Below are 72,089 nucleotides of genomic sequence, written 5' to 3' on the forward strand. Positions count from 1 at the left end.
AGAATCAATGATCCATTCCGAAAAATAACCCATTAAAAGTTAAAATTAATTCTTGCAATATTTACATAATTTATTTTTTTAGGACATAATTAAACCTGAACACAAATTTTGGGTATAATATTAAAATCAAATGCATTTAAGTGAGATCTAATTAAAAATGAATACATTTAAATGAAAATAATCTGATCTATTAATATAATTAACTGCAGGATAATATTGAATCATTTTTATAAATGTTAAAAAAATAAATAAAACGATTTAAATGTTAGAAACATAAATAAAACTTACTTCAAATATTATGGACAAAAATAATATTTTATTCTGTAAAATTTTTAAGAAGATAAAGTAAGATTTTAATTATTATTTAAAAAATAGAGCAAATTGGGAATTTGGGCAAGGGAAGAGAAAGGCAGAACAAAAGAAGTGAAAAAAAACCCCAACTAGTTGTGTTTGCCAGCATCAGCTGCAAGGAAGGAGCTGCAACAAGCTCGCACCCACACGACTCAATACAAGACAACACAAGACAAGTTTACAGACTTACAGTACCAATCGCACAGAAGCAACAAGAAACAGTTTAGAATGGGAAGGCAAAAAGGTGAAGCCGCAAGAACCAAGGCACGCCCTTCTAGCAGCAGGTTCAGTCTCCTTCTCTCTCTCTCTCTCTCTCTCTCTCTCTCTCTCTCTCTCAACACCAGTAATCAATTTATTTATTTCTTTTTTATTATTTTTATCTTTCTTGCAGTCTCGCCGCCTCGCTCTTGACGTCGACTTCTTCTTCCTCCGCCGCAGCCGCAGCCGCCGTCGGATTCGGTGGTTATGTCGGCAGTTCACGCCTTGATCCTTCTCCTTCTACCGACGACTCTCTCCCATTTCCCGTATGTCCCTACGGATTCTTTCTCTCTCTTTATTTAGCATTCTAGATTCTTAACTGTACGAGCTGAGTTTGAATTAACCATGATTGTTTTGTGTATATCAAATAAGCATATTGCTATTGTGATTAATGTTAGTAGCTTTAATCTCAGTTATTAATCAATGATCAGGCTCCTCTGAAGTGTGTACTTTAAAGAGTAAAGTGTAATATTTGAACTGTCGATTTAAAAAATTTAATGGCACAGAATACATGATTGGTTGTGCATGATCTTATGTCTAATTATATCTCGAAAATTCAATTTTTTCATCAATGGTTTTAGTTTTCCCATCAATGGTTTAAATGTCACCCTTTACCTTCTACACTTTAGAGGATCCAAGTTTCTTGGTTGGGTCATGACCATTCTCTTAATGAAATAACGTTGTCATTAATGCTTTATACCTTTCTTTAATATCTAAATTGTTTTTGTCTTGATATGCAGGATGTAGATAGCGAAATCGCGGTGCACTTGAAGAGGCTAGGCAGGAAGGATCCCACTACTAAGGTAATTTTTGGATCAACTTGGGGTACTATTTGATGACAATGTCATGTGAACTAGTTATGATATTCTTTGTGCATCTTTTGGTGCACCTTGTCCTGTTCCTCTTTGAGCTTGCAACTTTCCAGCTTTATGAATTAGCCAATCATAGATGATAAAAAATAAAGCATGCTTAAAGGTAATGGAACTGTATAGATTTTGATGTTTGCTCCCTTTAAAGATGATGGTGCCACTGCCACTTGTGTCTATTACTATTTTGCTATCTGTTGTTGAGATGCTTCTAATTTGGCTTAATGATTTATTCAGTGTCTCCAGTGATCATTGTGGTTGGTCTGGTCATGAATCTATTCTTATGTTATATGGTACCAGTATCTCATTGATTTTGCTGTTTTTGCCCTTTATCTGTCCCCCTTTTTTATTTTTATTCTTTATTTGCAGCTTAAGGCGTTGGGAGCTTTATCTGTGCTGCTTCAACAAAAATCTGCAAAGGACGTTCTTCTAATTGTTCCCCAATGGGTATGCAATTTTAATATGATGATAATTCATTTGTGCCATCAAATGGCTTTATGACCTTATTAAAAATTATAAATGTGCTCATCTCATGTGTCAAAGACACTTATTTTGATATCATGCTATGTAAATTGCTCTTATGTAGGCATTTGAATATAAAAAGCTATTGATGGACTACAATAGGGAGGTTCGGCGGGCCACTCATGATACAATGACCACTCTTGTTGTCTCTATTGGGTTAGAACTTTTTCCAGGCACATCTTGCTTTTTCTACTGTATAACTTTATGCTATCTGAATGCATGCAAGTTTAAAAAGTATATTGGTATTTTTTACCCTTCTTAAGTAATATTAATGTAAGTTATTTTCACACTTCATTGCTGGATGTTAGTAGGTGTGATACTCACTGAACTTCTAGTTTTAATTCTGCCATTTGAATGCTTTCATCAATAGCTTCTGAGAAGCCAAACATCTATGTAGTCTACCAACATCTACAAAAGCTTTTCTGACTAGGTGGGAGCTTTTAGTAACCAGATATCCTTTTATTTAGGTGTACCTAGCATCTAAATTTTATTTGAATGAATTTTATTGTTAGTTATTTATTTGTGTTATTTGTCCATTAATACATCTGAATATGCTGGAGTGGATATCTTTTCTTTAGGTGTACCCAACAACTAAATTTTTTTTGAATGAATTTTATTGTTAGTTATTTATTTATATTATTTGTCCATCAATACCTGATCCTTATCTGAATATGCTGGAGTGGACATCATTCACAGAGATTTTATATTTGACTTCTCACCCCTTTCTCAGGAGAGATTTGGCTCCACATCTGAAGACTTTGATGGGACCATGGTGGTTTGCGCAATTTGATCCAGCCTATGAAGTTTCTCAGGCAGCAAAAAGGTCTTTGCAGGTTTGCTACATTGGTTTTTATCTAACTACTGTTTGTTTTAAATGATCCCATTTCATTGTTGGAAGTAGAAAAGATTAGCTATATTTTTTATGAATCTGTTGCTTGTTTCATTCATGCATGTGCTTTCAACTTCGTTCTGTGGGTAACACAAATGATCTGTCGAATATTTACTTGAGTATTATGTGTAGAAGGATTAATGGCTAGCTATTGCTCAGAACTTCTAGTGTTCACTTTAATTTTTATATTACAGTTTTTGTGGAATTGAGGAGGGAGCCACAAGGAGAATCTTCTTCTATGATTAGTGATTTTACATTAGAAAAGACTCAACTCCTTTTGATTTTCCAGTTGATTGATATATTCATTAAATCCTAGATTGTAGTTCTTGTTTTGGTTGAAATATAAAATCTTTTATTTGTTTATTTTTCCCCTCCACTGCTCTCAGATGAAGTTCTATGATGGAGGAAAGGTTTTCTGGATAGTATTGTCACCGTCATATACTGAATACTCTAACCTGTAAAGTTGCACTTAACTTTGTAAAGTCCTCATATATATGTAAAAGATATTTATGAACTATGGTTTGGTGTTCAAAATGATTTGCAATGATCCTCAATTATGTTTTGTGATATATGTGGTTGATTCTTTGTTTAATTTTGGCAGGCAGCCTTCCCCGCACACGAAAAAAGACTTGATGCTTTGATTTTATGCACAACAGAGATATTCATGTATTTAGAAGAAAACCTAAAACTCACACCACAAAATTTATCTGACAAGGCTGTAGCTTCGGATGAGCTGGAAGAGATTTACCAGCAGGTGTATAGCAAAAATCACCTTTCTATATATAAAACATTTTAAGTTGAACTTTCAGTTTTATTGGTTAACACTGCTTCATCTTTTTTATTGACTAGGATAGATAGTATCCTGAGTTGTAAATTGTAAGGATGCAAGTCCCCTTTTTGGCATAGCAGGTTCTAGATAAGTGTTTTCTTGGGTATGTTTTTGAAAAAAATTTAAAATAACAGTGGACACCTTCACTTCAGGCTTGTTTTCTATTTTGCTTCCATGGTATGGTTGGATATACAATTAGAATCTGTTTATATGCAGAGACCTATTTTGGTGTTTTTGAGATTATCTTGTGTTCAAATTAGTCAGATTATCCAGAAGCCATAGAAATCATCACGGAGAGAGGATTTACCTGGAACCAGGAAGAAATAAACAGACTTTTGATTTCATTGAACATCCAAAGTACAATGCATCTCTGTTTTGTCAATCCAGTCATAAATTGTAAAAGCCATATTTATTCTATATCTTTGCCTGTTTAGTAACACCCTTAATCTTATGCAAAATCCTTAAAAGGCACTGATAAATAGATAAGAGGAGTATTTCACTTATTATGCATCAATATATTCTGGGTCTGTTAATATTCGTCCAAAGTAATGAATGGTTGAGGATATAAGTACATCCTGATGCGTCTAGAAGTTTTATCCTCTCGGAGTGATTTATTATTTTTTTTAAACTAGACCCATGTTGATGAATCACAAGAACTGAGTATATGTGCCTGTAGCCCCAACTAAATTGTACCTGATTTGAGTGGCACATACTTATTGTTTTCTTTTCATCCCCTTTTCTGCACCATTCTTACTATTATTACTGTTATCTCACCTGTTTTCTTTTACTTTGCAGTTTGGATATTCAGTATTTTCAGTATTTTACATATTTGAATTTTCTTTGTTAGACCATTAATTTTTATTTCCTGAGGCTTCTCCATTTTGGTTTTACAGGTGATATCATCAACATTGCTAGCATTGGCCACACTTCTTGATGTTCTAATTTGCCAGCAAGAACGACCTGGCTTTGAGAACGTAACTGCTGAACCTAAACATGCTGCAAAAGCCAGGGTGACTGCTGTTTCTTTTGCTGAAAAGCTATTAATGGATCATAAAAATTTTCTAGACTTCCTGAAGTCACAAAGACCTGCTATCCGATCAGCTACTTATAACTTGTTGAAGAGCTTAATAAAAAATATACCACAGGTGATTAATGATGGAAATATAAAAACTCTTGCCACTGCAATTCTTGGTGCTTTCAATGAGAAGGAGACAACTTGTCATCGCTCGATGTGGGATGTAATATTACTTTTCTCTAGAGGATTCCCTGATGGTTGGACCTCCATGAATGTTCAGAAAGGCATACTGAATCCATTTTGGAATTTCCTTAGAAATGGGTGCTTTGGTTCCCAGCAGATTTCATATCCAGCTTTGGTTTTATTCTTGGATAGTGTGCCTCCTAAGTCTATAGAAGGGGATAAATTTTTTCCCGAGTTTTTCAAGAACTTGTGGATAGGAAAGAGAACTTCTCTATCTACAGATAGAACAGCATTTTTCCAGGCTTTCAAAGAATGTTTTCTTTGGTCACTGAAAAATGCGTCAAGGTACAAATTATCCCATTCATTGTGGCCATCTGCATTTAGAAGATATATTCATTTTTGTGCCTGTCCCTGGCCCTCACTTTAACAAAAAAAAAGGAATATTGATGCAATAATTTCTTTCTGTAACCCAACTCTCTTCTGTTTGTATCAGATTTAATGATGGAGTGGACTCAATCAGGAATTTCCAAGTCACTCTTGTTGATAAAGTCCTAGTAAAGCATTTATGGCAGGATTTCCTTACAGCTGGAAACATGGAAGCTTATGACATAATCAATTCAGGAAAAGCTGCAGATTCATCTGAGGAAACTCTTAACAAGAAGACAGTGCTGAATACGAAGGATCCAATGCCCTATTTGCAAGAGTTGGGAAAAAGCCTTATTGAAATCCTTTCAGGAATTTATGTGTTAGATAGGAATTTTATGACTGTTTTTGTTTTGGAACTTGAAAAGAATTACATGGGCATTCTTCAGCAAGCAAGTAATGTGGAGCTCATTGAACGGATCATCTTGTTCATGTCATTGCTGGAGCAACATGCAGTGGTTAAAGGTGCAAGTTGGCCGTTGGTCTATATTGTTGGACCATTGTTGGCAAAGTCTTTCTCGATTATTAGATCATCCGTAAGTTGATATTAGTAACTTGTGGCACTTTATGTGGTCTTCTCTTACTTTTTTAAATTCATTTATATATGTTTGCTAGTGAAAACTAAAATATACGTTGAAGTTATTCTCTATTTTTTGTTTTAAAATCCTCCTCCTCCTCCTCTCTCTCACTAAAACAATATTGCCATTGTTGTTGACCCATTAAAAATAGGGGTTAAAAAGTTGCATAGGATTTTGGAATTGTTAAGTTATTAGATTTCTATGGGATCACTTGATGAAGAAAAAATGTTTTCTCCCAATACTCCTGAACTCACTTTGCTTTAATATATCAGGATACTCCATGTACTGTGGGACTTCTATCTGTTCCTGTCTCCATATTTGGACCACAAAAGATAGTCCAAGAAGTTTTTATTCAAAACAGAGGGTACTGTTCTAGTCAGCTTTCAAATGATGAATTGGAAGCTGAGGATTTTATGCAAATCTTCAAGAGTATTTTTGTTCCTTGGTGTCTACAGGAAAATAAAACCTCTACCAAAGCCAGACTGGATTTGTTGTTGGCACTACTAGATGATGAATATTTTTCTGAACAATGGTCTTTCATTATCGACTATGTTGTTAACCGAAGTTCTCCTGGATGCCAACCTGGGGTGGTGGATGCCACCCATGCTGCAATGTTGGCTATGCTCCTTGAAAAAGCAAGGAATGAGATTATGAATAGGAAAAAGAGAGATTATTCAGGTCATAAAAAGGGCACTCATGCTGAAGATTGGCATCATGAACACTTGGAATCATTTGCTATTTCTATTTGCCGTTCTTTGCCTCCTTTTAGTGCTTCTCATGTGCAATTTATGTGGTAAGTCAGTTATTTAATCTGAAGCATGTTGTCGTAATATACATTATAAGTTTACTTGTTAAATAAGACGAAATGATCCAATAATGTGACTATTACGTTATAAGTATTTTCCATTTATAAATTAAGATAGTATTATGGGTTGAAGTGGTTCAACCTTGTGTGTTTTTATCGTTTTTAGGGGATGAGGAATAAGGGGAAGTGACAAATTGAACTGGTGGAGTCTTTTGTTTTCTTGCCTCTTGAGTGGATAAAGGATTTTGTGGTGATGACATGGCAGCTTATATTTTTCATCTTCCATGCATTGTTGATTTTACAAAATGCATGCGAAGTCTATATTTATTGTGCTCTTATTGTATTTCAAACGCCTGTAAAAGAGAAATATAAGATTGATAATATCGTTGACTCTTTGATCGCATATCTTTTGCAGCTCTCTTATTGGTGGTTCGACAGAAGGAAATTCTACAGCTTTTCTGTCGAGAAGTTCATTGATTCTCATCTACAAGGACATCCTCCGGAAATTAATAAGTTTTATTCAGGTTTCACCTTTTCTTTGGGTACAGAATACAGCTTCTGTGTTAAGCGATGATGCAAAGTTATGTGTGGAAGATGATAGTTCTCTCAACATTGTTGAGATTGCTAAGTTTGCTCTCGAGATACTTGATGGTAGTTTCTTTTGCCTAAAGACACTTGATGGGGAAAGTGGACTTGTATCAGGAATTCTGTCTGCAATCTTTGTCATTGAGTGGGAGTCTAATTTAATTAAAGCTCTTGATGATTCGCTTGATGACAAATCAATGATTAAAACGAAAGCCAGGTTGTCATTTGGTGAATTTGTGTGCGCTTTCCGCAATAAGTTAAATGTTCAATTTATGAAAAGCCTTTGCTTAGATAGCCGCAAGAGGTTGTTGAATATCTTAATTCAATCAGTAAGGTCTGCAGTGTTTGTTGAAGACGAACTAATAAATGAGAGAATCATATCATTGTGCTTTACCTGGGTGCTTCAAATTCTTGAGTACGTCTGTTTGAATGAAGATGAGGAACAAACTCTGCTACATCTGCTGCTTAGCAAGGGTGAAATGTGGCCTGTGTTTGTGGTTCCAAGTTTCAGCTTGACAAAGGTATTGGAATATTTGATTAATGGTACTCTCTATTATGTCAGTGTTATCTTTTTTTATTTTTTATTTTTTAGATGTGTACTGTTTTAGATGGTGAACCTTGACCACATGCTTCTGTTACTTTGTTTATCTCCATTTCTGGGGTATAAGATTGCATTAATCTACCATCCTTAAGAAACCTCATGTGCTGGGCCACCCATTCATATTTACTTGTTTGCATTATAGAATGAATTGTATGTGTTACTGGTTTATTTTTCTGGACATATTGGTGGTGCAATGCATTGTAAGTCACATTTGGTTGGACATAGGCTTCACCATGGAGACAACCCATGATATTTATTAATTCATGTCGAATGTTTTTCAGTGCTTTTCATCTGTTAATTGGCAAATTTTATATGTAAGTGCTCAAATAATTATTAATTCCTTGTACCAAAAGGTGCTGCATGCATTGATGAATTTAACTGTGTATAGGGAACTATGTGGTTTGAACATATAGTAAAAGTTAAGCCCAATATACAATGAAAATTTGACCACCAATTATACCAAATGCAGGCTTCAGGACATCAGAAGTTTGTAGCATTAATTGACAAGTTAATCACGACGATTGGGATTGATAAGTTTATCCTGGGATATTCAATGCACAAGCAATCTACACTTGAAGTAAGTCAAGAGGGTGCCTCTCCTGCTTGTCTAGCTGCTGAAATACTATGTACATGGAGATGGCCAGGGAACAGTGCTGTGTCTTCTTTCTTACCTTCACTTGCTGCATATGCCAAAAGAACTATTTCTCCCCAGGCAAGCCTGTTAGATGAAACATTGAGTATCTTGCTTGATGGCGCTCTTGTTTATGGATGCAATGATACAAAGAGTTATGTTACTATGTGGCCAGTACCAGTTGATGAAGTGGAAGGCATTCAAGCACCATTCTTAAGAGCTCTTGTTGCCTTTCTGTCTACTTTGTTCAAAGAGAAGATATGGGGGGCAGAGAAGGCATTGAGTCTACTTGAGCTCCTTGTAAATAAGCTTTTCATTGGTGAAGCTGTTAATACAAATTGTCTTAACATTCTTCCTTTGCTTATAAGTATACTTCTAGAACCATTGTACAATGATATGGAGCCTGGCAGAGATGCTCAACCTTGTTCTTCAGAAGAAAATTTTGTCCAAAATACTATGATAGACTGGCTGGAGAGGACTCTAAGGCTCCCACCTTTGGTCACGTGGAAAACAGGACAAGGTGAATTCCTTTTCCTTCCAATCTATAAACACACGTTAGTTCAAATCTCTCTAAAGAGACTTTATATTTGGCAGGACAGGGTTAAACAAAAGTTACACATTTGTTTTGTGCATAAATGCATCTATGGGCTTGTGCAATTTTTAATTGCTCCGAATAATTTTTATCCCGAATGAGAAAACTTAGTACCAGAATTAAATACATGTTTCTGATGAAAATGTTCATGACTCCTGCAGATATGGAAAATTGGCTTCAGTTGGTTATAGCATGTTACCCATTCAGTGCAATAGGTGGTCCTCAAGCGATAAAGCCAGCAAGAAGTGTCAGTGCTGATGAGAGGAAACTTTTGTATGAATTATTCCAGAAGCAAAGGAATGTTGCTGGTGAATCTGCATTTGTCAACCAGCTTCCAGTGGTCCAGATGCTGCTATCAGAACTAATGGTTGTTTCAGTAGGCTATTGCTTGAATGAATTTAGTGATGAAGATTGGGACTTCCTGTTTTCTAACCTAAGGTCTTGGATTCAATCAACAGTTGTTAAGATGGAGGATGTAGCTGAAAATGTAAATGGTCTTGTTGACAGTTCATCGGATAATTTAGATCTGATGTATAAGAAAATTGAGGAAACAGTTTTGATTTCAGATCCATTTCCTATAAAGATTTGTGAAAATGCTCTGTTGTCATTTTCACTTCTCCTTAAGCAGTGTAAACTTCAACAAGCTGAAGAAGGAGATAATTTGAATACAATGAAATCAGAAAAATTGGAATCTGTTAAAGATCGAATTTTAGAGGGTATCCTTCGCCTATTATTTTGTACTGGCATTTCTGAGGCTATTGTAAATGCATGTTTCAAAGAAGCTGCATCAGTTATTGCATCATCACGTGTTGAATACACCTACTTCTGGGAATTGGTAGCTTCTTGTGTTATTAACTCCTCATCACAAGCTAGGGATAGAGCTGTGAAATCAGTGGAATTTTGGGGATTAAGTGAAGGTCCCATTAGCTCGTTGTATGCTATACTTTTCACTTCGAAGCCAATTCCTTTATTGCAGTTTGCTGCATATTTTGTTCTTTCAAATGAGCCCGTTATAAGCATGGCTGTCGTCGAAGATAATGTTAGTAACTCAGATATGTACGCGGGTAGTGACCAGGAATTAACCATAGAAGAAAAGGTCCATTTGAAACAGGAAATATCTTCCATGGTTGAAAAGGCACCTTTTGAGGTTCTTGAAATGGACTTACTTGCACAACAACGAGTAAGGACACTTAGCTTCATATGTGAAGCATTTCTTTTTAATGTCTATTTATAGGTTTTCTTGGGTTTTCCATTTCATCTCTGATATTCATTCTATCCAACAAAATCTGCAGGTAAACCTCTTCCTTGCTTGGTCAATGTTGATATCACATCTATGTTCATTGCCTTCATCATCATCTTTGAGGGAGAGACTGATCCAGTACATACAAGACTCTGCTACTTCAGTTATCTTAGATTGTCTTTTTCAGCATATTCCTCTAGATATTTCCATGATTCAGAGTTTGAAAAAGAAAGATGCAGAGCTTTCTGGTGGTTTATCAGAAGCTGCAAGTGCTGCCACCCGTGCCATAACAACTGGTTCGTTGTTTACTTCTGTGGAATCTCTCTGGCCTGTTGAATTGGTGAAAATTTCATCTCTTGCTGGTGCAATGTATGGCTTGATGCTTCGTGTTCTTCCTGCATATGTACGTGGTTGGTTCAGTGATTTGCGTGATCGTAACACTTCAGCTGCTATTGAATCCTTTACGAGGACTTGCTGTAGCCCTCCTCTCATTGCAAATGAATTGTCATTGGTATGCTTTAGTTTCTTCTCCACAAAAAGTAGTCTGCTGTGTGATGATTTTATTTTATTTTGATGATAGAAAAGCTTTTAGTGTTAACTAAGTGTAGAAACTCCTTTTCCCTGTGTCACATGATATAATCAACACGTTTGTTATAAGAAATAAATGATAGGAAAGTAATACATTAGTGGAATGATGTAGTAGTGCTATAGTCAGATCACTAATGTCATATAGTCATATCCAAGTTACAAGATATGTTTTGCACGCACTATGAAGGAGCTTACTTGGGTAGATCTAAACTTCTGATTGGATATATTTTAGGGTACAATTGGGAATCTGATTTTGTGCTTTGAACATTTATACTTATTTGGTTAAGCATGCAATTAGTTTATAAATAATCTGAGTTCTGATATATACATGTTATCTTAAATACAGATTAAGAGGGAAAACTATTCTGATGAGAATTTCTCAGTTAGTGTAAGCAAAGCAGCAAATGAGGTGGTTGCTACTTACACAAAGGATGAAACGGGAATGGATTTAGTCATTCGCCTGCCAGCATCTTATCCGCTAAGGCCTGTAGACGTTGATTGTACAAGGAGCCTAGGGATAAGTGAGACCAAGCAAAGGAAATGGTTGATGTCAATGATGCTATTTGTTCGTAATCAGGTAATTTGTTATGGACTGTGGTTAAGTTTTACATCATGTCTTTGCCTTCTGTTTATGTTGCTCTATTCTGAAAAATGCCTAGAATTACCAATTGAATTGTAGTGTCAAAACCTCAAATATTTTGCAATTTTATGTAGTTCACAGGTAATTCATATATTTTTGTTGGCTACATTTTACTAGTTGTTGCTGAACTTTATACACCTTACATTGTGATATATGGTGGAAACTGAAATCAATGTATTAGTACTTATCAGAGCATATTTGCACCAAAGCTGACAATTCCTTTTTCTGTTCCTGTAGAATGGAGCTTTAGCAGAAGCTATAGGAATTTGGAAGCGCAATTTTGATAAAGAATTTGAAGGTGTTGAGGAGTGCCCAATCTGTTACAGTGTCATCCACACTACCAACCACAGCCTTCCTCGCCTTGCTTGCAAGACGTGCAAACACAAATTTCATTCTGCTTGTCTTTATAAATGGTTTTCAACTTCTCACAAATCGTCTTGCCCATTGTGTCAGTCTCCCTTCTGAGTTTACTACTACTGCAGTGATGAATATCGCCGATTTTGCATGCTGCATATATGGTCAGAATGTGTAGATGCCACAGAATCATCCCTTATGTGTGAACATCCGAATTATGGCTGCGCCTTGCATATGGAAACTAGTTCGCAAAGCTTATAATTTTATGAATCCAACTCCTTTCCATTAAGCTTTTCTTCAAGCAGTGTGTTGAACTCGGTGAGCCGAGGAGGAAGCTTGTCTGTGATTTTTCAGCGACAACTAACAGGGATGACATCTCTACTACTAAGGCTAGAGAAAGATATCATTCTCCCCTCTGACTTATCAGATACCATCTTTTCAAATTTCTTGTCTTGATTAGTTTTTCGCCACCACAGTAATAATAGTTTTGTTGTGTGTTGGTTATGTCTAGAATAGGGTCGGTTCCAAAACAGTGGAGGTTCTACAGAGTACAGACAATAACATTTTTGTAATCTAGAGAATTAACATGTGATCAAAGATTTGTTTGAACAAGAACAGTTGTATATGTACATATTATTCAGTTATCTATATTCACCAATGAGCCATGGGAACTTTTTTAAGTACAAAAACTCGACCGATATAGCCTGTTATCCAATATGCATTTGCCTGTATCAGTCTTTATATTGGTCATTGACTTGTAATTTACAACCATTTGGTATTTTCAATGATTGCAAAGATTGGAAGTTCAAATATAGTGTCAATTTTACTATATGGCTATCAAGTGAAAATAAATGGAAGCAAAACGATGGAGAATATTTTAGCTTAATAAATCATTAGTTGACATAAGATTAGTTAATTTGGTTGAACATTTTACACTGCTAGAAATGTTAATCACTTAATCTCTATAAATATTCACAATATCTGTATTCATCTCCTCACCCATAAACTATCAATTCTCTAACGTCTGCCAGCTTATAATACTATATTTAAGATATGGAATCCTACCGAATTCCGGTAAAAATTGGCATATACAAACAAAATTAGATCCATACAATATGATTGACATATGACGTGTAAGACTCAAGACCAGAATTCCTAGCGTTGTAGAGGTCATTCCGTCTGGTATTTAACCTATTCTTGCTGATATTTATGATTTATATTCATAACATCGATATAAGTAAACTCATGCATATAATTTGCCACTTTTAATCATTGGCATTGCCCAATATAAATGGCTTTAAATATAACTATTATTTAGGTTAGATGAAAAAATTGAAGAATATAACATGACAAACTTTGCCAATAATAGATGATATAATGTGCGCCATGACTTCTTAATCCAATCTGAATCACTCTCCTTTAAAGTGCTCTAAAGTGGGAAAGTTAGTAAGATAAAAAATTAAAAGTTTAGTCACTCTTGAATTAAGATAATAGAATCCATGGTGTAAATTACAAAATTAACAATAATTAAACGGATACTTTCTTACTGTACTAATGTTGTCATTTTAAAAAATCTTTTTCCCTCTAATCCATTCATGTACATTACAGTGTCCTTCACCTCATAGAAATATTGATTGCTCTTGTTCATGCACTTTTCTCGAAGAAAGATTGGAGTTAATTTAGTCAAATTTTAGTTTTATCAATCACTTTTAATACAAAAAATAAAAAATATACATGTATACATAAAGCTAGTACTATAATTATTTTTCTAAAAAGGAAAATATACATAAGAAATATACAACAATGCCAAAGATTATTTAACGTTTTAATATATCTATATATCCATTAAGGTTGTTCAAATGATCATCTCAGCTCCACCACAATATATATAAAACACCCCATTATTTTCTTTCATTCCCGTATCTCTCAAAAGACACATTGCTCTTGTGGTTTGGGAAAGCATTAGCAAGAAAGTTTAATAACACATTTAGCAGTTGGGATTCAAAAGCTGAAGAGAAACTGATTAACATGGTGGTGCCTGAAATAATAGAGGAAAAAGAGCGCAACAAGAGAATCATCAGAGACTTATACAAAGCCATAATCTCCAAAGACGCGGACAAATTGCATCTCCTTCTTGCCCCAAACTTAGAATGGTGGTTCCATGGCCCACAACGTCATCGCCACCATTTGATTCCGTTGCTAACATGCACTTCTTCTTCAGCATCATCATCAAACCCTTTTGTTCCTCATCTCATAGAAGAGTTTGGATTGGTGATTATCGCTGAAGGGTACGATAAGGTGAACAACGTGTGGTGGGTGCATGCATGGACTATTACCGTTGACGGGGTCATTACTCAGATCAGAGAGTATCTCAACACTTCGGTGATTGTCACTAAGCTTAGGAAGCATTTGGATGCTGATGATGATGATGCTTGTTACTCTTCCATGGGTCATTGCGTTTGGAAGAGCAAGCTCGTTGATGACTCTGTGCCTGGAATTATTCTTGCAATATAGCGGTAACTCACTAACTCCGCTAGGGGTTGCAGCAGCAACCCTATCTATGGTTGCCCAACCGGTACGGTTGAGGATATATATATATATAACCAAAAACCTTTTAATTACTAAATCAAGAACTTTCAGTCAAAAGTTTAACATTTTTTTTATAAAAACTAAATCTATTTATTAGAGATATGTAAATACTAAATTACAATTTCAAGATTTTATTAGATTATTGAATATTGTATTATTTTATAATTCGCGGATTAAGTGCGGGTAGAGTTAGGGTTGACATGTTATAAATTCACAGGTAAGGTAAGGTTGAGTTTTAGCGAAAAATCAATCTACGAGTAAGAATAGAATTATGTCTAAACCCTATCCTACCCTACCAATTGTCATCTCCAAATTCCATAATATTTGTATTTATTATTGTTGTGATTTCATTCAATAATTGAGTTTCATGTTTTTATTTATAGGTGTTCAAATTAAATCATTCATTCAATTCGATTCAATTCAAATCGAAAACGGACTAAAACTTGCACTAATTTAAATTTGATTAGAGTATGAATTGAATCTGATTGAATTTTAAATCTACTTTTCAAAATCAATCCAATCCCATTCAAATCCTACAATGTGATATAATATTATTTTTTATTATTATATTTAAAATTTTAACTATAATATATTCATTGTTATATTTTTTATCTTATTCATGTATTATTATTATTTAGTTAATATTTTATGAATTTAAAAAGGAATTTATTTTTTTATTTTAACTAATTTATAATTTTATTTCTATTCATGTTATTATTAGTTTTTTAATATACTATATATTGAGACTTCTTATATCATTGTTAGTTATTTAAAATTTAATATTAAGACTTGTTATGTATATTCATTTTTTTTAATTTACAGAATTGCCAATCCAATCCAATTCAAACCGCTTAAAATTGGATTGGATTGTTTAGAGAAAATTATCCAATCTAAATCGCACCGTAAATAAAATTAGTATTTGAATCAGATGAATTTTTTATACATTTAAAAATAGCTATTTTTAACTGTCTTTTTTACCTAAATAAAATGACAATTTATGCCTTTAAAATGACGATTTTTAAATGTTATTTTTATCTAATTATAATGATAGTTTTTTTTATATATTTTAAAGTCATTTAGACCATATTAAAATAATTATTTTTTATTTGAAGTGCCATGTTTTGAAATTCAAAACTTTAAAATTTCGTAATAATAAAAAATATCATAAACCACACATCATAACATTTTTAATTCATTCATAATCATCGAAAATCAAAAGTCATAACTAGTAAACAAAGCATTAAAGATATCATGATTTTTCAGTTATACATATATAAATATATGGTCCTTAATACATAATATTTCATCATGCGAGATTACAGTTTCTTGTTGCTTGCTCCAAAAGACCTACTTCTTAACTCTTTTGACGATGGAATCTCACTCTCTTGATCTAATTCTTACAACTAGGGGTGGCAAACGGGCCAAAACCCATCAGATCGGCCTGTGTAGCCCGCCAAAAAAGGCGGGTTGGACTAGAACTTTGAAACTGCGAAACTTAAAAAGCCTGCCTAATCCACACCACCTAATTCGTGGGTTTTGGCGGGCTTCGGTGGGGGTGGAATGGAGCGGCTTCCCCAGCAAGCTAGGCATTTTTTTTATCAAGACCATTTGTTTACAAATTTCTATAATATTATTGATCTACAAGAGGATGAAAATGATAATTGAAGATGTTTTAAGTTATATTTTCGATTAGGAAAAGTATGAGGAGCCAATATTCTTATTGTACAATGTATACAATGGGAGTTTAATTGAAATTAAAATTAAATTATGGGTAACTAATTAATTGTTTCATATTTAAAATTTAAACAAAATTAGGATTCTCCTCACTGACCTCAACACAGACGGCAGCCCTAATTCTAATTTCCTCTCATCGCCGTTCTTCTTCTTCTTTCCTTTCAGCACCGGCATCCCTTCTTCCTCCCTCATGCTGCCATCATCCACCGCACCAAGTTCCCCTCGCGTCGCCCTCCTCAATCGCGCCCCAGCGGGCGCGTCCTTCCTCATGTCTCCCTCCACCAAGATACAGCGACCCCGACTATCGTTAGCACGGCCGTTGAAGCTCGCCACCGTTTTCTGCCCAACGGCCTCCCCCTGCGCACCACTAGGCTTGTTGCAATTCTGCTCTCCGCGACTGACGCCCACCAACACAATAATCTCCTATCTACAGTGCTGTTTCAATTTGTATGTTTATAGTGTCATTGATTTTCCAGATTTGAATAAAATTTTGTTGGATATTTTGTGGGTTTTTTTTATCATTATTCTGATTAGTCATGGGAACTCAAGGACCAACTGATCACAACTCTCTTACTAATGGCTCTGTAAGTCTCTGTATCTATCTATCTCTTTGTATATTATTTTTATCATTATTGTATTTGCAACAAATAAGTTCTTGTTTCTGCCTAAACATAAATATGAATTTGACCATGAATAGAGAACAAAATTATTACTATTTAAACCGTTAAAATAAATCCTTTATTCGCCATATTTTTTCCTCAATTTTGTTGTGAAGGATAGCTTAGCTCTTTAGCGTGTTTCATTGTTTTCTCAGACACCCAAAAAAAATTTTTCCTGCATTTTGCTAATGTACACAAAAAATTAAACATATTGTGATATTGATATGGGAAACAATCCCCTTCAACTCTGTTGTTGAGTCTTACAAGCTTTTTCTTGCAATAAAAAGTTGATGTTTTCTGCTGTTTTTTTTTTAGATGTGAATAGCTCTCTGTTGGTGATTCAAACTTGGGAGTGTGCTTATCTTGCATATGTTTTTTCTGCTTTGTAGTTTTGCAGCTTTGTTACAATCAGTTGATAGGAAGCATACCTACACAGCTTGGTGATTTGAAAAAGCTTAGTGTTCTTGCTTTGCAATCGAACGAGTTAACGGGTGCAATCCCTGCTAGTCTTGGTGATTTGGGAATGTTGATGAGACTAGATTTGAGCTCTAATCAGCTATTTGGTTCCATTCCCTCTAGACTAGCTGATGTTACTTCACTGCAAGTTCTGGATGTTCACAACAATACGCTCTCTGGGAATGTACCTCCTGGTAACAATGATTTGCTGATGGTTATCTTAATTTGTTGGTGATGTTATTTTCCTTGTTAAATTGTTTTTATTTATCTCTAAAGTATGCTTATTTTCTTTCTTTACTTTAATGAAGCTCTTAAGAGACTAGAATATGGATTTGTGTATGAATCAAATGCGGGGTTATGTGGAGTTGGGTTTTTCATCCTTGAGAGCTTGCAATGATTCGGATCATGTCAACCCCAATAGACATGAACCCTATGGGGCAGGAGTTAATGGTCTATCTAGAGATATTCTAGAAACTGCAAATGTAAAGTTGCCTTGCAATAGAACTCGGTGCCAAAGTACATCAAAATTCAAGCACACATCTGTTACGGTTGGCATAGTTCTAGAGAGAATAGTATTTTGTATATATCCATTTTCTGTTTTTGTTTCTATGGCTTGGAGTTCCAATGGTTCTTTTTCATTAAGAAAAGCATAGATATATGTTCTAGAATTTAATTTTGATGCACTCTCAGTGTAAAGTTGTTTTAATATAGATTGGATGTTCATTTTACTAGGTAGGTCGATAGTTATTTTCATTCTAATTTGGATGTTTATTTGATTTGGATTGAATTTAATATAATTTTGCCTAATTAGAAGAATTTGTTAAAAAAAATATTGTGAACATGGTGTCTATTATAAATTAAAATTTTACTAACACGGTTAATCCTGTTTAAGTTAGTCATTTTCTTGGTGGTTTATATTGCTGATATTTATGTCGTAGTACCATACGTCACTTAATTCCTTTGGTTGGTTTTTTGTTTGTGTTCGATTGCAGGTCGTGGACGTGACGGACGTGACTGAGCTATAAACTGATAAGACAAAACTTAGTCATATTGTAGAATTGGATTTAGTGTACCATTCACTGAGTTCAAGTATGCTTGGAGTTGTTGCAGTTAGATATAAGTGATTAAGTTATAACAGGGTTATGTGACATTTAGATTTGTAAAACAAATACTAGATTGTATTTTTCTTTAGCCATTTAAACTAAGTCGGATGTTCATTTTACTATAATCGCAGATGGTTCTTTCCATTCTAAAGTAGATGGTTATTTTCGGTATATTATTTGTCCTTTACTTGATTTCGTGCATTTTGTTTGCACATGCCCTGCAAGTTTTTTTATTATGTGGGTTGAATTAGATTTAGTTTATTTTGATTGAATTCAAGCTGGATTTTAGTTATGCCATTTAAACATGATGCACGAGTGATATTTTTGGTCGATTGTTTTGTTGTTTCTTATCAATTAATGCGGATGTTTATTTTACTGTGTATGTGAATTGTTCCTTTCATTTTAGAGTGGATGTTTATTTTGAGTATACCATTTGTCCTTTACTTAATTTTCTGATTTTTGCATCCGAATTCTCCGCGTGTTTCTTTTGTTTTATGGTTTGGGAATTACAGATTAAAATATGATTCTTCTAAACATTGATATTAACTTTAAAACAAATAAAGTCTTAATTTGAAATTAAAAGAAATTTTTTTATTACATAACATTTACACGAGATATATAATTTATAGTTTAGAGAAATACTAGAAAGCCAACAGTTAGTCATCAATATTTAAAAGTGTGTTAACATAAGAAGAATCTTCAAGAAATGCTGCAACATGATGACAGTATTAAGCTCTTCAAGGCTAACTTAAGGAAGTTTGTCAGAAGCTCTCTACTTGTAATCTTTCTCCAACATTTTTGGATGCCAGATATTGTACCTATGATCCTTCTTACTCTTCCTTGCTCTTCAATTTTGTAACCCGTACAATAGTCGATGTGCACTGAAAAACAGGAACACAGCTCAATTTTTACGCATGCATATCAATTACTAGTGTGTAACAAGAATTCATCAACTCCAAGCTTTAGAAGATAATCAACAATCTATGGAAAAAATCTTAACTTAAAAAAAGCATAACTAAGTGATTAATTAAATAATTACTTTCACTATAACCAATAAAAAAAGCATAACTAAGTGAAACTCAATTTCAACACAAAATAAAATGAACATATGTATACATAGTAAAATGAACATTCACTTTAGTTGATAATAAACATCTAACAAATTAACCAAACTTTCATCCGTGCACCATGTTTAAATAGCCTAACTCAAACCCAACTTCAATTCAAGAAAACATAAAACTAAGTCTAATCCAATTTTTCTCCATTACTCTAAAACTATTTAACAAAAGAAACTAATGGAGCATGTACATGCAAAATTCAACAAATCAAGCAAAAGATCAATATTATAAATAAAATAAACATCGACTTTTCAAATAAACGAACCATCTACATACATAGTAAAATGAACATCCACTTTAGTTGATAATAAACATCTAATAAATTAAGAACTTTTATTCAATTATTACATTCTTGATTAAAATCCATATATAAGAGGTCAGAACCTGCTTCAACCAATGTCAAGCAGACTAGAACCCTATCTTATTCCTTGAATTAGCAATTTATTCAGGTTAGTTGTACTGTTTCGAAGGAACTGTGGCTTAGCTGGATCACAAAAAACTGAATTTCAACCATTGCAATTCAACATGAATCCAGTGTGAACATCTTCACATACAGTACCATACAAGAATCCAATATGCAATAAGGAATAAGCACACTAATAGGCACTGTGTTAATGGAAAAAAAAACATAGATATTCTTAATCTTTATTACCTCTTGACCCCATTTAGTGTTAGTTTCATAGTTACATGAAGCCAAAAAGTAGAGTCTCTTCATCAGGTATAGCTTTCCCGCCATTCACCAAATCAAGAGTGAAATTATGTTGTTTTAAGGATTTGATTAACTTGTTGGATGTAACACCCTCACTATCAGAAGTCACGCTTCCGGCTGCGCTACTCTGATAGCAAGAAGTATTACGACTACTTTACATACTAAATATTAAAATAGAAGCCTGTGACTCGACACTGTATTGCTGATTTCTTTAAAAACTGGAAGTAAATACCTTATCTTAAAAAAAACAAGCAGACATAGATTCATATACAAGACTTCTTACATAATATCTTATAATTCAATATATATATATATATATATATATATATATATATATATATATATATATATATATAACATACAACTCCTATCCCTCTTACAAAATTGTAATAACAAAGGCGAGGGAAGAAAATAATCTAATTAATACAATAACATATAAACCAAACGTAGTATAACTCTTCTTAATGCTTCTTCATCCGGTTCCTGAAAAGGTAAAACTGTAGGGGGGTGAGAACCTAACCACACGGTCTCACCACAAAGTTTCAAAGTTGTCATAAGAAGATATTTTATAAGAAAACTGTTTTCAAGCTCAGTGATTACCTTTGCCTTATGAATCTTTTAAAAAACCAATAGGTAATCGTTCAAAACCTTTTCAAAAAAACAATGTTTATTTTTTTAGAAATCCGAAACTTTTCCTTTCTTATAAGAAAATCTCAATCAGAAACCAACCACGCAATCAAACAACATAATCATTAATTTAGCACCAAAATTCATTCTCAAATGTAGCACGCCAGGACAAACACAGGCAAGACAGACAAGGAAAACACAAGTAGGTAGCAGTTACAGCAAATAGTTCAAGTAGCAGTTAAGAACAGTTTAGCAATTAGGCAAACCAAAACAAGTTCAAACCCAAGCAAAGCATACAAATGCATATGATGCATGCCTGTCCTATGGCTGATGAGGCTCATCTGTCGGTTATCCAGCCGACCCGACAAGTCTGAATTGTCCTTAGACTGTCCCCCGACGTGCATCCCCAAGAGTCTATGCATAGCTTTTTCTCAAATAATCAATATTGCTCAATGGGGGTAACATTCCCGGGAATTTATATAGTGCCCGGTCACACTTACGTCGTAGGGTCAACAGAATATCGAGTTTTCAACCTGGTACACGTGGTGGCAAGCCACGGCACTTAATCCAGGGAACCTCGTATCTCAGATATTTCAAATTCATAAGCCATATAAATAATTCATTCATCATTCATCAATATCTAAGCCATTCTCAATATCATCATCATTCGTCAATCCATATCCCATTTCCAAATTCATTCAAAAATCATATTTCAAATCAATCATCATCATCCTTCTTTCCGTTTCGTTCACTAACAATTCTCAATCCAAAACATAACTTTTTCTTTGATAAATGAAATAATCTTAAATCATATGATGTTTAAAATTAAACCTTTTAAAATAACTACTTCAAATGAAACTTCTAATTTTATAAAATTTCGGCAGCATCTCCTCTAAAATTCGGATTTTGCCACCCTTTTCGGGTCCCATCCAAACATTTCTCAAACCTTTCCAAAACCTCAATCATTTTCCAAGATTCAGCTAGTTCCAATATCAAATTATTTTCAAGCGAATCAGTGCCCATAATAAATCTCTTTTTAAAATCAAACCAGCTCAAATACTAAATCATTTATAAAGTCATTTATAAAGTCACTAACTCAAAATTAAACCATTTCCAAAGCCAATTCCTTTACATCATCAAAAATAGCTTCAAAACCAAGAAAAACCATTTTTCATAATAATCAGCTAAATAACCTTTTAAACTAACTTCTTTTCAGCAATTACAAGCTACTCAAGCAATCAAGCAATCAAGCATTCAGTCCAGCAAACAACCACATTTAGAAGACAATTATAATCACAGGCATATGTTCTCTCACATTAATATCTATTTATCACAACTCTGTAATATAAATTAGATATTAAGAAAAACCCCTACCTCAGTTTACGACTTAGCTACACGATAAACTCAGTTTTTCTCTCGGCCCACAACGCGGCAGTCTCATCCTCAGCTCTAAACCACTTTTGCGGCAACCACAGCTACTCTAATCGTAATAAGAAATAACCGAAACTCAATCAAATAGCAAATAATATCGCAAAACCTCAGCCACATATAACAGAACAGCAATTAAAAGAGTTTCAGAGCAAGAGCGACTTACTGTACCGACAAGAAACTAAGTACAGCACAGCCGCAGCTCCAGCAGTTAACTCCGGCAAGCTCCAACAGCGGCGGCTTCAACCAGCAGCGGAAAAACTCACTGCGACACCATCATCAATCAATACGACTTAAGTGACTACTCTTACGGTAATAAGGATTTCAACGGATAAGGAAAGAAATCTGAAACAAGGCTAAAACTTACCAAGAAAATGGCGGCTCCGGCACTCGGGAGAACAAAATCCAGCATAAACGAACCAGAGCCGGAACCCAAACTAGAGTGCGATGGGGTTTGGCAGCTGCAGGGGCATCCTCTAGCGGCGAGGAGCTCGGTAATGGTCTCCGACAGTCTGAACGATGGCAGCGACGGCATGGCGGTTCGGCGCTGATGGAAGCTCAACGGTGACACAGCAGAGGCTCCCTCCTCCACTGGCTCTCGCGCGGTTCACAGCGGCGATTCACAGCCCCAGCAACGGTGACTATGACGCGACGAGCAACTTCTTCCCCGCGGTGTCTGGCTCCCTTCGTGCTTGACGGCGTTCGATGGCAACGAAGGCATGGCGGCGACGCTGTGCAGTGGCGGCGCGTCGGCGGGATGAACGTGGTTAGGTGTGGTCTTCTTCCTCCTCTTCTCGCGGATCTCTCTTTCTGTTGCAGTTCCCTCATCCCCGGCACCCTCTTCCTCTCAGATCTCCTTTTCCCTTACCAATAGCGGCGGCGGCGGTGGCGGTGACACCCACCGCACCGCCTTCCTTTCCTTCCCCCTTCTCCCTCTCCTGCGTCTCCCTTCCCCTCTCTTCCCTTTCTTTTCTTTCTTTAGTTTTTTTTTCTGAAGCTGATAGTAATTGGTTTTTGGGAAAAAAAGGGTTAGTGGCGGCAGGTACAATAAGCAAGGAAAAGAAAGAAAATTAATGATGAGGTCAAAGAAGAGAATTGACATTCAAAAGAAGCATGGTTTAATAGTTTATTAATCTTTATTTTCTCTTTAACAGTTTAAAGGTTAGTAGTCTTTTTGTTTAATACAAATAGCATATAGTATTTATATTAAATATTTATTTAGTTAAAATTTATATAAATATATAGAAGAAAACAATTTTGTATCCGTTATCTTATTAAGGTAGAAAAATTAGGATTTTGTTTAGTTAGGGTTTGATTTGAGAATTTGGGATTAAATTGGAATTTGATAATAATTTTAATAAAATTAGAGTATATCATATTAATTTGAAATCCAATTTAATCCCTTAAAATTACTTAGAAATATATTTAACTATCAATTTGCTAAACTTTATTATTTAAATATAAAAAATAATTCGATAATTATAAAATTAGATAAAACTTTAAATTACTTTAAACTCAATCCATCAAAATTTGTTTTAATTATCTTTAATAAAATAATTTCTGAGGTTAAGGCATGTAATGAATAAATAAATCAAAATTAGTTCTTAATAAGATTTTTTTGAAATTTCTGGATCTTACATCCTACCCACCTTATAAAAAATTTTCGTCCTCGAAAATTGATGTAAAATAAAAGAGATTCTTATATTACTTCACTCTTGAACTTATTTAAAGAAATGGCAAAAAGTCCTCAATATATATATATATATATATATATATATATACATGTAGTTTCAAATACCAAGATTTTCATATGCCATAAAGTTATAAAGGATATAAGTGTGATGCGAAACAAAAGTTACAAGATAGGCTTGATGTACAAGATGATATGTTTCAAATATGTGATGGTAAAGCAAGACGGCAAAAGGTTATAAAACAAGCTGGGGTTAAAACGATGTGCTTAATGTTCGCATACTAATCTCATACCAACTTCAGAGATTCAATTATACAAACTTCAACTTAACTTATCTCCACCATTCATAACCATACTTCAATGAGTAACTTATCCGAAGGTCTTAAACTTTGTTAAACACTTTGCAAACCTTACTATTGGTCATAAGTCCCACATCAATAGAACTCTTTCCCGTAAAACAAGGTTTCACAACTCCCTGTGATGTCATACACCTACGAATTTTACCTTTTACGTTCATCAAACGTGTCCTAAAGGACTAATGTGTTGTTTACTAAGTCTAACGGTCGCACAAGATACCAAAACTAATCTCGAGTATACTCAGAAGGATAGTAGACCATAGAAAAGAAAGAGAAGTGACAAGGACCGCGTTCGCGAGAATTTGAAAGAATGAATGAAATTGCAGGTAAACAAGGATATTCAAGCAATGAAGTTTACCAGAAAGAAATCAATTGACAACTTCAAGGATAACCTTTAGATCAAAGAAATTCAACAGGATCAATAAGAAGAAAATCAGCGCATTAGTTTAAAACACATCCAAGCTGAGTTGAAGAAGTATGAGATTTCATAGAAAAGGAATGATTAAAGACTATGGTGACGCATTACTGCGAAAAACTTCAAATAATCACGGGGGTTTCATAGTTCGTGGAGAAGTATGGAATCAATAGCCGTATTGCAAAAATTTTATCATAGTCAGAAGTGTAACCAGTCAAGATATGCGTAAGGTACAAATGGCGAAGCAAGGGAATTTAAATTACATTTCAAGAAAAGAGGAGGAACGATACATCAAATTGAGTGGCACAATTTAGAACACATAAGCCAATACAATATAATAAAAAGGGGTACTTTACATTTTCAAAGATTTAAGGGTCGGCATCGTACCCAAAACAATTCCAATATTTTGTCAAAGAGTACAAAATTCATAAAGAGAAGTATAATGACAAGGATAGACGTTCTTAAGGATTCAAATAGCAGTTTACAAATAAGAGATGAACATATGGAGAGATTAAAGAACTTCAATGGAGACGATGAAAAGAGAACGGTACATTCGTTAGAATTGAATTCAAGCTAAATCAAAGTACAAGATTCGCAAGGAAGTGACCAGAGTCAAGGATGTCATTTACAAAATCCAAAGGAATATGTAGGAACGCAATCAAATGAAAGGTCCACAAGGAATAGATAAACTTAAGAGGAAGATCATCTTATCTAGGAAAAAGAGAAGATATGAAATAAACAATTGAGGGAACTGAACAAAGTATAGATGTTTGCATTACCTCGAAACTCCGCGACTCCTTATAACCTCGTACACTTACCAAATTCGCTTTCTGCATGCACAAATCACGTCCCTAAAAACTAACATATAAGAACTACTAAACTTGAGAAGATTACAAAAGACACAAATGGTATTTGCAAGAAATCGGGAGAATATTCAGGTTGACAGTTGAACAAGGATGGTACTTCGCAAGGATTTGAAAGAATACGTGAGATTATCAACAGACAAGTATATATATATAAGCAATCAAGTGTAGTGTAAAGGGAGTTAATTCGAAAGCTTAAGAAGGAATTCTGAATCAAAGAGCTTCGACATGGGCAATAATAGGAAAGAGAATACAACAATTTAGAACAACTTCAAATTGAACCTAAGGGAATTTGTTCATCTTTTTTTTTTTTTTTTTTGAAGAAAGTATATAAATACAATATTTTTCAAAAAAACTAAATAAAGGTAAATATTATATTATACTAGATCAAATTCAAATTAAAATGATTTGTGTGAAGTTTATTAATGAAGATTAATTGAAATGAAAATAGAAATCTTGCTTTAGAAAATTTGAAGAGTTCGTAGATACACAATTAAGTAAATATATATGTATATGCATAAAAATTCGAATAATGTTGCAAGAGAATCAAATTATGTTCAAATGAGAAAATCTAACATAAAGTATTCTTGTAAAAATAAATAAAGACTAGGTAGTACTTTTAAATAAAAGCATGTTGTAACTATATAAAGAATTTATTATTTTTTTGTAGGAAAATATTTATAAAATCTAAGGTTGTCATATTCAGAATTCAAATAATAGTTACAATCATAATCAAACAGAAAAGGACTAAAATAGAACTATTTTCAAAAGAGATTCCAAGATAAGAGTTGTAAAAGAAAATTACTAGAATTGATACATTTTATCAAAACAAGGTCAGCTTTTATCATCTTTACGAAAAAACACAAAACCAAAGATTGTAATCCGAGCAGGACACACAATAGTTGCAGAACACGAAACAGGAGAACTAAATCGCATAATTAGTTTACTACGAATCGCGACTCTTAAGATTTTAAATGATTTAGGAATAAAGGATCATACGTTACACCAAAACTAATTCGAAATCAAATCAACAAATACCAAATTTATTAATAGTGTTAAGGTTGAATGTTCCTTAAAGATTCAAGCAACAATTAGGAACATAATCAAGCAAGGATATATATGAATGACAAAATATGGTAGAAAAATATCCAAAACACATTCCAAGAAGAAATCAAGAACTAGAGATTCGAATACAATTGATAAAGAAGAAGATAACATCAAGCACGAGCAAAGGTTATACGTCGAAACAGAACTAATCTCTAGAACTTAGTTTCTAACGTTCCCAAAACCCGCAACTCGCGTTATCTATGACTCACATATCGTCTATGACAACCCATTAGTGCTCACATGCATATATATAATTCACTAGTGTTAAGCCGGCCAAACTTAATACCAGGAATTATGCAATGCACGACTAACGGCATTAATCAATAGACCGTCATGTGCATAAAGCTCTAATTCTCGTTATTTAAACAAGACCTACTACATGACAGAATCTCAGAGTATGCAATTGAAGCATAATCAGTCCATTACCAAGGCTCTACAGGAAGGACCGCTCTGATACCAAAATGTAACACCCTCACTATCAGAAGTCACGCTTCCGGCTGCGCTACTCTGATAGCAAGAAGTATTACGACTACTTTACATACTAAATATTAAAATAGAAGCCTGTGACTCGACACTGTATTGCTGATTTCTTTAAAAACTGGAAGTAAATACCTTATCTTAAAAAAAACAAGCAGACATAGATTCATATACAAGACTTCTTACATAATATCTTATAATTCAATATATATATATATATATATATAACATACAACTCCTATCCCTCTTACAAAATTGTAATAACAAAGGCGAGGGAAGAAAATAATCTAATTAATACAATAACATATAAACCAAACGTAGTATAACTCTTCTTAATGCTTCTTCATCCGGTTCCTGAAAAGGTAAAACTGTAGGGGGGTGAGAACCTAACCACACGGTCTCACCACAAAGTTTCAAAGTTGTCATAAGAAGATATTTTATAAGAAAACTGTTTTCAAGCTCAGTGATTACCTTTGCCTTATGAATCTTTTAAAAAACCAATAGGTAATCGTTCAAAACCTTTTCAAAAAAACAATGTTTATTTTTTTAGAAATCCGAAACTTTTCCTTTCTTATAAGAAAATCTCAATCAGAAACCAACCACGCAATCAAACAACACAATCATTAATTTAGCACCAAAATTCATTCTCAAATGTAGCCCGCCAGGACAAACACAGGCAAGACAGACAAGGAAAACACAAGTAGGTAGCAGTTATAGCAAATAGTTCAAGTAGCAGTTAAGAACAGTTTAGCAATTAGGCAAACCAAAACAAGTTCAAACCCAAGCAAAGCATACAAATGCATATGATGCATGCCTGTCCTATGGCTGATGAGGCTCATCTGTCGGTTATCCAGCCGACCCGACAAGTCTGAATTGTCCTTAGACTGTCCCCCGACGTGCATCCCCAAGAGTCTATGCATAGCTTTTTCTCAAATAATCAATATTGCTCAATGGGGGTAACATTCCCGGGAATTTATATAGTGCCCGGTCACACTTACGTCGTAGGGTCAACAGAATATCGAGTTTTCAACCTGGTACACGTGGTGGCAAGCCACGGCACTTAATCCAGGGAACCTCGTATCTCAGATATTTCAAATTCATAAGCCATATAAATAATTCATTCATCATTCATCAATATCTAAGCCATTCTCAATATCATCATCATTCGTCAATCCATATCCCATTTCCAAATTCATTCAAAAATCATATTTCAAATCAATCATCATCATCCTTCTTTCCGTTTCGTTCACTAACAATTCTCAATCCAAAACATAACTTTTTCTTTGATAAATGAAATAATCTTAAATCATATGATGTTTAAAATTAAACCTTTTAAAATAACTACTTCAAATGAAACTTCTAATTTTATAAAATTTCGGCAGCATCTCCTCTAAAATTCGGATTTTGCCACCCTTTTCGGGTCCCATCCAAACATTTCTCAAACCTTTCCAAAACCTCAATCATTTTCCAAGATTCAGCTAGTTCCAATATCAAATTATTTTCAAGCGAATCAGTGCCCATAATAAATCTCTTTTTAAAATCAAACCAGCTCAAATACTAAATCATTTATAAAGTCATTTATAAAGTCACTAACTCAAAATTAAACCATTTCCAAAGCCAATTCCTTTACATCATCAAAAATAGCTTCAAAACCAAGAAAAACCATTTTTCATAATAATCAGCTAAATAACCTTTTAAACTAACTTCTTTTCAGCAATTACAAGCTACTCAATCAATCAAGCATTCAGTCCAGCAAACAACCACATTTAGAAGACAATTATAATCACAGGCATATGTTCTCTCACATTAATATCTATTTATCACAACTCTGTAATATAAATTAGATATTAAGAAAAACCCCTACCTCAGTTTACGACTTAGCTACACGATAAACTCAGTTTTTCTCTCGGCCCACAACGCGGCAGTCTCATCCTCAGCTCTAAACCACTTTTGCGGCAACCACAGCTACTCTAATCGTAATAAGAAATAACCGAAACTCAATCAAATAGCAAATAATATCGCAAAACCTCAGCCACATATAACAGAACAGCAATTAAAAGAGTTTCAGAGCAAGAGCGACTTACTGTACCGACAAGAAACTAAGTACAGCACAGCCGCAGCTCCAGCAGTTAACTCCGGCAAGCTCCAACAGCGGCGGCTTCAACCAGCAGCGGAAAAACTCACTGCGACACCATCATCAATCAATACGACTTAAGCGACTACTCTTACGGTAATAAGGATTTCAACGGATAAGGAAAGAAATCTGAAACAAGGCTAAAACTTACCAAGAAAATGGCGGCTCCGGCACTCGGGAGAACAAAACCCAGCATAAACGAACCAGAGCCGGAACCCAAACTAGAGTGCGATGGGGTTTGGCAGCTGCAGGGGCATCCTCTAGCGGCGAGGAGCTCGGTAATGGTCTCCGACAGTCTGAACGATGGCGGCGACGGCATGGCGGTTCGGCGCTGATGGAAGCTCAACGGTGACACAGCAGAGGCTCCCTCCTCCACTGGCTCTCGCGCGGTTCATAGCGGCGATTCACAGCCCCAGCAACGGTGACTATGACGCGACGAGCAACTTCTTCCCCGCGGTGTCTGGCTCCCTTCGTGCTTGACGGCGTTCGATGGCAACGAAGGCATGGCGGCGACGCTGTGCAGTGGCGGCGCGTCGGCGGGATGAACGTGGTTAGGTGTGGTCTTCTTCCTCCTCTTCTCGCGGATCTCTCTTTCTGTTGCAGTTCCCTCATCCCCGGCACCCTCTTCCTCTCAGATCTCCTTCTCCCTTACCAATAGCGGCGGCGGCGGTGGCGGTGACACCCACCGCACCGCCTTCCTTTCCTTCCCCCTTCTCCCTCTCCTGCGTCTCCCTTCCCCTCTCTTCCCTTTCTTTTCTTTCTTTAGTTTTTTTTTCTGAAGCTGATAGTAATTGGTTTTTGGGAAAAAAAGGGTTAGTGGCGGCAGGTACAATAAGCAAGGAAAAGAAAGAAAATTAATGATGAGGTCAAAGAAGAGAATTGACATTCAAAAGAAGCATGGTTTAATAGTTTATTAATCTTTATTTTCTCTTTAACAGTTTAAAGGTTAGTAGTCTTTTTGTTTAATACACATAGCATATAGTATTTATATTAAATATTTATTTAGTTAAAATTTATATAAATATATAGAAGAAAACAATTTTGTATCCGTTATCTTATTAAGGTAGAAAAATTAGGATTTTGTTTAGTTAGGGTTTGATTTGAGAATTTGGGATTAAATTGGAATTTGATAATAATTTTAATAAAATTAGAGTATATCATATTAATTTGAAATCCAATTTAATCCCTTAAAATTACTTAGAAATATATTTAACTATCAATTTGCTAAACTTTATTATTTAAATATAAAAAATAATTCGATAATTATAAAATCAGATAAAACTTTAAATTACTTTAAACTCAATCCATCAAAATTTGTTTTAATTATCTTTAATAAAATAATTTCTGAGGTTAAGGCATGTAATGAATAAATAAATCAAAATTAGTTCTTAATAAGATTTTTTTGAAATTTCTGGATCTTACATTGGATGTGTCAAATTGTTGTTGGGGTTCAAGTTCAGTGCCTAATATTATTGAAAACATAGAATTATAATATAGGTATGCAGTTATGATACTCATATCTAAAGCAAAAACAACTGAATAATTTCAAAAGAAACCAAACATCCAAGAACATGCTAAATTCATTGCAACCATCTATAATAACAATTTATTCTACAAGTTCCAACACAATGACATTACAACAACGGAGTTCTTCACTATGAACAATCAAACACGTCAACTAGATTCAGTGTATGTACAGCTAGTAGCAATGGAAATAAGAAATAAGAAAATATGACACGACAATATCATACTTATGTATCCAGACAAATAAGAAAATATTGGACACCAAGATTATAGCATTTTTCATATAAAGAAAATCTTGGGTAGCAGAAGTATAATAGAATACAAAACCCTGCTGACTTAGATGCTTGGGATAATCTTGTGCATAATTAAATCTGGTAAAATTCCACCAATCCAACAAAGAAATGGTAGTATTAGCTTTACTTTTATAAAAAAATTGTTTACTAATTAAGTTTGTTGAATAGTAATCACTTCAGTTCAGCCCAATTCAAGTTCATCATGCTTCTTTCATGTTCCCTACCATTTTAGTTAACATTCACATTAATGATGGGTTGATTCATCATCATCTACACAAAGGTATAATATCTTCAGAGATTACAGTAAAGTAGTTAACAAAATAGTGCAGAATCCTATTAGTTTTAAATTGACCCGGAATGAATAAAATATGTAGGTGCATATACTAGCATAAAGAAGCACTAGTTCTTTTGCATGAAACTAGAAAATTCCTATTAATAAAGAGTGAATTAGGTATCTATGCAAAATAGTTATTTTATGTAAAAAATATCATCTTCTATAATGTAAAAACAAGGCCACAAATGGCCAAAGAAGCATATACGAATGGTTAAATAGCAGGTTCTCTTCCAACATATAATCATGATAATCAGTTGAATTATGGGATACTATCTTGCTTTAATTAAAACAAATAACAGAAAATGAGTTCATTTAGGAAAATATTGGACACAAAGATTATAGCATGTTTCATACAAAGATCAAACCTCACAATTTTTCCTTTGTCACCATCTATAAATGAGATAAAAAGCTATAACAACAGCACACCACACAAGTTGCACCTCAAGTGCATCAAACCTTTCCTTAGATCCATACAACATATAATACCTTGTTAGAGTGTCCTAAATATAATTTTGTTGTCCGGATTTAAAAATCTAACGGTCCAGGCCTGTTATGAAAATTACTTTAACTTTATTACAAACCAATTACAACAGTTTCAGCTAATTCTTTGGTTGCAGTGGCAATAGGAACACATCAATAATTAGAAATTGACGACACTATAAAAAAATTTGAAGAATAACCATCCAATATACTATTAAAGTAACCATCCAACATATTATTAAAGTAACCATCCAACAAATATCAACCCATTTTCAACAATGGTCAGCCTGTATACGTTGCATGCACATTGTCCACACGGAAAGGGACAAAAAAGATTTAAATTTGACTACTATATAAACACGATCCCAAATATTTCTGACCTTTCCCGTGCCAAAATTAAATCAACAAGCATATCAAGATCATAAACTAACTACATACTCTACAGTCTCTGCGATAATAAACAGCAACCACTGCTTTTTCACCATGGGTCATCAGTGATTTAATCAACAAAATATATTTAATTCAAACATGCAACATCGATTACCAATCCAAAAATGAACAACAAAACCCACTTACGTTGGATGGTTATGATTCTTCTAGAGATGATGTTCTTTGTGTTTCCGGTGAACAGTGTGTTGACGAGCAGGTGGGTGTTTTTTCCTGGGTCAGCTGCTCCGTTGATAGGAGAGGAAAGCGCCCACGCGATGAGAACTCTGATGCTGCTCGGTTCGTGGGTAAGCGCTCCTTGATTGCGTTCCTGGTCGGCGGCGTCGCGCCCAGCGGCTCCGTTGCAGAGACGGCGGGATGTTTAGGACCAAGAGGGCGCCGTCCTTGATGCCAACGATGAGGATTAATGGGTTGATGGGTGCCCTTCCTCGGTTGCAAAAGGGTTTGGGTGTGTGCAAAGATTGGGAGGGTTTGGGTTGGGGGGGGTTGGGAAAAAATGCCGAAACAAAAGGGTTGAGTGATTTGGGGAAAAAGTGTAAATATGAGAAATTGGGTGGTATGTTAAACTAAACAGCCATAATAGGATTAGGGTTATTAATTGGTTAATTCTTTCTATTAATATTAATTGGGCCTAATAAACAGTCCATTGTATACATTGTATACATATCTCATTGTCTCCCTAGCGGTGCTCTTTGGATTATGTTTTATGTTTGATTGATTATAAACTTGAAGATATTTAATTATATGTTTTGTACAATATTTGTTTTTCTTTGTACAATGTTGGTTCTATTATTTTATTTCAGAAAACTTAGTTTATGATTATATTTATTACATATTTATAATTATAAAGATTTTAATGTTTATGAATTTAGAAATTATACTTTTTTATATCTTTAGAAATTATAAATTTATTGAAATAATTGTAAAATTATTATATATATTATTTAATATTTAATGGTTTATATAAAAAAAAAGAGATTTGGCGGATTTGGCCCGCTAACCTGCCAGCCCGCTGTTAAGCGAGACGGAAGAGGAATTCAGGATCGTCTCACTAGACAGGACGGATTTTTAGCGAAATAGAGTGGACTTTTCCGTTTACCACCCATACCTACCATCAAAAAATAATTTGTGAACATAATAAAAAGTATAAAATTTTACTTATTCATGCAAATGTATATTAATATATATTATCTAAAATAAAATATCAACACAATTATCACTATGTAATTTAATTAATATTCAACCGTTTTTTCACTATTTGCAAATAAATTTAAACTTCAATTGCAAATAGTATTCATTATACATATCAGAACAGACCAAATTTTCCTAAATCTTTTGAATACATAACACCCCTAAAACATTTTAGATTAAGAAAAGAATAGTCTTCATCAAAACAATTTAGACTTCTTCATATTCCATTGTGACAATTCAAACAGGATAAGAATGAAACAAGTCTTCAAAAACACAAATACAACCTCCAAACATTATGGTAAGTCATGCATCTACCTAGCAAGGTTTATGGAAAAAATTCACGACGGAGATAAGAGATCCATGGAAGAAGACGCGTGTGGCTTGGAACTTTCAATTCCGTTGAAGAAGCAACGGCAGTGAAGGGTAAAAATGGTAGCCACGAAGAGGAGGACGAAAAAGAGAAGGGAAAGAACGTATGTGCACGTCGTAATGTTTCAATTAAGGGTTCTAAAATTAGAAATTACCAATTTTCACTCTTTATATATGGATGACAACGGCGGTTCAAACTGGCATAATTATCAAAATCGCTACCAAATACAAATCAATTATGGCACCAACAAAAAAACGCCCTAATATCTAAGATATTGCAGCGGTTCTACATAATTGCCGTAATATATAAATGTCATTTTAAATTCTCTTTTTTTTTTGTAGTGTTTATATTACTGATTAATTTTGAGGCTATTTTTTTTATATTGTATTATTAAACATGTATTACATGTATATTATATAATTTTGGTGTAATACCTTGATATGGAAGAAATTATCGTCACAAAAAATCGTACATAAAATTATCTAAAATTGAAACAAACAATTTAAAACAAAAAACAAATTTCTTTATAGCTAAAAATCGGCACTACCAATTTTACAAGAAAATGTCTGCCAAAAATAAATTAGTACTACCAATTTCATTGTGGCAGTATTTTAAAAAAATAAAACAAGTAATTCACTTTATGTTACTAACATATAATGAAACAACTAATATAAAAATTATTCTAAAAAGTTTAATAATTAGCTCCAACCCATTCTATAATAATAACAGTAATAATAATGAAAATAACACTTTAATAATAATAATAATAATAATAATAATAATAATAATAATGTCTCAACACAGTAACATGGCTGTTTCCATCATAACATCGTTAATATTAATAATGATAATAATATTTTAGTATTATCATTTTATTTTTCCACTATTGTATGTTGTTAATATCAATCGACGGTAAAAAAATATGTATTATAGTAATAATATAAAAAGTTATAATAATAATAATCTGTAACAATAATAAAAACCATAATAATAACAATGTTGTAGTCTTTGTAAGTATTTTTGTTTTCAATATACATTAACATTAACAACAACAACAACATCAATAATAATAATAATAATAATAATAATAATAATAATAATAATAATAATCAAGGTTGCGAGAACCGAATCGGCCATTGAACCGGTCATTAAACCGGTCAAGTTACTGGTTTAATGGTTCAATGGTCCAACCGTGGTTGAACCGTAGTCGAACCGATTTCATTAAATATAAAAATTATTAAAAGTATAATATAAATCTTTTAAAATTTAAATTCAATCATTCATATGATAATAAAATTTAAAATTTCATAACCTCCCCACTAACTAAACTATATCTCATATCATCATTAAAATTCTACATTCAAAAATCATAATTTATAACTAAAAAAAATCATGGCATAAATACTATATCCATATTCAATCAACAATCACCAATAATCAATAATAATATCAATAATTATTTAATTAGACAAAACTCACTCAGTTAATGTCAAATTACTAATTAGAAATAGTTATGAACCAATCTCAGCAGCAACATTTTTTCAAGATGTGCAAAACAAACTATCCCCTGCCCCTTAAAACCAAACTTCATGTTTCAGCCATTACAGCAATTACAGTAAAATAAAACCTCAGCCATTACAGCAATTACAGCAAGCGTTATAAAATTATACCAAAATTCAATTCAGCATTCAAAATCTAGGATCTGAAATTATATCAAAATTAGGAGGATTATTAGAAGAATACATTACAGAATATAGAATTCCATAATGTGATCACTAGTTTTCAGCCATTAACAGAAAATAAATTCAAAAAAAAAAATTCAAGTTCCTTCAAAAACCAAAGAACGAAACAGAAAATAATGTTAGAATTACTTTCAATAGAAGGGTATGTACCAAATATTCGGCACATCATGGAGCAGAAGTAATGTTCTGAAAAAATAGTTTTGAAATTCTATTCAGTATTCAGTATTACAGCAACTCTGTAGCAGAATTAATAGAATAAAAAAATTAATTGAAAAACTAAAGAACTCTGCGGCAACTCCAACAAGCCAGTGATTCATATAATTAATAGAATAAAAAATATTAATTAAAAAACTGGCAACTCCAGCAAGCCAGCAATTCATATCATTATGAGTTTATCAAAAAAAATAATTAAAACACCAAGAAACTCACGAGGCAGAGAAAGCAGACAACCTAAAGTGGCATAGAGATGCTCGGCAGGACAGAGGCGGCTGACGACAGAAGCTATGCCCCGACCTTCCGACGACGAGGGCGACAGAAGCTTCAAACGGACCACCCGACGACGACGATGGCGACAGAAGCTTCGAGTGGTGATGGTGGGAACGACTGGTGGCCACTGCCGGTGCCGATAGTGGTAAGGACGCTGGAGTGGAGGCGTTCCTGCTGGCTTCAGCCTTCAGCTCATTGAGGAAATTAGGGTTGGAAGGGGAGAGAGAGGCGTTAGGCTCGAAGGATTGGGTGGGTGTGGGTTATTGAAATTTTTTTTTTTAAGCGTCAAAAAGTGACGCCGTTTTCTATAAGGGTGGCAAAACCGGACTTCTGAAAAATCTGTCCGGTTCGTCCGATTCACCGGTTAACCACCGGTTTGATCGGTTTTTTTACTGGTTTTTTGTAGAACAGTTTCAAGAGTCAACCGGACTGGCCAGATGACCGGTTTCTGATTAATCCGGTTGAACCGATCGGTCCGATCCAGTTTTCAGAACATTGATAATAATGAATGAATGAATGAATGAATGAATCATAGAGTAAGATGAGAGAGTGCAAAGAGAGAGAATGTTTCACGAAAAACATTTCCTCTTTATCTTGAATCCAATGATAGAGACAATTCCTTGCAACAATGAAATTGTTAATAATAACGAATTAATTTAAAATGTTACTTACAATTTTATTAAATATAAAATAACATTTCATAACTCGGCATTACATATATATCCAAATCTTTTTTTTCTTTTTCTTTTTTTTTTGTATTACCACCTTACTTATTATATTAAAAAAATCTAGAATTAAAAAAAAATCTAGAATTTTGATATATAGCTAACATAGTTAAATTAATCAATATAGATATAGAAGAGAGCAATTACCATGTGGAGATCTCTTTGAAACTCCTCCATTTCTTTTTCTTTCGACTTCCATCCATATGTATAAAGGCTAAAATAAACAATTGTATTTTATAAATTTATTTTTAACACATTGACATGACAAAACTTTTTATACAATTAAAATTAATTTCATATTTCGTATAGATTAAAAAACTTATTTAAGTCTAATATTTTCTTTAATTTTATGCATCTCGCAATAATTGTGCTAATAAATTGCAGCATTCTAAAATTTTAAAAACCGAATCAGTAATTAAATAACAAAATTAAAAGTTCAAATACTTAAAGATTTAGTCGAATATAATAAAATAATATAGTTATGTATAAATATATATTTAAAAAAATTATATCTTATTATCTTAAATTGGTTAATATCTAAAAAATTGTACATGTTCAATTGATTTATTTATTTATCGAATGAATTGTATGGATTGTTCCAGTTGTTAGAACCATACAATTTTATAAATTTTCATTTTTCCAACAAATTTAAATATCCTAATTTTTGTATGTCTCTAATAATAAAAAGAACAAGAATGTTATAACTTATTACATTTTGAGTTGGGGTGAAATTAGATCAGGTGGAGTCCTATGACCAGCCTGCTTTTACTTAGGCTCGTGTTAAAACCTTTTTATCTTATAAAAATATCAAACTTAAACTAGTTAAAAGGCGTGGGATGAAATTTGTATGAATATATATATATATATATATATATATATATATATATATATATATATATATATATTTGTTTTCTATTTGTATCTTGTTAGGTTTATTTAAATTTTTTTTTTTGAGTTTTCCACAACATCCTTCAATTCAGCAGACTAATGACTAATTCGTCGCGATACTGAGTTCTATTTAGAGGTTTGTCGCTTGGGAATGAGTTGCTGCATGGCCAAGGTGAAATTCGAACCCCCGACACTTATTTAAGCGAACTAGTAAACTAATCACTAGACAACTCAATTTGATTTTTAAATTTTGTATTTATTAATAAATTTGTTGATAGACTTTCAATCAAACTAGGTCTTTTTAACATATCAAGTTCAAACAACCAAAACAATTTCTATAAGCCACAAACCATACTTAGGCCTATATATATATATATACTAGACCTATTTCCATTAAAGTTTGACCCTAACTAAGTTGGGTTGGTCTAATGGTTAATTCATTAGTTTGCTTAAACAAATATCGAGAGTTCAAATCTCACATTGTGCATACAGCAACTCATTGATCAGCAGTAAACCCTTCAATAAAATTCTGATCTGCAAAAGATTAATTCTTAACTTGTTGATTTGGGGGATATTATGAAAAAAAAAAATCTGGCCCTTTTTTTAAAAGAATGAGTTTAGACATCTTCTAACTCCAAACATTTATAATATTTTAAAATATTTACTCATACTATACATTTATAATTTATATCATTAAAAATTATTAAATAATTTAATAAATTTGACTAAATTATAATCTAAAATTTTTTAACTATCAATTTTATATGAATGGAAGTCTATGTGAGTTTGCACCATCCTTAATTTTAGGTTTTTATTTTACGCAATTTCAGAAAATGTAGAGCTATTGGGCCTAGTTCACAGTTTACTATGAGAGACAAGTTGGGCCAGGCCCGTCTTGTCCAAATTGAATTTCCATGTAAAGCCCGGAAAAACGAAACAAAAAGAAACGTTGTCCCTAACAGGAGCTACTAGGGCTCCATCGTTGCACGTTCTTGTTGTTCATTCTGCATCCGAAGCAAAGAGAGATTAACAATGCTATCAGGGGACATACCCCCAAACCAGACCATTTACATCAAGAACCTCAACGAGAAGATCAAGAAAGACGGTAACTTCCTCTTCTCACAACTTTTCCTTACTTGCCCCAACAAAAGTTTTATTTATTTTTTCTTTTCGGGTTTTACTTTAGATGATTCTGCTGCTCTGCATTGTTATGTACTTTAGTTTCGTGTGCTTGGTTTAGGGTTCAGGGTTTAGTTTGATGTACTTTTGAAATGTAGTGAATTTAGTTTTGAGTTCGGAGGTAGCATCAAAGAGGTTTTAGTTTTAACTCTTTCATGGTTAATTTGGGTATCTCTGCGGATTTGGTTTAGAGCCATGAACATAATAGTTGTATTTCTTGTTTTTTGATTTTAATTTTTATTTTGTCGGAAAATTAAATTGGAGTTGGCATGTTTAAGGTAACCAAACGCAAATATTTTTGGGGTTTAGGGTTTAAGGGTTCCTACTGCAGAAGCGCACTGCTCAATAAAGGAAAGTATTAAAATAAAATAAAAATTTATTATATAATTAAATAATTCATTTAAAAAATAGAACATTAAAATGCTTGGTAAATCATGATTTGCAGGGTTATTAAATCATGGGATTCTGAAGTGTGAATCATACAATCCTACACAGTTCATATGTCGCATGGTTGAAATCACCATGGTTAATCAGAACTTGCTGGAATTGTGACTGAATCATCAGAGTTAGACGACAAAAAATAAAATTAGCCTTTGAATTGTGATTCAAGTATCATGATAAGTTGTACCGTTTTAATGAGTTTAAAGGTTCCATCTATTATATAATCAAAATAGATATTTTGGCAATGTTAGAAGTGGAGTTGTGATGCTGTGGAGAGCCATTTTCTTTTCCCTTTGACCTCTGTTTTAATCAGTGATTGGTTGATGCTTGAATGCCATTTTTCCCTTTTGAAACATATTTTTTATTATTTAATGAGCTCACATGACATTATTTGGTTTGTAAAATGTGTGAAAGGAGCTCACTATAGGCACTTCTGCCAAAAGAAATTATACTGAAAGGCATTAAAGGTGCCCCCCTCGGTGAATTGTCTACAGATTTAGATCTAGGTTTCTCAATGAACTAATGGAGTCAGTCGATCTTCCCTAACCAGTTCCACCTAGTGGGAAAGAAAAATGCTTTATTATTGTTGTATTTCACTGTTGACTTCCGTTAGAATATAACGTTATATTTTGCATTGGTTTCAATTTGGCAGAGTTAAAGCGATCATTATATTGCCTGTTCTCTCAATATGGGAGGATCCTGGATGTTGTTGCCCTAAAGACACCTAAGCTTCGAGGACAAGCATGGGTTTGTTTTAGCGAAGTCCCTGCTGCTAGTAATGCGGTCCGACAAATGCAAAACTTCCCATTTTATGACAAACCTATGGTAATCAAGTTATAATATTATTGGTTATTTTCTTTCTGTTATGTACACAAATTTGTTATATCTAATTCAAATATTTTGAAACCATTTCCTAATTGCCTCATTTAATTGACTTTTACCTTTAATCTGTTATATATTAAATCTTATTAAATCTTTTGTTCAGGCGAAATAAAATTTATTGGTCGAATTTTTAATTGAACTATGCAATTCTAAGTTTTGTTGAGCCACAGCATCATTGTCTGGTAGGCATTTTTTAAATAATCAAGATCGAGAAAGAATTTCCTGCATTTCCTAAAGTTACTTGTTATATTGGTTTGTCTATATATATAGTGTGCATATAATAGCATTTTGTGTCAATAATTATGCAGCGAATTCAATATGCAAAAACAAAGTCAGATTGTATTGCTAAAGAAGAGGGAAGTTATGTTCCAAGGGAAAAGAAAAAGAAACAAGAGGAGAAAGGTGAACTAGAGTCATTTATATATTCCTTTATACTTAAAAACGATTCCTATTTTTTTGAATTCGCACCTTAGAACTCTTTCATCATGAATGATTTGGTACCTGAAAACATTCATCTCGTTAAAGCATTGACGATGGTTTTAAAATGGTTGTAGCTTTACCATCATTTACAATAGGATTGTATAATTAGAATATTAGTCATTCGAAACTAGTTAAGAGTCACCCACAATGAGGTTATCGAGAGAGTCATTCATTTTACTTAATTATACCATAACATGACAGTTTTGTCTTCTTGAAAGAATAAAAATAAATAAAAACGAACATAAAATAAAGTTTTAAAGGATTGAGAGTATTCCTTGAAAGTATAAAGTAGAAAACATGCAAAAAGCCTTTTTAGGCGTATCCTCACTGGTCTTGGGATTTCAGCAATTCTATCATTCTCAAATTTTATTGACATAAAGAAAAATATTATTGGAACTCTATTGTACAGTAATTGCTTACTGCAAATTTAAGGCCCTAGCAGTGGATTGTATTATGTTTGTTGTTAATGTATGATGAGCTTTCAAGTTTGAACTTGGTATTATATATGCAAAAAATGACCTAATTTACCTTACGTTCCACCACCGTTCTTTGAACTTGTTGCATGCAACTCAATGTTAATTCATCTATTGACTCGGTACTTATTTCTTATTGCTGAGTTTAGCTGATATAGTTTTGCCTGCTCAGCAGCTGAAAGAAAGCGGCGTGCTGACGAAGCACAGCAATCTGCGGTGCCTAATGGAACACATGGTGCAAGTAATGGTGGCCCGACGGTAAGTTTCTCTAAAAGTGCAATGTACGATGCCTATTTTGTCGCAAATAAAAATGCATCTTATGGGCCTACAAGTTTGGTTGTTTAACTGTCAGTTTATTAATTCTTATCAGATGAATACCTGCATCTCACTGTTTCTTGATCATGAAAGAAAAGCATCCATTTATGTTATCTGCAGTAATTTCAAACTCTCCAATTGAATACTTTCTGATATAACTTGCACTAAAACATTTTGTGTGCTATTGTTTTTCGTAGCCCTCGTTCCGTCAAGGTCCTAGCACCCAAGAAGCTGTGCCTCCTAACAATATTTTGTTCATAGAGAATTTGCCTCATGAAACTACTGGAAGGATGCTGGAGATGCTCTTCGAACAATACCCGGGTTTTAAGGAAGTGCGCTTGATTGAAGCAAAGCCAGGTATTGCATTTGTAGACTTCGACGACGAGGTGCAATCGTCCATGGCCATGCAGGCACTTAACGGCTTCAAAATCACCCCTCAAAATCCCATGATCATAACCTTTGCCAAGAAGTAGATGTTTGATTTTCAGCTATCAAGTTTTTCCAACTTTAGCATGTACTAGTGGAAAACGGGTACTTAAAAAGAGATTCTTTTTTATTTTTATTTTTTGGCCTTTCTATATTGTACTCATGTAGATCTTGGAGAAATCAAAAACTAATTGCAGGAGTTGTAAGTTTACAGGAAGTATAAGAAACCAGCAAAACTCAATTTGAGAATTCAACCATATTTGTAAGATTAAGATTGTGCTGGTTTAATGTCTATTGATTGTTTGTGGTTTTTCGAATTCTAGTAAAACTGGTTCTTATTTAATTCTTAGTCAAGGTTCTATTTACAATTTGACATCTTGAAATGAGCCTATATTAAACTCCAATTTAAGGTTCTTGTAAGGGGCAAATCTTTGTTAAATTTTGGGAAATGTCTTGGATGTGAATGTGGTGGTGTATCATGTATGAAGATAATTCAAAGGTATAGATGAGAGAGTGGTATATATATATATACACTATTGTATTAGTGACCTCCTTATCAGTTTCTTGCTCTGCTATAATTAAATTTTACACACCTAAGTTTTATAGTTTATCCAACTTTAATCAGGGATATGAAATCAGTTCTTTATTTCATTTTGGGAAATGTTTGGAAGAGAATGTAAGAGTACTGAACTCAGAATATGTTCATTGCTGCATAACTAACGAAGTAAAAGTCAGTCACTGATTTTGACAAATGCTACAATATACAATAATAAGATCATCTAATGTGCACCTGTTTAATACAAAACTTCATTGTTCCTCCACTGTCCACTATAACCTTGAAAGCTTTTCTTATTATTAATATTATTTAGAAATAAAAGTATAAATTCTAAACATTCTTTTTAACTAATATTCTTGCTATCTTATTGGTAATCCAACTAGCTAGCCATACACTTTCTAACTAATATTCTAAACAGCATGCTTTCATAATTAAAAGTTCGGCCTCTTAGTAGTATTCAGTGACTACTATGAACAAATTTTCATCAAATACAAATTTAGTAAATGCAAAGGTTCAGATAGATAATTAAGTTTACATTTGACTTCAGAAAATGATATTGTATATAAATATTAAATATTTTGTGGCGTTGCATATTAGTCAAGAAGTATAAATCTTAAGATTTTGGGCTCTCAAAAAAATGGTATCCCCAATTTTTTGGGCCCGTATGACATCAGCAACAACAAAATAAGACCAAGTCTTAGGCATGTCGCATTATTGGAGGAAGATAGGGAGAAGAAGAGGGACATAAAGCTGAGTCAAAATTTTCCATGCTGCCTTTTCAAAATACATAGTAGTCAAGAAGCGAATATGAACATTATAGGCCCTCAATATCCAAATATTTTAGTATTTTGACTCATTCAATAAAACTCACTCTGCCTAAAAGTCAAAGACAAGGATCTATTGGCAATTACAATTAATTATTAGTGCGTGTAGCTTTGAAGTTAACATCGAGGCCAAGAGATTCTGAAGTGTTTATGAGCATTATGTGTAATGTGCTCATAACCAATACACGGAAGTCACTTTTAAAATTTATTTAACCTAATAAACCATAATTTAAAGGGATAACTATTTTATCAGCCACTCCATTACGTGCACACAAAAAATAAGGTTTTTTTTAAACACAAAAAATAATTATTTTTTTTTAAACAAATGAATTCAACACAATAAAGTGAAACGACAAAGACTCAAACAAAGTCTCAAAACACCAAGAAACAAAGAATGAAAGCCTGAAAACAATTCCTAGTGTTATCTCCGGTATTGCCATCAACAACAAAAGGGATCCAAGTTATACCATTCTCTGTAATTGGTCAAAGATCTCTGAAACACCTCTTCTACTATGGATTTCTTGTTATTAAAGATCCGCCCATTTCTCTCTAGTCACACATTCCAAATAACTACAAAGAAACATATGAACCACTTGTTCCGCTCCTCTTTCCTATTAGCAACTCCTGTCCAACTCTCAAAATGTTCTTTCGGTAAATCCGGAATAGACCACAGCCTCCCAAAGTCAGATAGCCAATCACACCATACCTGCCAGGTGAACTCACAATCAAGAAACAAGTGATACATATGTTCGACATCTTTTTTACATAATACACATATGTTATCACCATGACTAATAATTCCTAGCCTAAACAACCTTTATTTGGTATTCACTCTGCCTATTAAACAAACCAGACAAATAACTCCACTCGTGGCGAAACCAAGCTTTTCCATAATGTTTTGATGAAACTGTAGCTGGAGATGTCTTCCGAAAGTATTTCTGACTGCATCACCTGTACAAAGGAGTTAGTTGAAAAAATACATTCCTTGTCAAACTTTCAAATAACTCTATCTTGGGTAACACATGCTAACTTTACAGGCCGTAAGGTCTAATGCAATCGATCCACTAGTTCCAACTCTCACTGGAATAATTCTCGCCTCCACTGAAAGTTCCAAATCCACTCTAGCCCGTCCCAAAACCCACAGTCCCCTATGACAGATCCTTTATGGTTTGAAACAGAGAAGAGCCTCGGAAAACTTGACTTTGACAAACCACTTTGTAGCCAAGTGTCTTCCCATAACCAGGTCCGCCTTCCATCACCCACCTCCATAGACAACCCAGCAACCATCTTATCTCTCACATTGCAATCTTTGAACTGCAACTGACAGATATTTTTCCATGGACCCCTCGATTAGGCAGTGTCTGAGATGATAACATCACATTGGGGTTCAAGTTGTGACAGGAGCAAACAACCTTCTACCATAATGGACACTCCTCTTTTGAGAACCGCCACCACCACTTGAAGAGAAGGGCTATGTTCCTAACCACGGCATCACCCACTCCCAGTCCATCCAACTTTTTAGGAGTCTGGACCACTTTCCACTTAACCAACGCCAAACCATTCCTACCTTCCTCCTTACTCCATAGGAATTTTCTCTGTAGCAAAATCAGCTTTTCTGCCACTGCCTTTGGCATCTTATATAGGCTCAAACAGTAAATCAGTAGGCTATTCAGAATAGCTTTAATAAGAACTAGCTTACCTGCTTTATTGAGCACTTTCGCCTTCCACAAGCTAAGCTTCTCCTCCACTTTATCGATTATCAGTTTCCAAGTGCTTACTCGCCTTGGGTTTGCTCCTAAAGAAATACCAAGATATCCGACTGGAAGGTTAGCCTCCTTACATCCCAATAAATGGCACATGTCGTAGGTCCATGGCTGTTCGCAATTGATTGGAATTAAACTTGACTTATCAAAATTGATGCTTAACCCCGACATTAGCTCAAAACACCTTAGCAGCCTGACATAGTTTCTGATGGTCTCCTCTTCTGGTGGATAGAAAAATATAGTGTCATCTGTAAACTAGAGATGTGATAACTCTATATTATCCTTATCAACCAGCAAGGGCGAAATACGTCTATTCCTGACTGCCTCCCCTACCATCCTATGTAGGACATCAACCACAAGAACAAATAGAAATGGAGACAGTAGATCACCTTGTTTTAAACCTCTTTCCATCTTAAACGGTGTTGTTGGTGAGCCATTTATCAAAATCGACATTGAAGCTGTACCAACACACTCCTTCATCCATTCCCTCCACCTCCAACCAAACCCTATCTTCTGAAGCATAATATCCACAAAGCTCCACTTAACCCGGTCATACGCCTTCTGAAAGTCCAATTTGATGATCGCTGCTTTTTTTCCTCGTCTTTAACCATTGCACTGTTTTGCATACAATAAGTGCCCCCATCGTGTATTTTTTGACCTTTTACAAATGCACTCTGAGTTTCACCTACTAGTCCTGGCATCACTGCTCTCATCCTTCGGACCATCACTTTAGAAATTACTTTATATACGCAACCGACCATGCTAATCGGCCTGAGGTCCTTGATCTCCTTGGCTCCAGTAAACTTTGGTGCTAGGGCCACCCAAGTGATATTCGAATCAGAAGGCAGCCTTGATGAATGAAAAAAATCCAGTACAGTTGACGTAAACTCTGCACCGATCTCGTCTCAGTACTTTTTTATAAAGTTCATGTTGTAACCATCGCTTCCTGGAGCTTTATATGATTCACAGTCCCAGAACGCCTCTCTAACCTCCTCCATTATCGGCACCCTCTCCAATGCTGTTGCCTCTTCTTCATTGATCCGATTTACCAAACCATCCCTAAACTCCACAATCGGCGATCTCTCCTGACGATACAAATCCTTGTAAAACTCTCTGCTAGAAATCTTAATCCGATCTTGATTTCTTATCAGCCTTCCATTTATTACCAAAGCATCAATTCTATTATTCCTCATTCTTGCCGACGCCAAGTTATGAAAGTACCTTGTGTTTTTATCCATATCCTTCGCATGCCTGGACCACGATATTTGCTTCCAGTGTATTTCTTTTCTCACATACCACCGCTTGCAACAACTTACCAGAGCCTTTCTTCTAGCCTCAACTGTACCATCATAAACTCCATTGCTAACCATCTCATCTAGCTTCTTTATCTCCTCCTCAAAGCGTTGAATTTTCTTATCCATGTTACCAAATTTGTCCTTATTCCATCTCCCCAAAGGCAACGTTAAAGCCTTCAATTTTTCTATAAACTCCAGTTCTCCAATATTCCTCCACTCCTCCCTAACCAGCCTTCATGTGTAAACCAAGAATCTAAACTCCGAAAAGGACATGGGCCACCTCTGAATTTGGAATCCTCCACTATAATCAGGTAGTGATCAGACAAACCTCTCGGCCCACCTTTTAATCGAATTTCCAGAAATTCCTCAAGCCATTCTACACTCAAAAGAACCCTATCAATGCGACTACAGGAGCAGCCTCTGAACCAAGTAAATTTCTGATCATTCAATGGTAAGTCTACTAGTTGCATATCTTGGACCCAATCCTTGAATTCTGCTGTCGACGCTGTTAGCCTGTCTTGACCTTTCCTCTCCTCAATCTGTATGACCTCATTAAAGTCTCTCATATAACATATTGGAACTTGACATAACCCAGCTATAAACCTCAGTTCCTCCCACACATCCAGTTTCTCCATTCTAGTATGAGCACCATATACCAAATAGAATGCACAGTTGAACTTAGTTTTTAAAAGCACTCCTTCAACACATATCCATCTTTCTCCTTTATAACAATTATTCATTTTAAATTGCATGTCATCCCACATTAATAACAGACTCCCAGATGTGCCTTCCGACCCTACAAACTCCCACCCTATAGTATCGCTCCCCCAAATACGTACTACATCAAACTTAGTCACGACTTGCATCTTAGTTTCAACCAACCCTAACATGTTCACTTTTTGCTTCTTTTTTAGATCTTTCACCATAATCAATTTCCCAACACCCCTTAACCCCCTAATATTCCAAGCGCTAAAAATCATTTTAAAACTGTTCTACACACCTTTTTGAGATTTTTAGGTCTACATCGTCGTTCCTTCTCTTTCTGCTTTGCTAATCTCTTCTGAGTTAAGGCCTCATTCTGTTCTTGAAGAATTGCCATGATATCATCTTCATCGTTATACTGCACGGCTCCTAATTCAATAGCCAGCTCCCACGTCTTCCTATTCTCTAGCATCTGCTCCTCCCTTTCCTTATCCTTCTCGTCATTGTTTCCCGGATTACCGGCACTAATGCCCACAGCAAGTCCAGCCCCGACACTGCCTCTGTCAACCCCCACAGCATTCAAGGTTAAACAATCCCCAGGTATGTCATCTCCATATCTCACCAAGCCAACTTGCGAACCTGCAGCAAACTTCTGAGGCACTAAACAGCGCACCTCTGCTTCCTGGTCAGGCTTGCCGTCCATGGGAGAGTGCTACCATGCCATTGCTGGTGTTGGACGGAGGCCAGGCAATGACACCGCCTCCATAGGAGGGCATCCCAACAGTTGTTGACCGTGGGTAGCTATCACCGTTGCAGATTTGATAGCACCATGTCAACCACTAACAACTCACTCCTCGCCGGATGCGATCATGCCCATGCTCCGTGGATTTGTCACGCCGTCCAGCCGAGAGGACTTCCCTTCAACTTGATGTGGCATCACGGCACATAGTGCAGGAAATGGAGCGGCTTCAACCCGATGCGCCCCTACCCGACCCAGGCTCGCCAGCCCACCTCTTCTAGCATCATCAGCATGGGTAGCATGAATTGGGCTACTAGCTGAGGGGATGAAGCTCACACTCACTCTTTTGGCACAACTTTCACAAAAAACCTTATTGGGCCTACTAAGAAGCTTACTTTGGGTTTCTTTTTTTCTCCAAGTGTCATTTTTCTTCAGTTCATTGTTATTATAATCCCAGCTAATTATTTTTTCTGATTCAGCATCATTAACAAACAAATCATTATATCCCATAAAATTCTCACTTCCCTCTAAATCAGAATCAGCTGTTTCCTTTACTGCACCCATCTGAATTGAATTGCAATTAATCCATTCATTAAAAATATCCTCTGGAATTATGACTCTACCGTTATTCATTTCTTCCTCCCTTGGCACCGCCATCACCAATTTAACCACCGGATCTATGCTTTCCACTGGCATCATGGCTCTCGAACTACTAGCCACCATCTCGCATGCTTTTGGGAGACAAGGATCACCTACCTCTTCAAACTTGTACTCCCCACCATAATTCTCACGACTAACCTCTTTAACCAGGACATCGAAACCGCTAGTGCCAACTGTGACGTGAATTCATTCGTTGATGATGTCCATGATACAAGTATCAATTTACACCCGTCCCACGCTAAATGAGAGGCAAGATTCTGTGACTTTGTCACACCCAATCACTTCTCCCCATTGGCTTCCTATTACCTTGAACGTTTTCGCTGACCATGTATGCAAAGGAACCCCAAAGCATTCTATCCAAATCTTCCGAGTTCACTACGCTCCTCCTCATCCCATCTCTATACGCTGTGAAAAAATTACAACATGTTGTTTATTTTGAACGTGTAGCCTTCTTCTGCACTCAAGACACTATCAAAAGTCATGAGAGCCTTGTACGCTCTTAGTTCTCGTACTTGCACCACTTGAGGCAGATTCTTCCCAATCATAGACTTCAGAGATGAGAAGTCAATAGCTTTTTGCGTCCCGCCTATGAGGCTCCTCTGTAGTCAGTCCAAGTTCTCTTTTGCCACCGGAATTTTCATCTTCTTCGTCCACCCATTGCCATGTGGATCTTCTTTTTTTTCCCTCCTTTCTCATCTCTTTCACATTCTTCCTCAGAACCTTGTGCTTTCCTCATGTTGAGTTTGAATTTTCACAATATTCTGGGTATCACCCGCCTCCTGAAGTCTCTTACTGTTCTCCACTTCATTCGTACGTCGTTACCTAGCTTCTCCGACTGAAACAACCTTCCCTCGTAGCCTCATTCTGTTCATCTCCGCAATAGCCTTCATAGCTCCACCCTTTGTTGTATACCAGATGAACACAAAAAATAAGTTATTAAATCTAGGAGTGGACGCGGATCGGACTGGGTATGACTAAAATTTCGATCTGATTCGCACTAAAATCATCGGATCGAATCCAATATCCACGATTTTTAAGCTTGGATCCAATCCGCACATTTGCGGATCGGATCTCGGATATATCCGCAAAACATATAAATATTTTTAAAAGCTTATTTTTATTAAAAATGTCAATAAAATACTATTTTTCTACTCTTTTAAACATGTTTACTCTTAAAATATTATTAAACATACTTTTTTTTTAAATAATAAAAATAAAATAATACAACATCTATGATAATTATTAGTTGAAATAAAATATAAAGAGAATATTTACATATTTATTTATTTATTTTTTGCGGATCCGCAGATCAGAACGATATCACAATTTTCAGATTGAATTCGGATAAATACTGGAGATATGCGGATCGGATCCGATCCATAAATACCCTTAATTAAATCAATTACTTGTATAGAATATATGTTCAAATACAAAATATATATTAAAATAAATTAATAAACACTTATATTTATACACAAATACATAATAGTTTAGCGTGCGTTTGGTTTGCGTTTTCATTTCTATTTTCATTTTCAGTGTTTTCTATTTTTAGATTTTGTGAAAGAAAAAAATAAAAACAGTGAAAACAATAAAATCCTGATTTTTGTTTTCATCACTTCTTGTTTTTATTTTTTCTTTCACAAAATCCAGAAAATAAAAAACACTGAAAATAAAAATATAAACTAAACGCACTCTCAAATTTTAATGCATTTATTTTATATTTATTAAAAAATTTAAAACTTTTATTAATAATAATCTTATCACGAAGTTAATTATACATATTAACTAAACCGAACCCTTCAATTAAAAATTGGATTATTATTTGTAACTAGTTAAAAAATTGAGAAAATCATCACCACAAAATAAAAAATTTACTATTATAATAAGAAAATACCAAAATTTTAAAAGACTCTTTTTCAGTTATTGATCTTTGATGTAAGATTCTTATTCAGGTACTAATTTCATGTAACAGGTATTTTTTTTGGTTGGTCAACCCTCAAACAAATTATAAGTAGCATGAATTATAAGATGTTAAGAAAATTATATATCACCACAAAAATTAACTATTACAATAGAAGAGTTCCAAAATCTTATAAAATTCTTTTTCAGATATTATGCTTTCAATACCGGGATTTTTCGGATATTGGCTCAGTGAATTCATCTCAGTATTACTGTTACTTTTTAAAAGTTACTAATCTTTTTTGACTAAGTTTATGCATAACATTGTTTTCATATTGATATTTCACAGCACTATATGGATGTTAAAGCAAATTATAGATTCACTCTCTGTTTATAATAGTTAATTATAGTCGGAAATTATCATAATCATTTTGCCAGAGGAATAGCAAAAATTAGTTAATAATCAGACAATAAAAAATTACAACATTAAAAAATTTAAAAGTTATATATCCAAAATTTATGTTGATTATTGATTACTGGTTATTTTTATATATTGTTTTATTATATTTTTTTCTTATATTATTAGTTAATGCTAATAAATAATAATGCATAAACCTTAACTTAATGCACATCTTCATTGAAATTAACAGTGTGGAAACAATTAATATAAAACAAAAATAGAGATCGAAGTTGGAAAAGCAAAGTTATTCAGAAACTGTGCAAACCCTCCAAGAGAATTATTTAGTTACCTATCAATATCCAGAAAGAAAAGCATGTATATTATGTTACTATAAGATGAATGTTACTGTATGTTTGAGTTTAATTAATGAAATTCAGAATACTCCATAGTTTACATTACACTAGTGAAAATTCTTGAACTTTTCTCGTTATATATTTGTTTTTACTATGAAATTATCTCTCCAAAAAAATTAGATAACACACCCTTAATGCAAATAATAATAATAATAATAATAATAATAATAATAATAATAATAATAATAATAATAATAATAATAATAATAATAATAATAATAATAATAAAATTGAAGAGTGAATTATCTATAGATTTGTTTATTTATCTTAAAATTTTATCTTTATTTAAAATAATTGGGACAATAAGAACCAATAACTCTAAAATTTTTTGTTATACTGTGTTTGATATTTTATCCTAAAATTATTTCTGTTAAGCACATAATTAATTATATATAATTGTATTAAGTATGAACTAATTAAGTTTGAATTAAATAACAAGTTAAGAATTAATTTGTCGTAAATCTGAATTTTATTGAGTTAGAGTATGCACAAAGTGGAATTTAAATTTGCGATACTTGTTTAAACAGATTAGTGAGTTAACTACTGTACAAATTCAAGATGATTTAAAAAAAAATCAATTTGACTCATTCTTATTCTTATTCTTATTCTTATTAAATGTATAATTTATTAATGCATTAACAAGCATTAATTCACCTTTTTATTTATTAAATATATCAAAATTAAAAAATTGTAATTGATTAAAATGATAAATAATTTCTATAATAAAAAATATTAAATTTAAATATTAAAAATTTAAAAAAGTTAATAAACATATATAACAAAAAACACATTTTATAAATAAAAGCTTTTCCATGAAATTCTCATTCTCTCTTATCCTGTTAGGTATGGCGATGAAGAGGAATAAACTGATGGCATGTCCTCACGTCCTAAATACGACAAATTTTACAAAGTACCATGAACGGTCAAATTAAAGAAAACGAATCCAACGAAGGCAATGGAAGGGACACTATCAAATCATTTTCCTTTATGCTAAGCACTTATGCATATTTCAACAAGATTAAAATACTCTCACACTTCAACCCTTTTTCCTTTAATTCCTTTCTGTTTAGTCACATTTCTATATATAATTGAGCTTCAACCATAGCTTTCTAATTTTTTCTTTTCATAATCTCTGGGTATGTATTTAAAGTTTGTAAACGAGAGTTTATATAAAATTGATTTTATAAATTTGATTTTGATTAAAAGTGAGTTTGTGATAATATGATTTATATTTGGTAATTTTTATATTAAAATAAATTATAATAAAAATCTTATTTGAATTATATTATTTAAATTATTTTGAGATAAAAAATTATTAAAAAAGATATAAATTTTTAAATTATTATTTTATTATTTTATCTTAGATATTTAAATAAATTCTAATATTCTTTTTTTAGTATTCTTAATATTTTTTTAGTTATAATTTTTTATTATTTATTATTCTAATATTATTTTTATTTTAGTTTCTTTATTTAATTTGATTTTTTTAATAGGATTAATAGAATCACAATACAAAGTATATGAAATACATATTGAAAATAAATTAAACTACACATGTATTTATATATATAATACATTAGTGACTAATTTTAGTATACGAATAATATTTTTTTGAAATCAGTTATTGTGTATTAAAATATCTAATTGATATTTCATAAAAAATTAATATATTAGTGTAAATAAGTTTAATTATTAGTATATTATAGATTTAATTGTTTTAATATATATGATGTATTTTTAATTAAAAATATATAAATTAATACTAATAAATATACATAAATATATCAAAATTAATTTAGTATTTATCTTTTATGTGTATATAGAAATTAATAGAGAGAGAAAACAGAATTAGTTAAATTAATTAAGGTCGTACGTCATATATGTTTTTTGTTGCTAGTATAGTCTTAATTCTTGTTATTAAACTTCAAAAGATACTACAATTTTAGAACATGAGGTATGGGAAAATATAGAAAAATTGGCAAAAAAAGACAAGAAAAGAAAAACCAAGTTGACAATTAAAATACACAAAAAATAAATATAGTTCTCAGTTCTCACACTGTACCGCTGGATCCATCTGGATTGATAAGGTCTTAATGACGCGTTTTTTATTTAGTAAAATGAATTTTCATATTTTTGTCTTTAATATTTGTACATATATATGATTTTTATATTTTTTTTTAAATATTTTATTGTTTACTTTTAATTTTAATCTATAGCCTAATAATCTAGCTACGTATAAAGCTTCATTTAGATATCATAATATCTTTATTATCTCCCAACTCGCACGATTGAACTCGTTTGGTTGTGGCTGCAAAATTCCAAAACCAAAAGCAGACAACTTTTGAAAATTCAAAATCTAGTGACTTGGTTACCCTTAAATATCCATTGTTTCAATCTTCTAGATCTTATAAAGTGCCAAAAGTTGGCACAGATAAATCGATGACGATGATGACATGTATATACATGGGGCGTTTACTTGGGTGAAAAAACTATAATATAATATAAGAAAAGCTAAATGTAAATAATTAATAAACAACCAAACATTTTTAAACTGTGATATTTGTCTCTTAACATGGAACAAAAAAACAAGACAAATAACTTTTCATTGTAATGGATGCATGTTTCTAAGAGGATCTGTATTATTCAGTATTGCTGTTAGAGAATCAATATAAATCAATTAGCATCGTCTATATTTATATAGCATATCTGTACATTAATTGTAGGATTCTATGTCTTTATTACTTTGATTCACTTAGCACCTATAAATACCCCTTGTATATTGTACCTCAACACGACAATTCAATAATACACTTTTCATATTATTCTCTCAGTCTCTTGTTTCTAACATGGTATCAAGAGCTTAGGTTTTTTTTTCCGATGAATATTAGTTCATAGCCCCTTTGTTTTTCCTTGTCGGCAGTGTTCTTTGGCCTCCTTTTTCGTTCTCTTTTTGACGCTTTGGTTCGTCACCCACATAACCATCTTGTTCGTCTTGTCGCCGTGATTCCAACGCAACCAGAACCGTCGCCATCCGCCTCCGGACGCGCCTCCACGCGCCGCCGAAAGACGCTGCCACGACCAGGTTGACCTTCCCTCCAGCTTCCACCCGTGCCACTTTGCTCGCAATTTTCGAGCTGTTTCCGACGCTTTGGTTCGTCACCTCCGGCATCATCGTGTTCTTCTCTCCGTCAGCTTTCCAACGCCGCCAAGATCTCCTCCAGAGACCGCCGCACGCGCCTCCACGCGCCTCCAGAACGTTGCTGTCCACCACCACTCTTTTCTCATCCAGAAGCTTCAGCAGCCGTTAGATCTCAGCGCTGATCAGACGTTCCATCCGCTGCCACGTGTCGCCAGAAGCTTCTCGTTTGACCCGCGCGCGCTAGCCCGACCCGCACGCGATCCGGCTCGACCCGGCTTTGACCCGCGTCCTTCTCCTGCCAGCGTGTCTTCTCTGCTCCACTCCGGTGCCGCCACGTGTCTTCACCCCCCTCTGACGTGGCGCTGACGTGGCGCTGACGTGGTGCTGACGTGGCTGACAAGCGGACCCTCCCTAAGGTTTTTTGGTGAGCTCTTTCCGATTCCGCGCTCCGTTTTCTCATTTTCTGCTTCGAAATTGCAGTTTTATCTCCTCTTTTTGCTTTGTGTGACTACTGTTATGGAAAAGTCGGATGTTTTTGTTGCCACAGACAGAAAGGATACATTCTGTCGAAACTGCAACCGTTTTGGGCACCTTTTCTCCGTCTGCCCCTCTGTTGAATGTCGGACATGCCACCAGAAAGGGCATATTAGCTACCATTGTTCACAGTTGCTCTGCCGTTATTGCAAGCTCTCGGGACATTTGATTACTACCTGTCCTACTCGTCCCCCACGTCATGCGCCTGCTTCTACTGTTGCTGCTACTACTGCACCTACCCCCTCTGCACCTTTCAACCCGTCTCCTGTCTCTCTATCTGATATTGCATCTCTTCTACGGCGTCTTCTCTCTGTTTCTGGTAATACTCCTGCTGCTTTATCAACCCCTCCAGGTGATTCTAAATGGTACTTTGACTCGGGTTGCTTTAATCACATGTCTCCGTTGCGTAATATTTTCTCGTCCATGTCTACAACTACAAATGGACCTTCTGTCAATACTGCAAATGGCTCCCTCTTGCACGCAACACACAAGGGTTCTATATCCCAGTCATCTCTTAATCTTCCAGATACTTACTACATTCCCAATTTACACTTCAATCTTATTTCTGTTGGTCAACTTGTTGATTTGGGCTTTGACGTCACCTTTTCTATTTCTGGTTGTCGTGTACAGGATCCTCGGACGGGACAAATCATCGGGACTGGACGTAAGGTCGGAAGGTTGTTTGAACTCGAAAGTCTTCATATTCCTCCTGTACCAAATCTCTGTGCTGCTTCTTCTCCCTCTACCCTTCACTTATGGCATCAACGTCTTGCCCACACCTCCTTAGGAAAACTGCGTCCTCTTGTGTCTCAAGGTGTTTTAGGTCAGGTTCCAAATGAATCTTTTGATTGCATTTCTTGCCAAACTGCCAAACAACCTGCTTTATCTTTTCACAATAATTCATCTCTTGCTTGCTCTCCTTTTGATATCATTCACTCTGATGTTTGGGGCCCCGCTCCCACTGCCTCTATGGGCGGAGCTCGATACTTTGTCGTTTTCATTGATGATTATTCCCGTTTTACTTGGGTTTATTTGATGACTAATCGCCATGAGTTACCTCAGATCTATATCAACTTTGCTACTATGATTAAAACTCAGTTTTCCAAGGTCATTAAGGTTTTCCGACGTGATAATGCTATGGAATACCGTGATTCCAAACTCTTAGCCTTTCTTGCAGAACAGGGTACTCTGTCTGAGTTTTCTTGTCCTGGTACGTCTCAACAAAATGGTAGAGCTGAACGCAAACACCGTCACATTCTTGACTCCGTCCGTGCAATGCTCCTTTCTTCTTCGTGTCCTGAGCGTACTTGGGGTGAAGCTGTTCTTACTGCTGTTCATGTTATCAATAGACTCCCTTCTTCTGTTCTTGGTAATGTTACTCCCTTTGAGCGTCTTTATCATACCCCCCCAGATTATAGTTCTCTTCGAGTTTTTGGTTGTGTATGTTTTGTTCTTCTTCAGCCTCATGAACATAGTAAACTTGAACCTCGGGCTCGTATGTGTTGTTTTCTTGGTTATGGCACTGAACACAAGGGTTATCGTTGTTGGGATCCTCTCTCTAAACGTATTCGTATATCTCGTCATGTTGTCTTCTGGGAGCACCACATGTTTTCTCGGTTCTCATCCTTTGAGTCGATTCCTACTACTCAGTCACCTTTGTTCACTAACCCCAATGTTGATCTTTTTCCTAGTGATGATTCTACAGGTTCTATCTCGAGTGACCCTCCACAGCCTCCTGTTCCTCCGCCTTCTCCATCTCCCGATGATTCCAGACCGGACGATGATCCTGCTCCTACCGTCATGCCTCCTCCTCCCGCTCGTTCTTCTAGGGTAAGGAATCCACCTCCTCATCTTCTTGATTACCATTGCTTTTCTACTATTCTTCATCAACATGAACCTAAGACATTCAGAGAAGCCTCATCAAACCCAAATTGGCAACAAGCAATGCAAGAAGAATTACAGGCACTTGAAAAGGCACACACCTGGGATCTGGTTGATCCTCCTTCTGATCAGGAAGTTGTGGGCAGTAGATGGGTCTACAAGATCAAGACTCGCTCTGATGGCTCTATTGACCGTTATAAGGCCCGTTTGGTTGCTCAAGGTTGTACGCAAGAGTATGGTATTGATTATGAAGAGACTTTTGCCCCTGTCGCTCGTCTTACGTCTGTTAGAGCTCTTCTTGCCATCGCCGCGGCTAAAAAATGGACTCTCAGTCAGATGGATGTGAAGAATGCATTTCTTAATGGGGATTTGAAAAAGACAGTCTATATGAAACCACCTCCGGGATATCCTTGTCCTTCTAATAAGGTTTGTCTCCTTCGCAAGGCACTTTATGGACTTAAGCAAGCTCCTCGTGAATGGTTTGACAAGTTCAGCACTACCATATGCAGTCTTGGTTTTACTTCTAGCCCTCATGAGAATGCGCTCTTCATTCGTAAAAGCGAACGTGGAGTTGTTCTTCTACTTCTATATGTTGATGACATGATAATTACTGGGGATGATGTTGATGGTATCTCTGATCTCAAGGCCTCACTTCACCGTACCTTTGAGATGAAAGATCTTGGTTCTCTCAGCTATTTTCTTGGTCTCGAGGTCATCTCCACCGATGATGGCATCTATCTCTCTCAGGCTAAGTATGCCTCAGATCTTCTTGCTCGCGCTGGGATTACAGATAGTCGCACTGAGTCTACTCCCCTTGAGCCTAATGTTCGATTTACCCCTATGGATGGCACTGTTTTGGATAATCCGACACTTTATCGCCAGTTAGTTGGAGGTCTCGTCTACTTGACTGTCACCCGACCAGACATTGCCTATCCGGTTCATGTCCTCAGCCAGTTCTTGTCAGCTCCTCGTACTACTCACTATGCGGCAGTTCTTCGCATTCTTCGGTATGTCAAAGGCACTCTATTTCATGGCCTTCATTTTTCTGCCCATTCCTCTTTGACCCTTCAGGCATACTCTGATGCTGATTGGGCTGGTGATCCCACTGATCGTCGTTCTACTACTGGTTACTGTTTGTTTCTTGGCGACGCTCTCATCTCTTGGCGTGCTAAGAAGCAAACATTCACTGCTCGCTCAAGCACAGAAGCTGAGTACCGTGCCCTCGCTGACACCACTGCTGAGGTTATCTCGGTTCGTTGGCTTCTCGAAGATCTGGGTGCTCCTCAGTCGTCTCCTACTGATGTTTTTTGTGATAACCGCAGTGCTATTCAGATTGCCCATAATGATGTGTTTCATGAACGCACCAAACACATTGAGATTGATTGTCACTTTGTTCGACAACGTATCCTTATTGATGCTGTTCGTCTCATTGCCGTTGGGACACTGGATCAGACTGCTGATATCTTCACGAAAGCTCATCACCCGACTCGCTTTCGGACTTTGCTATCCAAACTCAAGTTGGTATCCTTAGCTCCCACTTGAGTTTGAGGGGGGATGTTAGAGAATCAATATAAATCAATTAGCATCGTCTATATTTATATAGCATATCTGTACATTAATTGTAGGATTCTATGTCTTTATTACTTTGATTCACTTAGCACCTATAAATACCCCTTGTATATTGTACCTCAACACGACAATTCAATAATACACTTTTCATATTATTCTCTCAGTCTCTTGTTTCTAACAATTGCAATAATGTATACCGTGATGGGGTTAATTATTTACTTCATTTTTCTTTGGTCATGTTCACAAAAAATTGTGAATATATGATCCACTTAATTATTATTATGTATACAATTTTCATTTATATAAGCTTGTTTGATGAATTAATGAAATTGACTCCTCTTAATTAAACACTATAGTGTTTAACTTACTATTGTGGATGAGATCGATAGCACATATAAATATTATTTTATATATATATTGCATAGTTTTATTGTTAAAAAATATATATCATTATAACAAAGTGATAAAAGCTATAAATGATTACAGTTTTATATTTGATAAAAGAGTATATCTTTTGTTAGATTAAATGATATTACACTTGATATTTCTCTATTTAAAAAATATATTAATTTTTGTGAGATTTAAATTATCTATATTCACCTCCCTTACAAATATAAGGGTGAATTTAAATTTCAAGAAAATTCATACGATTTACCTTTTGGTTGGAAATTGTAATCCTAGGCTTAGTTTATGTGTAGTCAGGTTGTAGTTGTTTCCTTGATGTTGGTAAGCAAGATAATTTTAATTAACTAATGTTTCTCTAATGAAACAACTATCTTCGGTGTAAACAAGGTAACCACTTTTCATCAAAAGTAGCATCGAAATGTTATTTTATAATCTTTCCTTCTCATAATTATTTTGTTTACTTTATAGAGTCGAAACTTTATATATGATACAGGAGCCCCTGTTCGCTTATTATTTTTCTTATGTTGGAGGAAGTTGTGTATCACAAAACTATGTGAGGAGAGATGTGATCTATGAAGCATGAACACTTCGCTGAGTTGCTGTATCTGTGTGTCGAACATATTTTGGACATGACATTTATCGACACTCGTCTGACACGCGTGTTTGCTGTGTTCTTAATAAAAAATAAAAAGTTCTTCTCCAGACATGCCTAAACACACCTAAATACCATCACGTGTCAGCGTGTCCAGTCTTATTCTTAACATATATTGTTAAAATAAATTTAGATATAGTATATATTATTATTTATTAAAATAAAAAATATTTTAAATACTAGATATAATTAAAATAAAATATTAAAAATAATTAAAAATTTAATTTATATTTTAATATCAATAAAATATCAAAATATCATTACGATTTATCTAAAAAATACTTTATATTTTATATGTATACGTGTCTTCGTGTCATGTATGATTTTAAAATTCGCGTGTCGGCGTGTCCTGTGTCGTGTCGTGAGTCCGTGTCCGTGTCAGTGTTCGTGTATCATAGATGTGATTTATATTGTTTTGAATGTAAAAAATGGTATTTCTGATTTTTTTTATATCGTTTACTTTTGTTAACAAACAATTATAAATTCTATGGTTTGATTTGTATTTTTAAAAATTTAAAAAATTTTAACATTAAAATCGAAACATCTGATTTGTATTTTATAAAAATAAATTTTTTTTATTAAAATTAGATCCTCTAATTTTTGTTTCTAAAAATAAAAAAATTTAAAAATACAAATTAAATCCATCGATTTATAATTTGTTTTTCTCTTCAAATAAATCCGACTATTCGATTTAGTTAATATCAATTTAAAAAAATAATTATATATAAAAAAAATCCAAACTTCTAATAACATAATGCACATATTTAATCAATACAAAAAAAAAAAAAACTAGCCATCTCTATTCTAAATTTGTCTTTTGCAATTTGCAGAAGAATAGCTGGTTTAATTTTGGCAGATAAAGTTTTCAAAGGTAAAGTTTTTTTATTAAAACAATAACAATAATATCTTGATGCGCATATGTATAAGGTATACAACCTTTTGTCATGCAATAATAGCTAGCTAGTATATTATTAATGTGAATATAATTGCTTCTATATTAAGTATCATGTAAGTACGCACGTGCTGACGAAAACCAACCCTACAAAAGAAATTTACTGACCTAGAGCTTGGAAATTAACTATATAATGATTAAACCTTGTTTTTATTGTTTCACTGTCCATATATATTTACGTTGTAATCAAGAGCATTTATAAACATATATGCATACACAAAAATAGTACTATTAGACTAGTCTCACATACGTCACGTTACATTTTATCTTCTAGTAGATACATTATTTTTCCATACATATTATACATTAATTATTTAATTTAAATCAATTTAATAGCAACAAAGCCATTTTTCCCCCCAAATTCCGTCCTAATTTCTTCTCCCTACCCACTATTCCTACGTTGAAAATGCAAATTAAATGCACGAAATACTGCCAAACTTTCTCTTAAATGCTACGATAATATTGACTTTGAAGGAAATCGAATCTTCTATAGGGGAAACTCATAACAAATCATATCACAATTTCATACGTTACATAAACAACTAATATGTACAACTATTAATTTGTACAATTATTATAAAAGTAGAGTATGTTGGAGCTTTGTATTTACCTATTTAGCGTATTTTTAAAATTATTTCAAAATATTCATATTTGTAATAATAATTTGCAAATTTGTCTCAAATTGCACAGAGCATGAAAATGAGGTAAAGATCGCATAAGCAGAATTTTAGAATTTTCAGAAAATAAATTCTTTTAGAAAAATAAATCTTAAATTCTTTTATGATATAAACTTCTCTTATATACTACTTTACAATATGTTTAAATTATGAGAAAATTTCACTCTCCTCTATTGAGAGATACTAAAATGACATTTTTCTTCCCTTTATTTATAAAATATACATTCCTCTTTTTTATAACTTTTAAAAAAAATCTTATCTTTAATCCATTTTAAATTTTTTGTATTAACTAATGTTAACTTTATCTATTTTTTAAGAAAAAATAAATTATTTTTTACAAAAATACCCTTTAACAAAAAATTTTTTTTTTCAGTAAATTTTGCTTACCAAAATACTCTTTAATAAATTATTTTTTATTAATTAAATTGTATTTTTATGAAAATATTTTTAAAAAAATTTAATAATTAAATTATTTTTTTCTAAGATATCCTTCAATACTTTTTTTAATTATTAAATTATGATTTTACCAAAATCTGCGTTAACAATTATTTTTATATTTTACTATTAATTTTATGATATTAATATATATTATTTTGATATTAAATAAAAAATCTTGGTAAAATTATTTTCGGATATCAATATATATTAATTGTTATACATATTTGTTACGATGGGTAACCGAAGATTAATGGGCTGAACGGTACTGGTTGGCCCAAACGGATGAATGAGGAGAATTCCAAGTGGATCCGCAACTCGGTGTCCTCCGTCCGACTTGCGCGTGCGAAAGAGTGGGGGGTGGTACCTGCAAAGACACTCCGATGCCTAAGTCAGCAAGAGTGTTAGCAGGTCTAGAGAGTATTGGGACTTAGAGATACCTGAGAAGTGTCAGTGTATTTATAGTGGTGAACCAATAACCACCGTTAGAGTAGTGCCACTTTTTTAGGGTGTTAACCGTCCCTTTATCTTAGGGAAGTTAAGATATGGCTTGTGGAAGTGGGTAGAGAGATTCTAGGGGCAGTTATTCATTCAAATGAGTGCTTATCTGCCAGCTAACCCTCGTTCCCGACTTCTTTAGAGCAAGTCGTGACGAGTACCGACTTCCTAAGACGAAGATTGGTACTGGGTGAGGCCAACCCCTTGGGGTTGGGCCTTTTTACTTGGATCCTGGGCCTTAGCGTTGGGTCAGGGTATGAACAGTGCCCCTACTCGAGCCCAATTTCTCTTTAAGATTTGGGTTCGAGTATACTATTCGGGATTGTAGCCGACTTATTAGAGGACCGTCGTGATGGTCCAAAACCGACGTGACTTTTCGTGACCTTTTGGTTCTGACAGTTACGTCTAATCAAGCGTCGTGTCCGTTAGGGATGTGCGTAGGGATTAATGGCCTTGGTAACGGTGCGTCTTTAATGACTACCCCGTTTTTACCATTGTGTCCCTAACGTACTTATAAATACTTTCCCTCTTTTTCATTGTTTCGTTTCTGCGATTTTTCAAATTTTCCCTTCATTCGTTCGTGCTGCATTCTTGTGTCTTCGAAGGCTTTCGTTTCCTCCAACCCTCATTTTCAGATAAAGGTTAGTTCTTTTTGGAACATGCTTTTCTATTTGCACGCCTTTATTTTGTAGATAGGTTGGTTTGTAGACTTTAGTTCCGCATTCCCTCCCTTTAGAGACCGTGTTTTTTATTTTTCTTTTCTTTTTCCCTTGTAGGTTTTTGTTATCTTTTTAAGAAAAAGAAATGGCTTCCGTATATGTCCTTTCTCAGTGGGTTGATGTCACGATTCTAGGGGAGGAACCCTCGGTCGATACTGATTTTATCACCCATCTTCGTACTCACCATAGAATTTGCACTTCTGAGGAGGACGAGCCGAAGTATGAGTTGGTAGTCCCGGGTCCTGAAGACCGGGTTTGCTTTGGGAGGGCCAATGAGGCGGCCCCTCATTTTTTCTTTATGTATGAGTGCATGATCACCCGTTTGAGTGTTTTTCTTCCTTTTTCAAACTTTGAGATGTCTGTTTTGCATCACTGTCGAGTTGCCCCTACCCAGCTTCACCCCAACTCTTGGGGTTTTTTGAAAATTTATCAATTTATTAGCCAAGCTTTGGAGTTCCCGACCTCTTTGAAGATTTTTTTCTATCTCTTTCATATGACCAAACCTTTCAGTGGGCTGAACAATAAGCAACAGTGGGTGTCTTTCCGAGCCATACAGGGTCGGAGAGTTTTTACCCTTTTTGACGAATCCTTCCATGACTTTAAAAATTATTTTTTCAAAGTTCAAGCTATAGAGGGTCACCACCCCTTTTTTCTGGATGATAATTCTTCTCCCCGATTTCCTTTATACTGGCTGGAGGCCTCCCCCTGCGAGAAATATAGTCTGGACGACCTGGACGAGGTATAAGCAGCCATTGTGGGGTTCCTCCGAGAAGTGTGGGGGAGGGCCCCATATTTGGACACTAAAAAGTTTCTCCAGGGGTCCCCGACCTTTGTCCAGGCGCAGCTAGGTAGCTTTTATTTGTTTGTTAGGTTACCGACTTGTCTGATTGGCCTTCCCGACTTGTCTTAATCTATTATATATTGTTTTTTCAGAGATGGCGAAGGCAAACGCTCAGGAGTCTTACCAGAGAGTTCAGGAGGCTAAAGCAAGGTCTCGCGCCAGGACTGGTGGCACCCGGGCGGTTATCTCTCCTCCTCCTCCTCTTCGAAATGTTGGGACTCCTTCCCAGCCCATTGTGATTTCTTCTTCTGCTTCCTCTCAGCCGCCCCCCTCTGCCCGACCTTCTCCTGAGCCAGAGAATAAGAAGCACAAGACCTTAGAGTCTGGCTCTTCTGGTGAGGTAAAGGCGGATGCTCTTGCATTCGTCCGAAAGAACATCTACCCCCATGCTCGTATAAGCATGGATGATGTGTCTGTTCGTCACCACCTTACCACTCTGGTTGAGGAGAGTCTCAAGGCGGCGGGAGTTTGTGGCAAACTCTTGGATATTTTTGAGAAGGCTCCTCTCAGCTCTTTAGGAATGACCTCGAGGGTCGAGGAGCTGGAAGGAAGACTTCGTATATATCAAGAGCATGAGAGGGAGTTGAAGGAGGAAGTCGCCAAACTGAAGGAGGAGAGAGATAATCTCCGAGAGAAGGGGAGGAAGTTGCAAGCCCAATGCAACATGGAGGTAGACTTGAGGAAGACAGCGCAGGGCAGCTATCAAAAATTATTTGAAGATCTTGTGGCTGTGAAGAATGATCTGCTGAATTTTCGGAAGGCCTATGCCGAGTTGGAGGACTCCATTGCTGATGGCGCCGAGGAAGCTTGGATGGTCTTTAAGGAGCAGGTCGGAGTCATTGCTCCTGACTTGGACCTTTCTCCTTTAGATCCTGATAAAGTTGTTATTGACGGTGCCATTGTGGATCCCCATGTCCCCGTAATTATTTCTGAGTCAGAATTGAAGACTCGGGGGCAGAGGATCATAGAGTCCCCTCCTCGCCCTAAAGACGCTCCGAGTTCTTCTAATGTTCCTCCAACTTCCTCTCCTATGGATGCCTCTCTTCCTGGTCCTGGTGGTGCTCCTTCTGACTCTGGTGGTGGTGATCCGTCTCTTCTTCCTTTGAAAAAATAATTTCGTTGGCTATATGGGGGCCCGGCCTGTGGGTCCCCCCTTTTTAAAACTCTTTATGTTTGTTTGTTGAACAATTTCTTTCTGGCCTTTTAAGGCCGTAAACAAAAAATACCCCTTTTTGATAAGGGTTTAAGTTAAAATAAGTACCCTTTTTTGGATAAGGATTTTTAAGTTACTTTATGTGTGCATGCTTTTTGATAGTGACTTTTCGAACTCCCCTTGATCTTTTTCTAAAGGAAAAACCCTTTCTTTGGCTTGTCTGTCTTTCTGCACCTTTTTTGTTTTAAGGATTTTAAGGACAGTTTTCTGATATTTTCCTGGGTTTTTTGATCTCTTTTGTTTATTCCTCGCACTCAATTTTGTTTTATTGAGTTTTCATGACTTAGGTTATTTTTGCGATTCGTTTTCTATTTCTACTCGGTCTTTTCACTTCGACTTATGAGTCAGAATATTTCCGAGTTTCTTACGATCACCTTTTATAACCTCTTTACACCGACTTGTACCTCGTCGTTTTATCTTGACGACCATCTAGGTCGGTTCATGGAATTTTCACGTTTTGTCGAGCTTAAGTCGGCGCGTTTCGTAGAAAGAGAAAACAACAAAGGAATTTAAGAGATATTTGTAAAAAACCCTTTGGTTTTGGGAAAAAATCATGAAGTTGGGAAAAAGAGTACATCAGGGAGTAGAGTTCGCTTTTAGCTATAGTACCTTTTCATATTACAAGCATGCCACGACCTTGGTAACTCGGTGCCGTCCAGGTCGGTCACTTTATAATAGCCTTTTTCTAAGACCTCATTGATTTTGTATGGTCCCTTCCAATTTGCAGCGAGCTTTCCTTCCCCTGATTTGTTGACTCCAATGTCATTTCTGATCAAGACCAAGTCACTTAGGGTGAATGCTCTTCGAATGACTTTTTTGTTGTATCTTGTAGCCATCCTTTGCTTCAACGTTGCTTCTCTTATCTGGGCTTTTTCTCGGACTTCGGGGAGCAAGTCGAGCTCCTCTTTGTGTCCCTGTATATTTCCGATCTCGTCATGGAGAATCACTCTTGGGCTTTGCTCGTTGACTTCTATTGGGATCATGGCTTCTACCCCATAAACTAGTCGGAAGGGTGTTTCTCCAGTGGCGGATTGGGGGGTCGTCCTGTAGGCCCATAGCACTTGTGGGAGCTCTTCAGCCCAGGCTCCTTTTGCATCTTGTAGCCTTTTCTTTAGCCCTGCCAGTATGACTTTGTTGGCTGCCTCAGCTTGTCCATTGGCTTGCGGGTGTTCTACCGAGGTGAACTGGTGTTTGATTTTCATACTGGCTACTAGGCTTCTAAAGGTAGAGTCGGTGAACTGGGTTCCATTATCTGTAGTAATGGAATAGGGTATCCCATATCTTGTGATGATATTTTTGTAGAGGAACCTCCGACTTCTCTGTGCGGTGATGGTGGCCAATGGTTCTGCTTCTATCCATTTTGTGAAGTAATCTATCCCCACTATCAGGTATTTGACTTGTCCTGGCACCTGGGAAAAAGGACCTAACAAATCCATTCCCCATTTCGCAAAGGGCCATAGAGAAGTGATGCTGATGAGCTCCTCCGGGGGAGCCACGTGGAAATTTGCGTGCATCTGGCACGGTTGACACTTTTTCACAAATTCGGTCGCATATTTCTGCAAGATCGGCCAGTAGAATCCAGCTCGGATCACTTTCCTGGCTAATGACCTTGCTCCGAGATGATTTCCGCAGATCCCACTATGGACTTCTTCTAACACCTCGGTGGTTTTTGAGGTCGGTACGCACTTTAACAACGGTGTTGATATCCCCCTCCTGTAGAGAATATTTTTCACCAAGGTGTAGTATTGTGCTTCCCTACAGATTTTCTTAGCCTCTTTTTCCTCCTTGGGAAGGATGTCGAACTTCATGTATTCGACCAAGGGGTTCATCCATCCGAGGTTTAGTCCGACTACCTCAAGGACTTCTTGCTTGCCTTCTTCTTGTACCACGGAGGGTTCCTGGAGAGTTTCTTGGATCAGGCTTCTGTTATTCCCTCCTGGCTTGGTACTTGCTAACTTGGATAGGGCGTCTGATCTGCTATTTAGATCCCGAGTTATGTGTTTGACCTCGGTTTCTGTAAAGCGCCTGATGAGCGGATAATTTATACGCTTTTTGACATTGTTTTTAGTATGTTTTTAGTAGGATCTAGTTACTTTTAGGGATGTTTTCATTAGTTTTTATGTTAAATTCACATTTCTGGACTTTACTATGAGTTTGTATGTTTTTCTGTGATTTCAGGTATTTTCTGGCTAAAATTGAGGGACTTGAGCAAAAATCAGATTCAGAGGTTGAAGAAGGACTGCTGATGCTGTTGGATTCTGACCTCCCTGCACTCAAAGTGGATTTTCTGGAGCTACAGAACTCGAAATGGCGCGCTTCCAATTGCTTTGGAAAGTAGACATCCAGGGCTTTCCAGCAATATATAATAGTCTATACTTTGGCCAAGAATTGACGACGTAAACTGGCGTTCAACGCCAGCCTTCTGCCCAAATCTGGCGTCCAGCGCCAGAAAAGGATCCAAAACCAGAGTTGAACGCCCAAACTGGCACAGAAACTGGCGTTCAACTCCACAAATGGCCTCTGCACGTGCAACACTCAGGCTCAGCCCAAACACACACCAAGTGGGCCCCGGAAGTGGATTTATGCATCAATTACTTACTCATGTAAACCCTAGTAGCTAGTTTATTATAAATAGGACCTTTTACTATTGTATTAGGCATCTTTGGTCTCAGTTTTAATCCATTGTTCATCTTAGGAGACTATTGATCTCGTTTAGGGGGCTGGCCATCTCGGCCATGCCTGGACCTTTCACTTATGTATTTTCAACGGTAGAGTTTCTACACTCCATAGATTAAGGTGTGGAGCTCTGCTGTTCCTCAAAGATTAATGCAAGTACTACTGTTTTCTATTCAATTCATCTTATTTCGCTTCTAAGATATCCATTCGCACCCAAGAACGTGATGAAGGTGATGATTATGTGTGACGCTCATCACCATCTCCCCTATGAACACGTGCCTGACAAACACTTCCGTTCTACATGAAATAAGCTAGAATGAATATCTCTTAGATCTCCTAACCGGAATCTTCGTGGCGTAAGCTAGAATGATGGCGGCATTCAAGAGAATCCGGAAAGTCTAAACCTTGTCTGTGGTATTCCGAGTAGGATTCAATGACTGAATGACTGTGACGAGCTTCAAACTCGCGAGTGCTGGGCGTTAGTGACAGACGCAAAAGGAGGGTGAATCCTATTCCAGCATGATCGAGAACCGACAGATGATTGGCCGTGCTGTGACAGAGCATGTGAGCATATCTTTCACTGAGAGGAGGGGATGTAGCCACTGACAACGGTGATGCCCTTGCATAAAGCCAGCCATGAAAAGGAGTAAGACAGATTGGATGAAGATAGCAGGAAAGCAGAGGTTCAGAGGAACGAAAAGCATCTCTATTCGCTTATCTGAAATTCCTACCAATGATTTACATAAGTACCTCTATCCCTATTCTATTATTTATTATTCGAAAACACCATTATCCATTTATATCTACCTAACTGAGATTTGCAAGGTGACCATAGCTTGCTTCATACCAACAATCTCCGTGGGATTCGACCCTTACTCACGTAAGGTATTACTTGGACGACCCAGTGCACTTGCTGGTTAGTTGTATCGAAGTTGTGACCAATTATGAGTGTGTAATCACGATCACGCGCACCAAGTTGCTCACGTTGCCAGGGATTGTTCGAGCCTGGACATCACAATTTCGTGCATCAAGTTTTTGGCGCCGTTGCCGGGGATTGTTTGAGTTTGGACAACTGACGGTTCATCTTGTTGCTCAGATTAGGTAATTTTCTTTTCGTTTTGTTTTCTTTTCAAAAATTTTTCAAAAATATCTTCAAAGAAATTTTTCATCTGTTTTTGAAAAAAAAAATTTAAAAATGTTTTCAAAAATTTTATTCAAGATTTTTAAGAATGAATTCTAGTGTTTCATGGAGCATGTAAAGCCTGGCTGGCTGTAAAGCCATGTCTAAATTTATTTGGACTGAGGCTTGCAATTTGTTATAAAGAGCAATATACTCTGGTGTTAAATGCTGAAGCTTGGCTGGCCATTGGCCATGTCTAGTGTTTTGGACTGGAGCTTTCTTTGAAAGCTTGGCTGGCTAGTGAGCCATGTCTAATTCCTGGACTGAAGCTTTAGACTAAGAATGCAAGATTCCTGGAATTCATATTAAAAATTTTGGAATCCTTATTTTTCTTTTTCATATAATTTTCGAAAAAAAAATCCAAAAAAAATTAGAAAATCATAAAAATCAAAAATATTTTCTGTTTCTTGTTTGAGTCTTGAGTCACATTATAAGTTTGGTGTCACTTGCATATGCATCTTGCATTTTTCGAAAATATCATGCATTCATAGTGTTCTTCATGATCTTCAAGTTGTTCTTGGTAAGTCTTCTTGTATGATCTTGATGATTTTTTTTTGTTATGTGTCTTTTCATGTTTATCATATGCATTCTTGAATTCTTAGTGCGTAAGCATTAAAGAATTCTAAGTTTGGTGTCTTGCATGTTTTCTTTGCATTAAAAATTTTTCAAAAATATGTTCTTGATGTTCATCATGATCTTCATAGTGTTCTTGGTGTTCATCTTGACATTCATAGCATTCTTGCATGCATTCATTGTTTTGATCTTAAAATTTCATGCATTGCATAATTTTCATGTTTTCATAAAAAAAAATTCAAAAAATCAAAAAATATCTCTCCTCTTTTCTCTCATCAAATTCGAAAATTTGGATTGACTTTTTCAAAAATTTTTGAAAATCAAATTGTTTCTCATGAGTCAAATCAAATTTTCAATTTGAAAATCTTATCTTTTTCAAAATCTTTTTCAAAAATCAAATCTTTTTCAAAATTATTAGTTATTTTCGAAAATTCCAAAAATATTTTTCAAAAATCTTTTTCTTATTTTTATACCAAATTTTCGAAAATAACATAAACAATTAATGTTTGGATTCAAAAAATTTGAAGTTTGTTACTTGCTTGTTAAGAAAGATTCAAACTTTAAGTTCTAGAATCATATCTTGTGATTTCTTATGAATCAAGTCATTAATTGTGATTTTAAAAATCAAATCTTTTTCAAAACTAATTCCTATCATATCTTTTCAAAAACATCTTCTTATCTTATCTTTTTCAAAAATATCTTTTCAAAATATCTTTTCTAACTTCCTAACTTCTCATCTTTTTAAAATTTGTTCCAACTAACTAACTAACTTTTTGTTTGTTTCTTAACTTTTTCAAAACTACCTAACTAACTCTCTCTCTCTCTCATTTTTCGAAAATATCCTCCCCCTTTTTTCAAAATTTCTTTTAATTTAGTAATTAATTTAATTTTCAAATTTTTAAATCTTAATTTTCGAAAATCACTAACATTTTTTCAAAAACTATTTTCAAAAATCACTAACTCCTTTTCAAAAATAATTTTCGAAAATTCTCTCCTTCTCTCTCATCTTATTCTATTTATTTATTCATTCATATCCTAACATCTCATCTCACATCTCTTCCAACCTCACAGTTGTGTTTCTTCCATTATATTACATTCTTTGTCCCCCCCTCTTCTTCCACTCACACAGGGATCCCCATACTGTGGTATAAAGGATCTCTATTATTATTATTACTTTTCTGTGCCTTCTTCTTTGTCATATGAGCAGGAGCAAGGATAAGAACATTCTTGTGGAAGCAGATCCAGAACCTGAAAGGACTCTAAAAAGAAAATTAAGAGAATCTAAATTACAACAATCCAGAGATAACCTTTCAGAAATTTTTGAACAGGCAGAGGAGATGGCAACCGAAAATAATAATAATGTAAGGAAAATGCTTGGTGACTTTACTGCACCTAATTCCAATTTACATGGAAGAAGCATCTCAATTCCTGCCATTGGAGCAAACAACTTTGAGCTGAAACCTCAATTAGTTTCTCTGATGCAGCAAAACTGCAAGTTTCATGGACTTCCATCTGAAGATCCTTTTCAGTTCTTAACTGAATTCTTGTAGATATGTGATACTGTTAAGACTAATGGAGTAGATCCTGAAGTCTACAGGCTCATGCTTTTCCCTTTTGCTGTAAGAGACAGAGCTAGATTATGGTTGGATTCTCAACCCAAAGACAGCCTGAACTCTTGGGATAAGCTGGTCACGGCTTTCTTAGCCAAGTACTTTCCTCCTCAAAAGCTGAGCAAGCTTAGAGCTGATGTTCAAACCTTCAGACAGAAAGAAGGTGAATCCCTCTATGAAGCTTGGGAAAGATACAAACAGTTGACCAAAAAGTGCCCTTCTGACATGCTTTCAGAATGGACCATCCTGGATATATTCTATGATGGTTTATCTGAGCTATCAAAGATGTCACTGGACACTTCTGCAGGTGGATCCATTCACCTAAAGAAAACGCCTGCAGAAGCTCAAGAACTCATTGACATGGTTGCTAATAACCAGTTCATGTACACTTCTGAAAGGAATCCTGTGAGTAATGGGACGCCTATGAAGAAAGGAGTTCTTGAGGTTGATACTCTGAATGCCATATTGGCTCAGAATAAACTATTGACTCAGCAAGTCAATATGATTTCTCAGAGTCTGCATGGAATGCAAGCTGCATCCAACAGTACTCAAGAGGCATCTTCTGAAGAAGAAGCTTATGATCATGAGAACCCTGCAATAGCAGAGGTAAATTACTTAGGTGAACCTTATGGAAACACCTATAACTCAACATGGAGAAATCATCCAAATTTCTCATGAAAGGATCAAAAGCCCCAACAAGGCTTTAATAATGGTGGAAGAAACAGGTTTAGCAATAGCAAGCCTTTTCCATCATCCACTCAGCAACAGACAGAGAACTCTGAACAAAATGCTTCTAATTTAGCAAATCTAGTCTCTGATCTATCTAAGGCCACTGTAAGTTTCATGAATGAAACTAGGTCTTCCATTAGAAATTTGGAAGCACAAGTGGGCCAGCTGAGTAAAAGAATCACTGAAATCCCTCCTAGTACTCTCCCAAGTAATACAGAAGAGAACCCAAAAGGAGAGTGCAAGGCCATTGACATAAGTGCCATGGCCGAACCTGTGAGGAGAGGAGAGGACGTGAATCCCAAGGAGGAAGACCTCCTGGGACGTCCAGTGACCAATAAGGAGCTTCCCTCTGAGGAACCAAAGGACTCTGAGGCTCATCTAGAGACCATAGAGATTCCATTGAACATCCTTATACCCTTCATGAGCTCTGATGAGTATTCCTCTTCTGAAGAGAATGAGGATGT

General features: G+C 35.0%; 4 protein-coding genes and 1 non-coding gene across 7 annotated transcripts; 3 read left to right on the forward strand and 2 right to left on the reverse strand.

Moving 5' to 3' along the window:
- The first annotated feature begins 389 nt into the window (after window positions 1-389).
- On the forward strand, window positions 390-12,639 carry LOC107606900 (HEAT/U-box domain-containing protein). Of its 2 annotated transcripts, XM_088493539.1 has the most exons (16): window positions 390-635; window positions 743-875; window positions 1,350-1,412; window positions 1,845-1,922; window positions 2,062-2,153; window positions 2,728-2,830; window positions 3,488-3,640; window positions 4,609-5,258; window positions 5,407-5,872; window positions 6,187-6,707; window positions 7,135-7,825; window positions 8,375-9,056; window positions 9,290-10,308; window positions 10,421-10,879; window positions 11,303-11,533; window positions 11,834-12,639. In XM_088493539.1, the coding sequence occupies exons 1-16, from the start codon at window positions 580-582 to the stop codon at window positions 12,059-12,061; spliced, it is 5,625 nt and encodes a 1,874-aa protein (XP_088349665.1). In that variant the 5' UTR covers window positions 390-579; the 3' UTR covers window positions 12,062-12,639. The 2 variants fall into 2 exon arrangements, with proteins under 2 accessions (XP_088349665.1, XP_088349666.1); XM_088493540.1 differs by lacking the exons at window positions 390-635; window positions 743-875; window positions 1,350-1,412; window positions 1,845-1,922; window positions 2,062-2,153 and having other exon boundaries at window positions 2,743-2,820.
- A 1,339-nt stretch (window positions 12,640-13,978) lies between these two features.
- LOC107606901 (wound-induced protein 1-like) lies at window positions 13,979-14,464 on the forward strand. The gene has a single exon (XM_016308904.3). It carries the CDS (start codon window positions 13,979-13,981, stop codon window positions 14,462-14,464), a length of 486 nt encoding a protein of 161 aa, XP_016164390.1.
- Window positions 14,465-38,837: 24,373 nt separating this feature from the next.
- Window positions 38,838-42,459, forward strand: LOC107609435 (U2 small nuclear ribonucleoprotein B'' 2). Of its 2 annotated transcripts, none has more exons than XM_016311416.3 (5): window positions 38,838-39,000; window positions 40,168-40,340; window positions 40,706-40,799; window positions 41,526-41,608; window positions 41,863-42,459. In XM_016311416.3, exons 1-5 carry the CDS (start codon window positions 38,928-38,930, stop codon window positions 42,136-42,138), a joined length of 699 nt encoding a protein of 232 aa, XP_016166902.1. In that variant the 5' UTR covers window positions 38,838-38,927; the 3' UTR covers window positions 42,139-42,459. The 2 variants fall into 2 exon arrangements, with proteins under 2 accessions (XP_016166902.1, XP_016166901.1); XM_016311415.3 differs by having other exon boundaries at window positions 38,843-39,000; window positions 41,523-41,608.
- Window positions 42,460-46,714: 4,255 nt separating this feature from the next.
- On the reverse strand, window positions 46,715-47,419 carry LOC107606902 (uncharacterized). The gene has a single exon (XM_016308905.1). It carries the CDS (start codon window positions 47,417-47,419, stop codon window positions 46,715-46,717), a length of 705 nt encoding a protein of 234 aa, XP_016164391.1.
- A 23,600-nt stretch (window positions 47,420-71,019) lies between these two features.
- Window positions 71,020-71,127, reverse strand: LOC148550587 (small nucleolar RNA R71). The gene has a single exon (XR_015892976.1). It is a non-coding gene; the product is annotated as a small nucleolar RNA R71 (small nucleolar RNA).
- Window positions 71,128-72,089: the final 962 nt, after the last annotated feature.

This window comes from Arachis ipaensis, chromosome B7 (genome assembly GCF_059453495.1).
Source record: "Arachis ipaensis isolate K30076 ecotype BB chromosome B7, ASM5945349v1, whole genome shotgun sequence".
Classification (NCBI taxonomy): Eukaryota; Viridiplantae; Streptophyta; class Magnoliopsida; order Fabales; family Fabaceae; genus Arachis; species Arachis ipaensis.

Coding starts and splice junctions, on each gene's coding strand:
- LOC107606902 (XM_016308905.1), bottom strand. CDS start 47,419: ATGTTAGGGTTGGTTGAAACTAAGATGCAAGTCGTGACTAAGTTTGAT.
- LOC107606901 (XM_016308904.3), top strand. CDS start 13,979: ATGGTGGTGCCTGAAATAATAGAGGAAAAAGAGCGCAACAAGAGAATC.
- LOC107609435 (XM_016311415.3), top strand. CDS start 38,928: ATGCTATCAGGGGACATACCCCCAAACCAGACCATTTACATCAAGAAC. Junction 40,800..41,522: donor AAAGAAACAAGAGGAGAAAG/GTGAACTAGAGT, acceptor TTGCCTGCTCAG/CAGCTGAAAGAAAGCGGCGT. Junction 41,609..41,862: donor CAAGTAATGGTGGCCCGACG/GTAAGTTTCTCT, acceptor TGTTTTTCGTAG/CCCTCGTTCCGTCAAGGTCC.
- LOC107606900 (XM_088493539.1), top strand. CDS start 580: ATGGGAAGGCAAAAAGGTGAAGCCGCAAGAACCAAGGCACGCCCTTCT. Junction 1,923..2,061: donor TTCTAATTGTTCCCCAATGG/GTATGCAATTTT, acceptor GCTCTTATGTAG/GCATTTGAATATAAAAAGCT. Junction 10,309..10,420: donor ACTTACTTGCACAACAACGA/GTAAGGACACTT, acceptor CAAAATCTGCAG/GTAAACCTCTTCCTTGCTTG.